The 60,272-nt window shown below is 57.3% G+C and overlaps 4 protein-coding genes and 1 non-coding gene across 7 annotated transcripts; 3 read left to right on the plus strand and 2 right to left on the minus strand.

Annotated features, from left to right (window-relative positions):
- The first annotated feature begins 958 nt into the window (after positions 1–958).
- On the plus strand, positions 959–1,031 carry TRNAG-UCC (transfer RNA glycine (anticodon UCC)). Its single transcript has one exon. It is a non-coding gene; the product is annotated as a tRNA-Gly (tRNA).
- Positions 1,032–1,234: 203 nt separating this feature from the next.
- Positions 1,235–9,573, minus strand: USH1G (USH1 protein network component sans). 2 transcript variants are annotated; one of them, XR_008714011.1, is made up of 2 exons: positions 9,410–9,485; positions 1,235–1,582 (listed from the first exon to the last, which is right to left on the minus strand). XR_008714011.1 is itself a non-coding variant. In XM_055579809.1 (2 exons), exons 1-2 carry the CDS (start codon positions 9,571–9,573, stop codon positions 6,005–6,007), a joined length of 1,389 nt encoding a protein of 462 aa, XP_055435784.1. The 2 variants fall into 2 exon arrangements, 1 of the variants encoding a protein (XP_055435784.1); XM_055579809.1 differs by lacking the exon at positions 1,235–1,582 and adding an exon at positions 6,005–7,229 and having other exon boundaries at positions 9,410–9,573.
- A 1,567-nt stretch (positions 9,574–11,140) lies between these two features.
- Positions 11,141–20,000, plus strand: OTOP2 (otopetrin 2). Its single transcript, XM_055579810.1, has 6 exons — positions 11,141–11,453; positions 12,068–12,204; positions 13,495–13,553; positions 14,005–14,138; positions 16,522–17,399; positions 19,779–20,000. The coding sequence occupies exons 1-6, from the start codon at positions 11,141–11,143 to the stop codon at positions 19,947–19,949; spliced, it is 1,692 nt and encodes a 563-aa protein (XP_055435785.1). The 3' UTR covers positions 19,950–20,000.
- Positions 20,001–27,213: 7,213 nt separating this feature from the next.
- Positions 27,214–33,571, plus strand: OTOP3 (otopetrin 3). Its single transcript, XM_055579811.1, has 6 exons — positions 27,214–27,700; positions 27,816–27,952; positions 28,925–28,983; positions 29,259–29,377; positions 31,424–32,238; positions 33,401–33,571. The coding sequence occupies exons 1-6, from the start codon at positions 27,214–27,216 to the stop codon at positions 33,569–33,571; spliced, it is 1,788 nt and encodes a 595-aa protein (XP_055435786.1).
- A 1,220-nt stretch (positions 33,572–34,791) lies between these two features.
- HID1 (HID1 domain containing) lies at positions 34,792–55,550 on the minus strand. 2 transcript variants are annotated; one of them, XM_055575080.1, is made up of 19 exons: positions 55,416–55,550; positions 49,499–49,648; positions 48,600–48,770; positions 47,893–48,006; positions 47,254–47,360; positions 46,681–46,797; positions 44,390–44,612; positions 44,153–44,209; positions 42,888–43,028; positions 42,646–42,736; positions 42,277–42,428; positions 42,101–42,179; positions 40,644–40,808; positions 37,933–38,160; positions 37,578–37,684; positions 36,944–37,024; positions 36,261–36,352; positions 35,964–36,122; positions 34,792–35,751 (listed from the first exon to the last, which is right to left on the minus strand). In XM_055575080.1, exons 1-19 carry the CDS (start codon positions 55,479–55,481, stop codon positions 35,688–35,690), a joined length of 2,364 nt encoding a protein of 787 aa, XP_055431055.1. In that variant the 5' UTR covers positions 55,482–55,550; the 3' UTR covers positions 34,792–35,687. The 2 variants fall into 2 exon arrangements, with proteins under 2 accessions (XP_055431055.1, XP_055431054.1); XM_055575079.1 differs by having other exon boundaries at positions 47,893–48,009.
- Between the last annotated feature and the right edge of the window lie 4,722 nt (positions 55,551–60,272).

The following is a 60,272-nucleotide window of genomic DNA, read 5'->3' on the forward strand; positions in this document are numbered from 1 at the left end:
GAAGGGGTGGCAGAAAGGATACAGGGGAGGGATCCTGAACTACCCTTAACTTTCTGAGACCTTGGGAACATCAGAAAACCTTTCTGATACTCAGTATCTTCACCTGTGAAGGATAAAACCCCTCACCTGCCTACCTCACAGGAGTGGGGAAAGCTTTTGGTAAAGTTCAGACGGTGGCAAAATGAGGGCAGGCTGGTGGGTCTGCGACTGCCCCTCCATAAAAGATGCTCAGCTCCTTGGGCACCTCAACAGCTCAGACTTCTCCAGGAGTCCTTCCCCACCCTTGGCTAGGGGACAGTTCCACAGCCGCTGGCTGGATTGTCAACGCCCCCTGCTGGTTTGATGAGGGTGGGCACTGTTTCTTTGTCACATAAGGGTCAGAAAAGCAGGACTGCTCACTAGAACTGCCTTGGACTCAGCCACTGAGCCACGGGGCCACAGGTGCAGGGGGCGCCCCGTGGGCCCGTTTCAGACCCCATGCTTAGCTGTGATCATTACTAACTGGCGCGCGCTAAATACTGGGCAGCATGTTAAGTGCTTTCCGTGCCTAGTCATTACCCCCTCCCAATGACCTGTGCGGGTAACACTTTCATAATATAAGATCTATTTTACAAATGAGGGAACAGACTCAGAGAGGCTGGGTAGCTTGCCTAAGGCAACATCTGGAGAGGGGAAAAGCCAGTGTTGCCGCCCAGATCCTGCTGCCTTCTGGAGTACGACCACCTCCCGAGCAACCCAGGCTGGTCTCAGAGAAGGTTACACAGACACACGCTGGGAGGACGGAGTATGGTGCCTCCCGGGACTGTCTAACCTGGGGACAGGAGGCAGCTGGCAAAACAAGAGGCATCAGGCGACCTAGTGTTACTTAACCCATTTGGCTGCTCTGTGATCTTTGGCTAGCCCCCTTGCCCTGTGGCCTCAGTTACTTCATCTGTGAAAAGAAAAGTTTGTTGGGTCTTCCCTGGTAGTCCAGGGGTGAAGACCCTGTGCTTCCAATGCAGGGGGCCCAGGTTTGATCCCTGGTCAGGGAACTAAGATCCTGCAAGCTACAGAGCAGGCAAAAAAAAAAAAAAAAAAAGTGCCACATACCCTGAGGCCCTTCCTGCCTCTGATTTATCCCACCACCGCCACCTACTGCAACTTTGCAATCTCATTTATGATGTAAAGTCACAGCAGTCTAACCAAAGCTTCTTATTATTTCTTTAAAAATTTATTTATTTATGTATTTATTTTTGGCTGCACTGGGTCTTTGTCCCTGCAAGGGCTTTTCTCTAGTTGTGATGAGCGGGGGCCACTCTTCGTTGCGGTGCTGGATTTCTCATTGCGGTGGCTTCTCTTGTTGCTGAGCACGAGCTTTTGCGTGTGTGGGCTCAGGAGTTGTGGTTCCCAGGCTTCAGAACACAGGCTCAGTAGTCGTGGCACACGGGCTTAGTTGCTCTGAGGCATGTGGGATCTTCCTGACCCAGGGATGGAACCCATGTCTCCAGCATTGGCAGGTGACTTCTTCACCACTGAGCCACCACGGAAACCCTAAGGTTTCGTAAACTGGGGTCCCTGGACCTCTGCCGGCTACAGGAGCTGCCTGGAATCAGGAGGAAAGTTGTGTGTGAGTGTAAACGTGTTCAATATGCATTTTTCCAGGGCAAGTGTCCATTCTGGCACCAGATTCGAATCCCCCAAAGCTAAGAATCATTGATTAGTTTAGCATTTTAGAATTTCCCTAACCTAGATCTAAATTTTAAGGGGAATGAGTAGCGAAGGGTGAATCCCTACTGTATAAAACCCCCCTTCACTGTGTTTAAAGTCCCCTTAGGCCTCCTGGAGCCACACCAACTGCTGCACCGCAGGCTTCCACCCGTGGGGACCCCAGCCCCCACTGCTTCCGGTTAGTCTAGTCTCCACGCCGAAGCTCGGGTCTGTTCCGTCTCGTCTTCTGGCTTTCTCACCCCTATGTCCGTCCCTGGACCGGCGGCGCCAGGAGGCGGGTCTTTGGTGAGGTAGGTGCAGTGACCAGGACCGCCAGTAGGGGTCGCGAGGTGGCGGAACGCCGAGGAGCACCCGAGGGCGGCATCTCGCGTCTCTGCATCTTAATTGGTCCCCTTGGCAACCAAGGTGGGGGTGGGGATGGGGGTGATGGGGGGTGAGGAAGGCCTGGCAGCAATCAGGAGGCCTGGGTCTCCTCGGTAGGCCTCAGGTTTCCCATCTGTAAAGTGGAGGGAGGTGGCCTAGAACCTCTAGACGCTTGCTAGGCAATCTTGTGGCTCTGATGTCCTATAAACCTTTCTGATGATCCTGGAGGGAGGAGGCTGTCTTGAACTGCCCTTGGCAGCAGCACTGGGCCCAGCAACCTTAGAGAAAGAAACAAAATGCCTCCAGGGCCCTTTCCCAGACTTGACTGAGAAAACAGAGCCCATTGTCCTGCAGCTTCAGGGCAAGCCTTACCCCTGGGAGAAAGGACATCCTAAATAGGACTGCCCCACGAGTTTCCTGGGGATGATGAGGGAAATGGAGACCCCACTGGAGGCTGGGGTGGGCTGGGTCTAAAGATCCTCCTCACTCAGCTGTTGGGGGGCTCTCTGAACCCCCTCTCTCCATCAGCTCTAAATCCTAGGTCCAGAGAGAGCAAGATGAACACTTGGGATGAGGGAGGCTCTGCAGAGATGTGTGGGGGCTGCCCTACCATCTATCCCAGGACCCCCTCCCCTCCAAGGAAGAGGACCAAGTCCTCATAGATACAAAAAGTCCTTCTTCCGCCTCCACCCTCTTGCTCTCTTCACCCACCCGTGTCCCACCCCCACATGAGTAAAACAAGACACAGTCAAAAACGCAGAATGTTTTCTACAAAAATTATAATGAGCCTGCCGGAGGGGCACTTCATACAGTGGTGGGAATTGGGGAACCTGCCCCACCCCAGCACTGGGAGGACCGGGGGGACGCTGAAGCCATCTGTGGACAGGGAACTGGAGAGGAAGGCAGCTCCCAGCACTCCGGGAAAGTTGCATCGGCACATAAGGGTGGCCGCAGGCCCAGAGACCAGGCAGAAAGACTGAGGTGGGCTCAGGGCAGCCAAGCCTTCAGTGTAGGAACAGGGGCCTTCTCCATTACACTCCCATCTTGGAGCATGTGTATGCCTGGGGGCCATCCTCAAACACAGACACACCGCAGCGAGGCCTGTGGTGTTCTGTGGGGGTTCTCTCTCCCCTGCCCCAGCCAAGGGGCCCCAGGAAGGAGCAGCTGGGGGCTGTGGCAATGCCCCCCCCCAGTAGGAGCCGCGTCCCAAGCTGAAGATCAGAGATGGGGGGACCATTGTCGACAGAGAGCAAGGACGCATCCTCATGGGGGTATATGTGCCCCCTGTGTGTGGGCTTTAGTGACTCTCCCACACTCAGGACCTGGTCTGAGGACCCTCCGAGGCTGGCCTTTCCACCGACCTCACCAGCATGACAGGTCAGGGACTCTAGCTAAGCTCTCCCTCACCTGCTACCCATGCAGAACCAGAGAGGCCCCCAGTGGCTTCCAGAGCTTGAGCGACATCCACCAACCAACCTCCTGACACAGAGCCCTGGGAGTCTGGGGACAATCAGAGCTTAGACTCTCCACATCCCCAGGCTCCCAGGGTCCACCTTGCAGGCCTTGCCCACACTTGGCTGGACACCTGGCTACAACCAGTCTCTGCCCTCCTGGGCCTGGGGGACTCTGAACCAGTTGGCAGATGCCTTTGCCCAGTGCAGAGCATCCCCGCCGGGCCATAATACTGCAGCCAGTTGCTCTAGCACCTTGGATCTATGGCCCTGACCCTCTGGGGTCTTAGGCAGGGGGTAACAGGTTGGGTAACCAGGCTGCACATCCAAGGATAGAGTGAGTGGAGAAGGTCAGGGTGGGGAGGGCCAAGTCAGGCTGGACCCCGCACCGGGCTATGCCAGAAGGGCACCAGTCACCCCACCCCAGCCCAGCCTGGCGCTCCAACCCCCCACCCCCAGCATGGCCGGTAGAAGGACAGGGGCTAGCCATGCTCAGTGACAGGCAGGGGACTAAGCTCAGGCATTTGGCTGAAGAGTCTAGCTGGAAACCGCCTCCCTGAGGTGTATGTGGGGAGGGGAGGCAGCCCAAACCCTTCCTTCACAAAAAGGTAGCAGGTGAGTCTGCAGACTGAGCAAGATGACAGGACCCTCGGAGGAGGGGTGAGGATGGACCATGGTCCCCGAGATAGGTGCCCCCACCCCCCCACACACACTTCCATGCGGCTCTAAAGGGCACTGGGGCTGGCCTTCCACAAATGCACATGTCTTTTAAAGCCACTCAAATAGATGTGGCTTAGGGACCCTGAAACCCCTCAGAATTGATGTTCTGGGTCACTGTCTTGGCCTTCCAGGTGCCTGCAGGCCATACCCTCCACTGCAGAGTGTGGACAGGAGTTCAAGAGAGATGACCCGCACGGTCCTTGCTCCGGGGAAGGGGCCGGGGAGCTGCAGGGCTGGCAACTGTGAGGACCTCGTGGTCCCCCTGTGGGTTGTGGCAACTTGCAACTCATTTTGGTCTGGGGAGAGGAGCCCCCTGTTACCTGTGGAGAAACAGACAGAAACAGACCTGAGCTAAGAATCTTTGGAGGCACTATTTTAAGCCAAGACCAACTATTTTGCCGACTTACCTTCCCTGGGCAGGCTGATGGTCAGGGATGCAAAGAGTGGCCTCAGGGTGCCCTCCCATCCCCTAAACTCTAAACCAGACGCCTTTCCCCACCCCGCCACCCCCGCACAGCTGTGCAGCGTAAAGGCCAGAGAGACCAAAAGGGGGCGGCAGTGTTTGCTGGGCTTGTGGGACATCACGACGGAGAGTCAGGGCCAGGCGGGCCAACGATGCTGCCAGTGAGACGATGCCGCCAGTGAGACGGAGGCCCTCGGCTCCCTTGTGGCTTTTTGAAGGTGACAACTCCGCCCTCAAGGCTGCTGTTGGCCCTGATGGGAGTATTTGCTCATGTTCCTGGTTTCAGTGTTCAGGGACCAGCAGGTAAAATATCTGCCTTGAGGGTTTGGGCATCTGGAGAGGTGACTGACTGCCACAGCCTCTACCCCATGGGAGTCACCCTGTCCCTAGGCTCTAGAGCCACAGGGATCAAGCCCGGCTCTCCACTCAGCAGCAAAAGGACCTCCAGCGAGCTACTCTAATCCTCCGAACCTCCACTTGCTCACCTGTCAGATGGGGATGACACAGCCCCTTCACGTGAGAGCTGGGGAGGATTAACTGAGAGAACTTGCACAAGGGCATCTCTAGTACCCAGGAGATGGCAGCGCTCAAAACAGCCTGGCTGTGATTGCCACTGTGTCATCCGTAGGAAGACACCCATTTTCCTCCATTTTGACATCTTCAAAATTGAGATGCATTTGACATCAGCAATGTAAACTGGCAGCTTCTTTGTCAGAATTGGGGGTAAATAAGTGGTTTCCCTGATGGCTCAGTTGGTAAAGAATCTGCCTGCAATGCAGGAGACCAGAGTTTGATCCTTAGGTCGGGAAGATCCTCTGGAGAAGGAAATGGCAACCCACTCCAGTATTCTTGCCTGGGAAATCCCAAGGACAGAGGAGCCTGGTGGGCTACAGTCCAAGGGGTCGCAAGAGTCGGACACAACTTAGCGACTCAACTTCAACTTCTTCAAGTGGAAAGTGTTAGTTGCTCAGTCGCGTGGGACTCTTTGGGATCCCAGGGACTATAGTCTGCCGGGTTCCTCTGTCCATGGAATTCTCCAGGCAAGAATACTGGAGTGGGTGGCCATGCCCTTCTCCAGGGGATCCTCCCCTCCAAGGGATTGAACCCAGGTCTCCTGCATTGCAGGCAGATTCTTTACCATCTGAGCCACCAGGGAAGCCCCGGTAAATAAGTGGGGCCTCTTGTAATTGATACCACCTGGTTATTACCTACCCCCCCTCCTCCCCAAACGGCAGATCCACCCACCCCAGGGGGTTACACACAAGCCCTCTCTTCCCATCCCTGCCGAGGCGCTGTGCACTCACAGCTCGGTGTCCTCCAGGGCCGGCGGGCGCTCCAGCGCCTGCCTCCGCCTCCGCACGGCGCCCAGGATCTTCTTGCGGGGCCCCAGGGGCACGCTGATGCTGCGGAGGTCGAGGTCCGAGCAGAGCATGAGCGCCTCCAGGTCTATCTTCTCCTGCCGCAGGAGGGAGGTGAAGTCCTCCATGTGTAGGGAGGCCAGGAACGTTTCCAGCGGGCTGGTCTCGGGCTCCAGGTCCTCATCCAGGCCCAAGTCCAGCTCGTCCCAGGGCAGCTCCTCCCCGCAGCTGCGGTCCTGCAGGCTGTTGGCACTGCCCAGGCTGTCGTCGTCGAGGCTGGGGGAGCTCTGCAGCCGCCCCCGCGGCGGGCCCGCGCCGTCTAGTGCCGCGTCCTCGCGGCCCAGGCCGTGCAGCCCGCTGCTCAGGTAGTTCCTGCGGAACACCATGGTGCCCAGGCCGGGGCGGGTAAACAGGGAGTCGTGGCCGGAGTCGGTGCTGACCTCCGAGTGCGCAGGCTCGGCCGCCAGCGTGGCACGGGAGACGCTGTCCTCGTCGGAGAGGAACATGTCCCGGAGCGGGGCGCGGCCCCACTCCTTGGGGTTGGCGTAGGTGCCCTGGCGCACGAACATCACGTCGCTGCCCAGCTGCAGGCCAGAGAGCGAGCGCACGCTTTTGCGTCCATCCTCGGAGATCTTGAAGGTGCCCTCACCGCCCTGCTTGCGCCGCTCCAGCTTCCGCTGGATCTTGGTCTTGCCCGCCTTGGCGGTGCCGTGCAGGGTGGCCTGCGAGTACGGCAGGTGGCCGGCGAGCGCCAGATGCTGCAGCCGGCCGCTCAGGGTGCTGGACGTGAGGCTGGAGAAGCTGAGCGAGTCGGAGCGCTCGGCCAGCTCGCGCCGGTAGCGCCGCTCCATGCGCTCGTGGTGCTTGCGCTGCAGCTTGGCGCACTCGCGGATGCGCCGCTCCGCCTCACGGAAGGCCTTGTCCTTCAGCTTGCCCACCAGCTTGGGGCTGAGGCCGCTCTGCTTGGCCGCGATGGAGTCCAGGTAGCGCACGCACTCCATGTGGCCCTTCATGGCGGCCATGTCCAGCGGCGTGTGGTAGTCGTTGTCCAGGCACCAGATGTTGGCCCCGAAGGACACCAGGAAGGAGAGGCAGTGCAGGTGGCCATTGGAGGCCGCCAAGTGCAGGGGCGTGTTGCCCCAGATGTCGCACTTGTCCGGGTCACCCCTGCGGGACGACACGCGGGGAGGGGTGAGGAGCCATCGCAAACTCAGGCCGACAGTCGGCAGACAGCAGCTGCAGGCGGGGGAGGCGGCCGGCCTGGTTGAGCTCCCCCCGAGGCACCCCAGAGGGACTCCACGGCCTGAGATGACTTCTCCGACTCCAGGACACCCGAGACCCGCAGCCCGGAGCCACTCCAGGCGCCTAGAGTGAGCCAGGGGTTCAAGGTGGCCCAGGCTCGCAGAGGGTGGGGCGACGGAGAAGGCGGGGCCAGGGCCGGGCCTTCCCCCAAGAGCACCGCGGGCTGGGAATCTCGGGGGATAAATATTTGATGCCCAGAGAGAAAGGAGTGAATTATTCATGGTGCCCAGCGGGGAGCTGGCCCAGAGAGGTGGTGGGCCAGGGCCGAGTGCGGGTCTCTCTGCAGGCGTGGGGAAAGCGGCTGCCAGTACAGGAGTGGTGTACTAGTGGGGTGTGCTGGGCTTGAGCCCCCGGAAGTGGGTGATTGGGTGCCTGTGTGTCCCCAGGACCGGCCACGTCTGCAGGGAGCAGGGCCAGGCCTGGCAAGCCCGCGTGTGAGAGCAGGTGTTGGGTCTTGGCCTGGGCCAGGAGGGGAGCGTGGGGGCAGCCAGGACCGGAGGGGAGGGGGCAGGCATCCTGCCACCTGGGCCCAGCTGCCGTCCAGTCCTGGGGCCACCGCATCTTCACGAGCCCCAGGAGGCAGGCTGGCTTGGGCCTGTCAGGGGGACCCACGCAGCCCCTCCATGCCAGACTGTTTCCCCTCCTCCATGCTCGCCCCTCCCTCAAGGGCCTAGCTCAGGCTCTCTGCCCCAAGCTAATGAGGAGGCCACCCCGCAGGGCTGGAGGAAGAATCGCTTCATTGTGTGACCCTCCTCCTCCTACCCGGCAGCCCCCTCCTCATTGCCACTGCTGGTCTTCAGGTCCTGCATGTGGGAATGAGTTGCTGGGCAACAGGCCCACACCCCATCAAGCACCAGCCCTTGCCCTCCGGAGGAGCTGGAGGGCTTTGTGCACTCAGGGGGCCCCCTTTGTCCCCTCTTCCCATGAATTTCTCCAAGGGGCAAGCAGGATCACTGTACCCTCTTGGCGTGGACAGGGGCCAGTCCTGGCCTCTTGGAACGTGGCTCAGCTCCTAGTCTTGGGGGCTGCTGTCATCTGCTGCTGGGGCCTGGGGAGCAGCCGTGGAGGGAGGGCAAAGGGGGGGCTCCCCGCTCACCCCATGCTCCAACCGCACGCCAGGGCCTGGCACCAAGCCAGCTGGGCCCCTTTGCCTGCACCATGATTTCCCAGGCCCTGAGATGTTCATGTTAACCCTCCAGGGGCATCTCTGGCCTCCCTTTGCCCCATCCAGGCCGCCCTGGTGTCCGGGTCAACCTGGCTTCTCTTTATTAAACCACTGGGGCTGGCAAGTGGTTCACAGGGTCGGGCAGCCCCAGGGAGCCCAAGTAAATAGCCCTGGGCACCGCATCCCTCAACTGCTACTTCCAAACCCCTTCCCTGGCCCTGACACTTGGATGCAATGCCCACTCGTGTCCCCCCACCCCCCTGCCCCCGCACAACTCCAAAGGGAGGGTGAGGGAGCCCGTGTGGGGGAGGGGGACAGAGGGAGCTAGTTAATGGGGTGGCTGAACCGAGTGGCATTTGGTCCTGCGGGCAGTGCCCATAAATCCCGAGAGTGAGCAGGGAGCGAGCCGTGTGAGAACAGTGTGTGGGGGCTGTGGGCGCTGGTGGGGAAGACTCCTTGGGCCCCCGGCTGGGGGGTGGGGGTGGGCAGTGGGGAGGGGCTCCTTTGGCAGCCCCACTTGTGAGGTTTCTGCTCCTTCTCCCCCACCCTCTCATGCCCTTTGCTCTGGCGTCCTGGCACTACCCACCCAGGTGGCCCCTCCCACTTTCTCCTCACTCTGAAGCCCCCTCCCCCACCCCAGGCCCCCTCCTCTCTCAGTCCCACATCCAGGTCACAAATGTCACAGGCCTCGGCTTGTCTGCACCTCCCACAACTGCCAGTCTCCCAGGTCCCACCTTAGGGCCTTGTCCTAGGGAAGAAGGTGACTCAGACGAGGTGGGGGGAATATGCCATAGAATTGGACGGGAGGTGATCTTAGGGGCTCCAGATGGGCCCTGAGGCTCTTGCCCTCCCCTAAGGGGCCTGGGCGGCAGGCACTCACCCTCGGCTCACAATGAGGCGCAGCGACTCCAGGTTGCCGTGGTAAGCAGCCCAGAGGGTGGGGGTCATGCCATCCTCGTCGGGGGCGTTCAGCTCCTTCCTGGTGGCCTCCTTGAGGAGTTCCAGGTAGCCGTCCCGAGCCGCTCGGTGGTACTGGTCGTTCATGGCGCCTGACTTGGACGGGGCGGGCGGGGGACACGGGGACGTGCCCCCCGCGGGGGAGGGAGGCGGGGTTAGAGCTGAGGCATGGGGCTAGGGGAGGGGGCCGGGCAGGGGCCAGGGCCGCCAGCCCCTGCCGCCGCAGACCAAGGACGGAGCGCTCCAGAGCCGCCGCTACTCCGACATCTGAGCCGCGCACCCGGCGTGGAGGGTGCGGGGAAGACCGCCCGCCGCCAGGAAGGCCGCCCCGCGCTGCCTCTGGGTCCTAAACTCCCTGCTGCCGAGTGCACGGAGATGACCCTGCCCCTGAGCCCACAGGACCGGCCCCTCTGCCAGAGGGTCACCCCAGCGTCCCGCCCCGGGAGGCCCAGTCTGGGGGCAGTTCGAGGTCTGTCCTCAAGAGAGCCCAGGCGCGGCGGCCCCCGATGTCGCTACCCGTCGAGGGAACGGGCCAAGGACTGGGGAGGGATGTCTGAGGGCTGTCCTGACCCTCCGCCCCCTGGACAGAGGGTCCAAGAAGGTTAGGAGGACCGACCGCCAGACGGTCAGCGATCCGCACTCAGCTGTCCAGGCCGCCCCCTGCCCGCTCTGTCCAGTAGAGGGCGCTGGAAGACTGGCCAGGGACTTGATACCGAAGTGCGCCCTCGCAGCATCCGCCGGAGCAGGGATGCGGGAAGCGCTAGAGGAAGACCGGACTTGGAGTCCTGCTGAGGGTGCCAGGGGAGGGGGGGGGAGTGGGGGGGAGAGGGGGGAGGGGAAGGGGCATTAGGGTCCCGATCTTGGGGAGGCAATAGAGGAGCACGAAGGTAAGGGCCGCCGGGGCAGGGGGCGCGTCGGGGTGCCCGCGAGCCCTTGGGGCGTCTGTTGAGCGTCGGCTTTCGGGGCTCTGGGTGTCGGGATCGCGGGACGCCAGGGAGCGGTGGGCGCCGGGGGCGGGGTGTCCTCTGGGTGCCGCACTGCGGGGCCGCGCCCGAGCCGGGCTGCGCCGAGGTGACAGGGCGGCGGGGGAGGGGGCGCCTCTTAACAGGTAAATATAAATCTCACCTTATCTGGCTCCCGCACGCTCTTCCCTAAATTCAGCCCGGAAAAAAGATGGATCATGTGAGTGAGACTGAGAGGTTTATGGAGCTGAGCTCCCGCGGCTGTAAATCACCCTGCCCTCCCCGGTATAAAACGCCCGTCCAGCCCGGCGTCAGAGAGAGGACGCGCTCGTCGCCCCCTGACCCCCAGCTCAGCGCGGGCTCCCGGCCCAGTCAGGTGGGTGCCCCTGGGGGCTAGCCAGCCGACGCACCTGGGGGGTGGGGGACCTTGGACGGGGTCCGACGGGGCCGCAGCCGCCTCTCCTTCCCTCCCCTTCGAGCGCGAGACCCGCAGGGTCGGCTTCTCTCTCCCGCTTCCGCGCGCGCATCCTTCACCACCCGCAGCCCCCACCCTCTGCGCAGGCGAGGAGCTCCCCCAACCCCGGTCCCCAAATATAGGGATAAGATGCAGCAGGGAGAGCCCTCGAGGCTGACCTGGGTCCTGTCTGCTCCCCACCACAGTGACCCCTCCAACCTCCTCCAGTGGCCCTGCCATGTCCACGGAGCTGCCCTCGGACCCCAAGGAGAGCCCGCCGGCACCGCGGCCGGTGCCTCGCGAGGTCTGGAAGAAGGGCGGCCGCCTGCTGTCGGTGCTGCTGGCGGTGAACGTGCTGCTGCTCGCCTGCACGCTCATCAGCGGCGGCGCCTTCAACAAGGTGGCGGTGTACGACACCGACGTGTTCGCGCTGCTCACCACCATGCTGCTGCTGGCCATGGTCTGGATCCTCTTCTACCTCCTGGGCACCGCGCGCTGCCCCGACGGCGTCCCCTACCGGGACGCGCACGCAGGCCCCATCTGGCTCCGAGGTGCGGGGGCGGGGTGGGGGGGGGGGCGGCGGGGCGGGCCAGGGTGGGAGCGGGAGACTGGGGAGCTCTCGCAGGAACCTCTGGGGGCCCTTGGAGGTAGACTGTTGAGAAGTGTGCCTCCCCGCGCCGCCCCCCTCTCCAGCACTGCCCAGGACTAGACGTGCCTGAGGATGAGGTGGGCTGCGGTTGGGGGAGAAGAGGAAGGGAGAGTCCTGGAAAAGGGATGCGGAGAGGGCTGGAAAGGAACTTCACTGCCCTGTCTAAAGATTGAAAGAAGGTGATCACGGAAGAGACTTTGATGGAGAGCGCAGAACAGATTATTGTTGCAGTTGAAAGAGCCTATCTAGGGCCCTTTCTCTTATCCATGCAGACACAGAGGTGGGGGCTCAATCGGACATCCATCCATCCACTCAGTCAATCACATACTCATCCTTCCACCCACTCATTCATCATCGACCTGTCCACCTAGCTATCCATCCATCCATCCATCCATCCTCTCACCTACCCCATTCATCCATGGATCCACCCCGTCATCCCATTACTTAGCCATCCGTCCTCAAATCTACAATCCCTCTCTCCTGCCTCTCTGATCCACCCCCACCCCTCATTCCCAGGCGGGCTGGTGCTGTTTGGGATCTGCACTCTCGTCATGGATGTCTTCAAGACCGGCTACTACTCCAGTTTCTTTGAGTGCCAGTCAGCCATCAAGATCCTGTACCCTCTCACCCAGGCTGTGTTTGTCATTGTCCAGGTGGGTGGGAGGAGTGTCCTTGAGTGTGGTGGCAAGGAGCCAAGGCCTGGGGTCAGGAGGTCTGAGGTCCACTCCTCTTTTACACTGAGCAATTAATTAAGGCGGGGATAGGACGGTAGTGAAGATCACGAGTCCATAAATCTGGAAGCGCCTGGTAATGAAGTAATATCCAAATGTGAGTGTCTGCTTCAGGGCCCTGCGATTTCATTTCAACCTAAGTGGTGCCGGTAGTTAACACCTAGGAGGCATCACCTGAGGCTGCTGCTCTGTCGCTAGAACTGCCCTGCCCTCCTTGGCGGCTCATAGAGGACATAGGTCTCAGCTCAGGGTCCTGCCGTGGGCATGGCCAGTTTGGCCTCAGCCATGTCCCCTGTATTCTGAATTTGTTCAGAAAATAGGGTATCCTGTACATGGGATTCTTCAAACAAATTCAAGTTTTTATTTGTTGCATAAATAAGCCCTGGAGAGATCTGACCGAGCTGAGGCAGGGCTGGTTTGAGCACAGACCTCAGCCCAGAATGACCACATGCATGGTTCCCTCTCTTGAAGCATCGTCCACGCTGCCCAGGCTTCCACACTTTAACACACTTATGACCTTGGCATTTATATAGTTTTAATTTTACATTTTATGACTTTAAAGAACACTCAGGCAAAATGGAAAATAAAGCTACCCCAACATCAATAACCCTGGAGAAGGAAATGGCAACTCACGCCAGTATTCTTGCTTGGGAAAGCCCATGGACAGAGGAGCCTGGCAGGCTACAGTCTATGGGGTCACAAAGAGTCGGACATGGCTTGGCAACTAAACAGCAACAACACTGATAAACACCAGAGCAAGGATTTGTGGGCATCAAGGTGACGGGGAGGACCTGCAGGGCGACAGGATGAGGATGGGGTGGAGGGATGCTGCCTAAAGTGGAGTGGAGAAGCCCCGAGATTCTTTTTACCTGGAACAAGACCTAACCTGAGGCTGACCCTGCACCCAGGAATAAATAACTGGGCTCAAAACTCCACTCTCTCCACCCTGCGAAGGAACAGAAAACAGAGACAGAGAATTTACTGGTGACATTTTGCAAACTTTTAAAGACCAGAGAAGTATTTGGTACTGATTGCCCCACAGAATAGAAAGAGAGAAACCTTGCATCTCACACTGTAAAGCTGAAATAAAAGTGATCATGCAGTCGGAGAGTTCCTGAAGCAGGGCGGACATAGTGCCAGGCGTGGGCCTGGCTGCTCCCAGGGTGAGCCCACCTGCCGAGTAGATGACACCACCACTCTCTCTCAACACAGACTTACTTTCTCTGGGTCTCCGCCAAAGACTGTGTTCACACCCACCTGGATCTGACTCGGTGAGTGCCTGCTCCACGCCCGTGGTCCAGTGCCCATGCCCATGTGCTCAGCTCACCTGGCATGAGATGGGCACTTCCCAGCCTGGGGCATGGGTCCTCTTTCTGCCCCCAGATGGGTCTTCAGTCGAGGCCCTCTCGCTTTGTAAGCCCGGCTTCCACCAGCCTGTGCTGTGGGGCTGGGGGGTACTCAGTAGGATGATGTGTGTCATGGACAAATGTCCTCTCCCTTAGAGGAGGAAGCAGAGTGGCCCTTGGACACCCCCAGCTCTCTCAGGAGGCATCTCAGCCAGGCTGTCTTCCCTCCAAACTCATCTTCTCTGCTCACATGGGGGCTTGCCTGCTTTCTTGCTTCTCAGCACCATCTCCCAGGATAGCCCCAGCTCTCCACCTTGCTGGGGACCCAACATGAGCCAAAGACTCTCAGTAACTTCTGCTCTCCATTCCCAAACAGGTGTGGTCTCATGTTCACACTCACCACCAACCTGGCCATCTGGATGGCAGCCGTGGTGGATGAATCCGTGCACCAGTCTCACTCCCACAGCAGTTCTCACAGCAACACCAGCCATACCCGCCTTGCTCTGGACCGTGAGTGCCCACTCCGGATTAACCCTGGCCCCTTGGTGGCCAGGCCTTGGGCTGGGTGCTCTGTGGACCTGTAGAGGGCATGGAGGCACAGGAGGAGGCTAGAGGCCCCCTCCTGCTCCAGGCTATGCCTCTGAAGAAGTCTAGATGTGGGTGACCCAGGAGGAAGAGTATGGGGAGATCTTTTTTTCTTTTTTTTAAAACCTTTTCTTTTGTATTGGGGTAAAACCAATTAGGGCTTCCCAGGGGGTCCAGTGGGTAAAGAATCCACCTGCCAATGCAGAAGATGCAGGAGACTTGGGATCGATCCCCAGGTTGGGAAGATCCCCTGGAGGAGGGCATGGCAACCCACTCCAGTACTCTTGCCAGGGGAGTCCCATGGACAGAGGAGCCTGGGCTACAGTCCCTAGGGTCGCAAAGAATCTGACACAGCTGAAGCCACTGAGCACACACGCACACAGCCGATTAACAGACTATGCTGTGGCAGTTTCAGGTGGACAGCAAAGGGACGCAGCCATGCATAGACGTGTATCCATTCTCCTCCAAACTCTCCTCCCATCCAGGCCAAAAGGGACATCTTTTCATCCTGGATGGTACAGCCTTGGTCCCACTGTCCAGGTCTCCATGCCACCAGAGGAGTGATTCGGGCTCCAGAGACAAAGGGCACAGCTGAGCAAGCTGGAGAGAGCAGATGGGAGGCAGGGCGGCTCAGTGGTGGAAGCGCAGAATCAGAACAGAGTGTCTGGCAAGGAGGAGAAGGCAGAAATAATAACCGTAATGATGATGGTGACCATTCATGGAGCGCTATACGTCAGGCGCTGTGCTAAGTGTCTTAAACACCATCTTGCTTAACCCTTGCAACCTCCCTATGAGATGGGTACTATTAGTATTCCCATTTTACAGATGCAGAGACTAAGGCATAGAGAGGTTAAGTAGCTTGCCCAAGGTCACAGAGCTTGACAACGGAGAACTAGCATTAAGACCCATCTTTGCTTTGATTCATCAGAAGGATCCCCTGGAGACAGAAATGGCCACCCACTCCAGTATTCTTGCCTGGAGAATCCCCTGGACAGGAGACTGAGGGGCTACGGTCAATAGGGTTGGATGCGACTGAATACACAGTATGCTATGGTGAAGAACAGGCCCACAGTCCCCCAGTCCTGGTTCTCTGGACTTCTTTAGGGCTCCCCACTGCCAGGATCAGACTAGATGACCAAACCTGCTCGGACCTGGAGTCACACGCACACCCTGCATGGCAGGGTCCCGGAGTGGAAAATGTGGATCCAGGAGATCCCAGGCCAGCAGGGCAGACAGGGGCTGCCCTCCACATACAGAGGGCTCCTGCGGATGGTTGAAACCAGCCCGGGGAGGTGGATGACCTAAAATGCTGGGACTGCAGGGGTACAGAGAGGCGCCCGGCGAGGTACCTGCCTCGGGGGTGAGAGTCACAGCATTTGCATCAACTCCACCATCACAAGCCACTTGCCCTCAGTGAGCCTCGGTTCCTTTCTCTGCAAAACCAGCTGAGATAGTTCTGGGGATCAAAAGAGATGTCTGCCAAGGCCCGAGGTATCCTACACAGCAGAGTACACTCTGGATGTGGAACAAGATTCCCATCAGTACGGTACAAACAGAAGTGACAGAAGGTCCTGGTCAAGACCTGGGCACAGCAGGTGCTTTCTGGCTGAGGCAGATGCTGGAGAGAGAGGCGAGGAAGCTTCGAGTTTAGGGGTTGCCAAGGGGGCCACCTTCTGTTAGGACCAGAGCCTTGCCTGTCTTGAGCAAGTCATGACTGGTGGGGAAGGTTTGGGAGTGTGTTTCTGCAGGAATGGGATGGGATGAAGCAGGCAGTTCTGCAGTTGAGATTTTTGTTTTAACTTTATTTACTTATATATTTATTTACTTTTATTTTGCCTGCGCTGGGTCTGTTCCAGCACACAGGCTTTCGCTAGCTGCAGCTCACCAGGGCTTCTTACGGCAGCACACAGGCTCTAGAGCACACGGGTTCTCTAGCTGTGGCCCTCTGGACTTAGCTGCCTCGCAGCATGTGAGATCTTAATTCTCCGACCAGGGATTGGACCTGCATTGGAAGGCAGCTTCTTCACCGCTAGAGCATCAGGAAAGTCCCCCAGATTTTTTGTTGTTGTTGATTGAGCCCTGGATATTGTTCAGGGACGTGCCCCACGGTCTCTGGCACACAGTGGGTGCTCAGTAAGTACTTGTGGCATGAATGAACGTGCCAGGCCCTGTGTAGGTATTTGGGGTACGGTGGTGGCAGCTCAAAAGCCTGCCCTTCCAAAGGTCACGGTCCGAGGGTGAGGCTCTTCCGATGGGGCGCCTCCGGGAAGGCAGGAGGGCAGTGCCGCCGCATGCCATCTCTCCACAGTGGAGCGTGCAAGCAGCGCGGTCGGGGGAGACTGCTCCTGCAACACGGCGCTCTGCCAGATCTTCCAGCAGGGCTACTTCTACCTGTACCCCTTCAACATCGAGTACAGCCTCTTCGCCTCCACCATGCTCTACGTCATGTGGAAGAATGTGGGCAGGCTGCTCGCCTCCTCCACCCCCGGCCACAGCCACGCCCCGTCCCCCGTCAGCCTCTTCCGGGAGACCTTCTTCGCTGGCCCGGTCCTGGGCCTGATGCTCTTCGTGGTGGGGCTGGCCGTGTTCATCATCTACGAGGTGCAAGTGAGCGGGGAGCAGGGCCGCACCCAGCAGGCCCTGGTCACCTACTACAGCTTCAACATCGTCTGTCTAGGGCTCATGACCTTGGTCAGCCTGAGTGGCTCGGTCATCTACCGCTTCGACCGCCGGGCCATGGACCAGCACAAAAACCCTACGCGCACTCTGGATGTGGCCCTGCTGATGGGCGCCGCCCTGGGCCAGTATGCCATCTCCTACTACTCCATCGTGGCTGTGGTGGCGGGCACCCCCAGGGACCTGCTGGCGGGGCTCAACCTAGCCCACGCTCTGCTCATGATTGCCCAGCACACCTTCCAGAACGTCTTCATCATTGAGAGCCTCCACCGGGGCCCCCCTGGCGCTGAGCCTCACGACACGCCCCCCAAGGAGCCCTGCCATGGCCTGACCTTTGCCAACCTGGATGCCCTCCACGCCTTGCCCGCCTGCCCACCCACCCCCAGGCTGGTTGGCCCCAGCCCAGCAGGACCTCAGGAGGCTGCGAGCGTCATAGTGGCCCCCAGAAGCCACTGGAGACGCCGGTGCTTGAAGGACATTTCCCTGTTTCTCCTGCTCTGCAACATCATCGTGAGTACCCAGGCGGGGACGGGGGTGGGCTCTGGGGAGGAGAAAGCCAAGGGAAAATGCTCTTTTTATGGTTTCTTCACCTGGCCTTCTCTGTCTTGCTCCCATCTCCTTGGAAGCATCCTATGCCTCTCGAGGAAAGAAGCAGGCTCAGGGAAGGTTGAGAGCTGCCCCGGGGCAGACAGCATCTCAGGGCATACAGAGAGAATGAGATGGCAGCATTCTGGCCTCGAGGCTGCGGATAGAGCTGGTAGGGTCCCAGGGAATGCTGACATGGGGCTGGGAGGAGGTGAGAGGGAGCTGGGGCGGGGTGGGGGGGGGGCCTCGCTCCCAGATGGGAGGTGTGACTGCTCCTGGGAACTTGTGACCAGCCTACTTCTTAGAATAATCAGAGCAGCAACAGGAAGTGGCAGGGACCAGTGTACGTGTGAGTGGTCTGTCAGCAGAGTGCAGTGGCGGGCTGGCCGGGAGAGGAGCACCCACAGCAGCCACCCCCTCCCCAGCGAGTCCGCAAAGCCCCTTTCTTATTTTTTTATTTTATTTATTTAAATTTTTTTTTTTTTTTTTTGGCTGCACTGGCTCAGCATGTGGGATCTTCATTCCCCAGCCAGGGATCAAATCCACACCCGCTTCCTTGGAGGGCAGAGTCTTAACCACTGGACCTCCAGGGAGGTGCCAACCTCTTTCTAAGAGAAAGAGAAAGTGTTAGTCACTTAGTCATGTCCAACTCCTGTGATCTGCCAGGCTGTCCATGGGATTCTCCAGGCAAGAATACTGGAGTGGGTTGCCATGCCTTCCTCCAGAGGATCTTCCCAACCCAGGGATCGAACGCCGGTCTCCTGCACTGCAGACAGATTCTTTACCATCTGAGCCAAAAGAAAACTCCTCTGTATATAGTCAGGCTTCACCCAATATAAATATGCATTCTGTAGGAGAACACGCTTCCTGAAGGTGCATCCTCATAGAAAAATACTCCTAATGTATAGCTCCAACCCAATAGAGAAAGGCCCCAGCATAGAAAGAACCCCTGGAAGGGAAATCTCTAACAGAGAAACATGTTCCCCTGTGAATACATCCCAAACAGAGGGCACACCTCAGTGAAGTGTTGCTCAATATAAAGATAGTCCTTTTAGCTGTAACCTCTAACAGAAAAATACCTCTAATATAGAAAACAGCCTTAAATAGATGGGAATACGGGTATACCCCAATATAGAACACATCTCCAGAGGGATTGCATTCCAGTGGGGGTCTACATGAAAACTGAGGTGCATTCTTGGCAAAGTCCCCACTTTGAATATTGCCCCTCCTACTGGTAACCTAGGGCTTTTCAGGTGGTGCAGTGGTGAAGAATCTGCCTACCAATGCAGGAGATGCAGGAGGTTCGATCCCTGGTTTGGGAAGACCCCCTGGACCAGGAAATGGCAACCCAGTCCAGTATCTTGCCTGGGAAGTCCCATGGACAGAGGAGCCTGGCGGGCTACAGTCCATGGGGGGTCGCAAAGAGTTGGACATGACTGAGCATGCACATAAGCACAAATAACTTATTTTGTTTTTAAAAAAGAGTAGTCATCAATCTCTGACGTAACAGTAGAAGCAGTAAGGACCGAAACCCCCTCCAGCCCTGGCCACTCCCTCACTTTCTCCCGAGGCCGAGCCTACAGGTTAAGAGTCACTTGGGAGGCTGCTTTTGCTCCAGGTATCTGAGTCTGGATCAGCGCTTAGAGTGTCATCTCCAACTCCATTTTATAAGACAGAGGCAGGCTCGGATTTGGGCTGTGATGTGCCTACGGATGTGATTGGAGAGGGTCCAGCCTAGCTCAGAAGCTTTTTCTCTTTGCCTCACGCCCCATGCCTGAACCGTCTGGGTTCACAGCAAGAGATGAAGCAGGATTCCAGCTTCAACCTCCTCCCACACCTGGGAAGGGAGTGGGGAGTGGAGGGTGAAACTGGAGAGCGGAGCTCATAGAGAGCTGGGGTGGGGAAGCCTTCTGGCAGGATCCTGGCCCCCCTGCCTGGGGCCTGTCTGCTTCTACCACCCTCACCCACTGGCATCTCTCCAGGAGAGAGCTTCTGGTTTAACCATTTATTCCAAATTCTCATGTCACCTACTGAAACCTCTCCTCCTCTCTCCCCATCCCACAAGTGGACCATCCTGAGGGTGGAGCCTCAGCCTGGGGGTGGGCAAGCTCAGTTGGGCACATTTACTGAGTTCCCTCATGAGTGCCAGGCTCTGCCCAAGGGGCTGCAGCCCCCCGCTCAGCAACACCCAGCCCTCGATAGCCACAAAACCAGAGGGCTGGGACCCCCATCCTGCCCCCCGCCCACAGAGTGACCCGCAGCCCCCTGCCCAGGCCAGGTCCTGACCCTCCTCTCTCCCCACAGCTGTGGATCATGCCTGCCTTTGGGGCCCGCCCTCACTTCAGCAACACCGTGGAGGTGGACTTCTACGGCTACTCCCTCTGGGCAGCCATCGTCAACATCTGCCTGCCTTTCGGCATCTTCTACCGCATGCACGCTGTCTCCAGCCTGCTGGAGGTCTACGTGATGTCCTGAAGCCCCGCTCGGGACCTCGAGGGGAGGAGCTCGGCTCGTGCACCCACCCAGAGACCCCCAGGAATGAACCCCAGGCTGGCAGTCACTGTGCCTCGTACTCTCCATTCCCGTCCCCACACTGGCCCCAGAGTGGCATTTTCACAAGAGTTATTTTTCCAGGATGAGTTTTTAGATCACTATCAGGACATGCACACTCACCCCAGCATGAGCCTGGGGGTGGGGCCGCTGGGGGAGGAGGAACCCTTGCTGCACCCCTTTCTAGGACCAGACAAGGTCTGGAAGCAGCCTTGGCTTTGGTTCCACCCCTACCCCAGCCCCGTGTCCTGGCCAATGCTGCCGCTTGGAGCTGGAAACAATAAACCTGATGCTGCCCTAGGCCACCTGGCTCCCCACTTCTTGTCTCAGCGCTCACCTCTAAGATGATTGCAGGAGGGGGGTCTTGGGGTCAAAGCCGCAAGGACCCCTGGAGATGTTGAGGTCTCAGGCTTCTCTGTGGGCAAGCCAAGTCTGAGTTACAGACTAGTACCTGGGTGGCTGGGAGCAGCTGGGTGGAGTCCCCAGGCTTCCACCTCTCTCTTCTCTTTATCCTCAAGTGACATAGACATTTTTTTAATGTGTTCCATGACACGTGAAAGGTTGGGAAGGACTGACTAATCCAACTACCATTTTACAAAGAAGAAACCTGAGGCCCAGAAGTATAGTGACTTGCCCACAGTCCCACAGCAAAAGGAAGCCAGCACTTTTCTACTAAGAATAATAATTTTCAAACTTTTCTTTCAAGCATCAGAGCATTTGTTTCTCCCTCAAATAAAACATTTCAGGAACTCACGTTTATAACACACGCTGATATCACCCAGTTTATAACCTGGCTGTCCTAGCTTAACAGGGGTTGGGTGGCACAGCCCACCCCATCAGGGCCTCCCCTCACCCACCACCTGCCCCTCCTGCGGTCCCTGAGGCTCCTCTCCAAAGCCCTCTGGCTTCTACTCTACGAAAGATATAGAGATGGGGGTGACTGTGAAGTGGGGACACCCGGGTGGGGCAGAGGACATGCAATCTCATTGTTCTCCCAGCCCTTCAACCCTCTCTGGAAGCCCCCCTATAAAATGATTTGATCCCAAAAAGGAGGGAGGGGGAGATAGAGAAGGAGAGACTGAAAAAGTCAGATGGTGCAAAGAGAGATGGCAAAGGAGGCGCCAGCAGTTAGCGGAGTCAGGAGAAGGGGGAGAGGTTGGGATGGGGCCTGGGGTGGGAGGAGACGGCATTTAGAGGGGAGAGTGGGAGCAACAGGGTCGGACGCACAGGGGACTTTGTAGAAAAACCTGCCAGGACTCCGCCAGAAGAACTCGATGGGCAGGACGCCAGGCTCCAGGGAGAGCTGAGGAGGGCCAGAGGGGGCGCCCCCTGCCCTGTCGGAACCAGGTCTTTTCCACCCCAAGTTCACGTTCGACTTAGGGGGCGAGAGGGTGTGGCAAGGCTGGTGCTAGGTGGGGTACAGGGAGGTGAGGGGCGGGGAGCGACCCCAGATCTATGGAGGACGGCTCATTCCCTGCTGGGCCACCAGAGGAAAGTGTGGCCTGAACCCCGCAAGGCCTCTACTTTGGCCTAAAGACATTGCACCCCACCCCACCCCTGCGCCGCGCGTCTGCACCGCCTCCGGCCCCGCCCTCCGGTCCAGCCGCCTCGCTATTGGCTGAACCGTCCGGGGAGCCACCGGCGGGGTAATTAATGAAGGATTAACGAGAGCCCCAAAGTCAACAGAAAAATCAATGAGCCGCGGAGCCCGAGAGGCCGCAGCTGCGCAGTCCCGCGGGGGCAGGGCGTCGGGGGCCTTGGTCCCCGCGCGGGGGCCTCATCTGGACAGACGGGAGCCAGCCGGCGGCAATGCCTGCCCAGGCCTCAGGTAAGGCTCCCCCGCGGCGCCGTTAGGGCCCGGAGCGCCCTCGGACCCCTGGAGGAGCATTCCAGGCGAGCCCACCCTCGACACACACCTACTGCGCTCCCAAAGTGAGGTTCAGAGACCGGCGGCTGCAAGGACTGGGGCGGGAAGGAAGCCAATCCCTGGGGACCTGAACTCCAGCCGCTCTCTGATCGCGACCCCAACCTCGGCTCCGCGCCCCATCTCCTTTTCGCTGGCTGGGGGCGCACAGAGCTCGCCTTGCCATAGCCGCGTCCGAGCGCGCACAGCCGAAGCCGGGAGGAAGAGAAACGCCCGGACGGCTGAGGTTGCCCGCACGCCCAGTCCAAGGCAGACGTGTGGCGGCTGTCCGAGGCCTCGCAGTCCCTCCAGTGGCTCGGAAAGAAATGCCGAAGCTCCCCCCGCCGGTGCTCAGCAGCCTCTTTCGGAACCGGCCGGGCGCCGCGCGCCGACGGCTCCGCAGCTTTCATCACTGCCTCTAATCAAGACCCACAAACCAGTTTGGTGTCTGGGCCCTCCCTCGGACTGGCGTCGGGCCGAAGGGCGTGTCAGAGGGTGGTGGATTTCTCTTTGTCAGTCCGGGCGCCCCCACCCACTTCCCGCGACCCCAGCTTGCCCACCCCGGCACCCTCTCCCGGGGGAAGGACCCACTCCGCCACTTTGAGGGCTCCCTCTAGCTGCTGATGCAGGGTTGGCCCCTGGGGATGGGGGCGGGGTAGATAGTCAAGGCGAGGACCCTAGAGGATAGGACTTCCTCCTCCAGCGTCCTGTCTAGGTCTACAGTCCAATCAAAACTGCCACCTCCAAATTCACCAATAACCCTGACCCTTGGGGCTCCTCTCAGACCGGACAGAACAGGGAGGAAGTGCGTAAATAGCCTAACACTCAGATCATTCTGTGTGCCAGGCATGGCTCTATAGGTATTTGCATGTGTTAAATCGTTTACTTTTGAGAGAACTCCATCAGGTAGGTTTCATGCATTAATTCCTTCGTTTACTCATTCAAGAAATCTTTATTGAACATCTACTATGTAGCAGGTACTATTTCATAATTGTGTGTGTGTGCAGATGAGGAAACCGAAGCGCAGAGATTCTAGGGAGCTTGTCCAAGAATCACCCTGGTAGTAAGTTCCGGATTCTGGCGGTCCTCCAGCCTTGGTGCAGATTCTGGGAAGGCGAGATGGGGCAGTCAGGTTTGGGAGGAAAGGAGCAAGGAGGTGTCCCTGTGAGCTTCAGGCTTGCTCAACCTGGGCGGGGGAGTCTTGGGGGAAAAGATAAAGATCTTCTGGAAAGTCAAGGGTTTGATGCCTAAGGGTCTCTGTCCACGGCTCTGGTGCTGAAAGTTCCCAAGAAAATGCCAGAGGCAGTCAGCAAACATTGGTTCAATGTCCTACCTGTGACAAATTTAGGGGTAGGGTGGGGTCTGAGATAAGCAGGACCTGGCCTCTGCCCACCAGGCACACCCAGAGCAGTACACACCCACTCTTGATAGACGCTTGGGCAAAGGGAGAAGTCTTCCCAGGAGAGGTGTTTAAGCTGGATGGTGACAGTGGGCAAGACTGGGGGAGGACAGCACAAGAGATGGAAGGAACAGCAGGCTGGAGGAGTGATGGTGGGGGAGACGGCAAGAGAAACGGGGAGTCCTCTGGCTGGGCCTGTGGTGGGCATATGCCTGGAGTGTGATAAGAGGGCTGGACAAGGAGGAGGGTGAATTGGAGCAGGAATGACAAGAAGGACTGGGAAAAGGATACAAAATCACTGGTGGGATCTTTAAAAGAGTACCAAGTTTTGTTATTCTATTTGCCCCAGAAGAGGACCTTAGGAGGTATAAATATTGGGCACGTTGCACAGGGGAGAATAGGGGCCTGAAGCGGCTGCATTTCATTTTATTATTTTTATTTTGACTGTGCGGGCTCCTCGTTATGGTGTATGGGGGCTTCTCTAGTTTAGCTCATGGGCTTATTTGCCGCTCAGCCTGTAGAATCTTGAGCTTCCCTGGTGGCTCAGGTGGTAAAGAATCTGCCTGCAATGCAGGAGACCTGAGTTCAATCTCTCGGTTGGGAAGATCCCCTGGAGAAGGGAATGGCTACCCACTCCAGTTGTTGATGGACAAGGAAGCCTGGTGTGCTGCAGTCCATGGGGTTGCAAAGAGTCAGACATGACTGAGTGACTAAACTGAGTTGACCCACTCCACAGTTCTTGCCTGGATAATTCTATGGACAGTGGAGTCATTCCATGGACAGTGGAATCTAGCAGGCTATAGTCCAGGGATTGCAAAGAGTCAGACATAACTGAGCTACTAGCTCTGTGGGATCTTAGCTCCCCAACCACAAACCAACCTTGCATCCCCTGCATTAGAAGGTAAGTTCTTAACCACTGGACCACCAGGGAAGTACTGAGGCTGCATATGAAAGCCAAATATGCTGAGGGTCTTCTGTTGATTCCATAGAGGGAGAGTCTAAAGCTCAGAGTCCAAAGAGAGAGACAGAGCAGAGTACAGCTAATTAAAACAGAGTATGGCCAAAGATGCTCCAGCCTCAAGCATGGGTGCGGGGCAGGTATCTAGAGGGACACCCTTAGGTGAGGGACAGCCTTAGGTGAGGGGGTTCTGGGGAGGATTCCTTGAAGTGGTGGGACTCCACTGAGTCCTGAAGAACACCCTGCAGTTTAGCCAAAGGGTGAGGGGGTGGGTATGATGGGTAAAGGGGGGGGGGTGTGGGAAAGACAGGGAGGTGAACAAAAGCAGAAGATTCTAGGAACTAGGCAGCAGGATGGCATGGCCCATGGGCAAGGGGGAGGGTCTGAGAACAGTGCTGGAGAGGGCGGTCAAGGCCAGACCAGGAAGCAACAGCAGCTGCCCTCCCCTAACCACTTTGCACAGTCCAAGCCCATGCTAAACATACACTGCCTCGTTTCTTTTCTTTTTAATTTAAAATATTAGTTTATTTGGCTGCACTGAGATTCCTAGTTGCAGCATGTGGGATCTATTCATAATTCCCTGACCAGGGATCTAACCCGAGCTCCCTGCATTGTGAGCACGGAATCTTAGCCCCAGGACTGTCAGAGACATCCCCCTTGCTTCATTTTGAAAGGCCATGCAGGCCATGCTAGGCAGTATGGCCTCTACACTGAGGGCAGTTGGTTGCCTTTGCAGGGATCACAGTAGGGGAGAGACACAGTGGGTAGGGAGACTAGTTTAGGAGGGAGCCATGAACCAGGGTAGTGGTTGAGGTCAAGAAAATCTCAGAGCTGTCTGTGAGCTGGAATACACAGGGGTGAGGGGACAGGTGAGGTGGACACGTGGTTCCTTCTGGGAGATGTAGGGATGGTGATGCTGCTCTGAGACGGTGAATTAGAAATCAGGCCTCTGGCAGCCTGGAGAATGGGGATGGTGAGTGCTTAGGACCCTGAGCCCAAAGCACCAGGGGTGCAGGGTAGCAGCAGGCAGAGCGCCTGGCATGGGAGGGGCGGGGAAGGAACCTTCTCACCGGGACAGCATCTGTGACCAGTGGGGCATCCCTGCTCTCCCTGCAGCTCTACGTGAACCCAAAGGGCCCATGGCGGGAGGGTGCTAGACTTCAGGAAGAGACCCTGAGCTGCAGGTATGGGGGTGACCCAAGATCTGGGTCCAAGCAAGGGGGAAAAAGGGGTTTGTTATTGCTGTTTAGTCCCTCAGTCATGTCACTCTTTCACAGCCCCGTGGACTGTAGCCCTCCAGGCTCCTCTGTCCATGGGATTTCCCAGGCAAGAATACAGGAGTGGATTGCCATTTCCTTCTCTGTGAATCTTCCCGACCCAGGGATTGAACTCGTATCTCCTACATTGGCAGGCGGATTCTTTACCACTGAGCTACCTGGGAAGCCCAACAAAGGAAGCAGGCCCAAGTGAAAGCTTGTGGAAGCTGAAAAAGTAGCAGGAGACATTCAGGGAAAGAGAAGAGTCAGGGATGGAATTCCCCGCGTTGAGCTGTGCACTCCTGAGACACTGAGGCGTCCAGGGAGGGTACAGATGGAATTCAGTTCTATCAAAGTCAAGGGCATGAGAATTCCCTGGTCATCCAGTAGATAGGACTCTGTGCTTTCACTGCCAAGAGCACAGGTTCAATCCCTGATTGCGGAACTAAAATCCCACAAGCCTCACAGCAAGGCCAAAAAAAAAGAGTCAAGGGCCATAGCATTTGTGCTGACCCCAGGATGTCCCGTGGTCATGGTAGACACTGCAAATTAGTCTCGGAACTTTTTTCCTTAAGCCTTTAATGTGCTTTAAAATTAATTTTAGGAAATAATAAAAACTTTAGGACTTCCCTGGCAGTCCAGTGGTTAGGACTCTGTGCTTTCACTGCAGGAGGCACAGGTTTGATCCCTGGCTGGGGAACTAGGATCCCATATGCAGCACAGTGCGATCACAAAATAATAAAAATAACTTTACAAAAGTAATGTTTAAAAAAAAAAGGCAAAAAACTAGGACATTAGCCACTCCTCCCAGTGCCCGTGTTCTCCTCCTTTCCCCAGAAGCAACTATCATGAACTCGATGGGTGTCTTCTAGAGCTTTTCAAAGTAATTTTATATACAACCATTTTTTTTGTTGCTGTTCAGTTGTAAGTCGTGTCCAACTCTTTGTGAGCCCACGGACCCTCCAGGCTCCTCTATCCATGAGGCTCTCCAGGCAAGAATACCGGAGTGGGTTGCCATTTCCTTCTCCATATAGCACCCATGCTGCTGCTGCTGCTAAGTCGCTTCAGTCATGTCCAACTCTGCGACCCCATAGACAGCAGCCCACCAGGCTCCCCCATCCCTGGGATTCTCCAGGCAAGAACACTGGAATGGGTATATAGCACCCATAATAGAGCAGTATTTCAGATCACAGCATTCTTTCCTAAGGATGGGAAAGCCCAAGCACACACTCAGCCGCGGGATCCTTCTCAACACAACACCCTAGGCAACCACGATCTAACTGATCAGAGTCAGAATAAGAGGGGACACCAACTTTGCTCTCCCTGACTTCAGGAGTGAAACTCTTTCCAGAAGACAGGGCACGCACAGCCTTTCGGGGTGGAAAGTCACAGCCTTGGAAATGGCCGGTGGCCAAGCACTGTGCAGATGCCCTTGGCTCCCTTGCTGGATGCCACTATTCCACCTTAAGATCAAATACTGAGGCAGGAAGACAGGGGTGGGGTGGGGGAGAAGTGGTCCTCAAGCCCCTTTAAATAACCCCTAATTTTATGTGGAACACAGAGGGCTGGTCTCTTTGAACCTTCTCTGGTCCTGTAAGGTAGATGGGGTAGCTGCTATGATTTCCAATGTCCCGATCAGAGAGGTTGCTTGGCTTACCCTAGGTCACACAGCAATGAGAGGCAAGAGTGGAACGGAGCCCAGGACAGCTCGGCAGCCAACCAGAACCCTGTCTCCCTCCCCAGCCCCTACTGAGGCTCCACCCATGGCCACTCCAGAGGCTCAGGCGACTGGAGAGGCTCCGGCTAAGGAGAACCAAGTGGCCTTGGGGTTCGAGCAGACCAGGGCCCCTGCCTCGCCAGTCGAGAGGTCCTGGCTGGCGCGGCACTTCTCGCTGCTGCTGCGGCGGGACCGGCAGGCCCAGAAAGCTGGGCAGCTCTTCTCGGGGCTCCTGGCGCTCAACGTGGTGCTCCTGGGCGGAGCCTTCATCTGCAGCATGGTCTTCAACAACGTGGCCGTCACGCTGGGGGACGTGTGGATCCTGCTGGCCACGCTGAAGGTCCTGTCCGCCCTCTGGCTCCTCTACTACACCGCAGGGACCACCCGGCAGCCGCACGCCGTGCTCCACCGGGACCCGCACGCGGGGCCCGTGTGGGTGCGGGGTGAGTGTCTGGGCGCCCGGAGCGGGGGTGGGGGAGTGGAGGTGGGTGCAGAGGCCGGGGGCGGAAGGGTGCCCGCTCCTGGAGGTGCCAATGGCCCCACCCCCGGCCCGGCCAGGTTCCCTGGTGCTCTTCGGCAGCTGCACCGTCTGCCTCAACGTCTTCCGCGTGGGCTACGACGTGAGCCACATCCGCTGCAAGTCGCAGCTGGAGCTGGTCTTCCCCGCCATCGAGGTCGTCTTCATCAGCGTCCAGGTGACTGGCCTCGCCCACCCCCACTCCGCACCCTATGCCTAGAAACAACCGCATCAGCAAACGTCTACACGGCCCAGAGGAGGTGCACACGCACACCACGCCCACTCCCAGCCCCGACATGCCCCCTGCGCCCACAACCACGCCACCCACGAGTGTCAGCATCAGCGCTGCGCACGGAGTCACTGAAACGCAGACACCTATAGATACATCTGCCAGAACATACCTAAATCTACACCCCTACCCGGATATACAGAGCTTTTTTTTTTTTTTTTTTTAATACAATTTATTTTTTATTTGGTCGTGTGGCATGTGGGATCTTAGTTCCCTGACCACAGAGGGAACCGGTGCCCACCGCAGTGAAAGTAGAGAGTCTTAACCACCGGACCACAAGGGAAGTCCGCAGAGCTACTCTTCTTTTTTTTTTTTTTTTTTTTTTAATAATTTTATTTATTTTTGGCTGTGGAGGGTCTTCCTTACTGCATGGGCTTTTCTCTAGCTACAGGGAGCAGGGGCTACTCTCCGGCTATGGTGGGTGGGCTTCTCTTGTTGTGGGGCACGGACTCTAGGGCACGTGGGCTTCAGTAGTTGCGGCTCCTGGGCTCTAGAGCGCAGGCTCAGGAGCTGGGGTGCACCGGCTTAGCTGCTCCAAGGCATGTGGGATCTGCCCAGATCGGGGATTAAAACAAGAGTCTCCTGCCCTGGCAGGCAGATTCTTTACCACTGAGCCACCAGAGAGGCCCAGGCGTTCCCACTTTAGTCCCATTTTAGAGACGAGGAGACTGAGGCTCAGAGATGTTTTGCCACTGGTCCAAGACCACACAGCAAGGAAACAGTGGAGCCAGGAATCCAAGCCAGGTGTCCTCACTCTTCCATTGTAAATACACACGAGCCACTGGTGCACACACACCATGGACCCACCACCCACCTCCACCCCACCCCAACTCTCCGGGCTCAAAGCCTGTTCTCTTTCAGACGTGGGTGCTCTGGAAACACTGCAAGGACTGCGTTCAGATCCAGACCAACTTCACTAGGTGAGATGTGGGCCCCTTCTCTCCTTGCAACAACTCCTGGGGCACCCCCGTCCCCCACCCACACCAGCCCCCCACAGCTTCCCTGGGCAGGGTGGCCCTGGGACTATGGATTGGTTGGGTCCCGGGGAGCCCCTAGGGCCACCCCTCCTGAAGTTCTAACGGCAGGTGGGATCTGGCTTTGGGTGAGAGCGGTCCCCCCAAAGGCAGTGATGGTGAACGCGCGGTACCCAGGGCGCTGGCCGGGCTGTGTGGGCAGAGTGTAGCACCTCCTCCAGGTGTGGCCTGATGCTGACACTGGGCACGAATCTGCTGCTGTGGCTTCTGGCCGTCTCCAACGATTCCATGCACCATGAGATCGAGGCCGAGCTCAGCGCCCTCATGAAAAAGCTCTCAGGTAAGAGGAGACCGTGACCACCCCCCATCTCTGAATGTGCACACATTCACATGCATGAATCACACTTCCTCAAACGAGTGAGGCTCAGTGACTATGTACAGTTGGGAGCAAACTCTAGAGCCCAGATCAAGACTCAACAAAAACTGACTTTTGCCAGGGGTACTGACTTTTGCCTGCATTCTGGGCCTGCCCCACCAGGTTCTAATGCTCTGCAAGCCCTCTCCGGGCACCATCTAGCTATCAGTGAGCTGACCACTAACCCACTGATAAGTCCAGGTGTGCCCTCCACCCCTGGTATCTTCATTTTACTTGCAAGAAACGGAGAAGCCTTTACGACTGAAAGGAATGTCTTCCTAACACACTTGTAGGCACCTGGACATGTCAGCTATCAGGAGGAACAGAATGTTTCTGGGCAGAAAGAACGCCCTGCATTCTCCCATGTACGCAGTACCCCACCTATACAGGGTGCGCTTAGAGGCCATGTCCTATAAACCTACATGGGAAGGAGCATTGCTGTCTGTGGGATTCAGCCACACCTGTGTGTGTGTATACAACCCCCCCTCAGGTGCCATCGCCATGTTGACTTGTGTACAGCCACGCCTTCTCAGCACACTCATGCACTCACACACCCATTGCATAAATCTTGGCACGCCTGGATACTGTGGCATTCTTTATGCTCCAGATCCATTCTTCAGAAGAGCTATGCAAAGAGAATTTTTGGCAAGTGACATCATGGATTCTTTTATGATTAAACAATTCAGACATCTAGATGAGTACAACAGGACATACCCATAACCTAGATGTAATCATTTTTAACACTTTGCCATATTTATTCCAATATTTTTGGTGACTTACTTATCTTATAGAAATCCTGTCATTTCATCTCAAAACATTTCAGTATGCAAGCCTTTAAAATAATATATTTCCCTACATTAGCAAAATGCTATTATAATTGCTAACTTCCTTAACATCATCCCCATTTATATGGATAAATCTATATTTGACTTTGTCCAAGCAGCCTAAGAAATGTCATTTGCAGATGGTTTGTTCAAACATGCAATACAGTTGATGGCTCAGTTACGTCTCTTTTTCCCTAATGACATTGAGATTGGTCTGGTTGCTCCCTCATGGTGGCATTTGACTTGTTCCCCTCTACCCTGCTTTTCCTAGAAATGGAAAGTGTGGACTGAAGTGTTGATTAGATTCAGGAGGAGCATTCTGGACAACAGCATTCCACCGGGGATGCTGTGTCTTTGCAGGGCACCTCATCATAGGAAAGATGTCTGATCACTGCACGGTGGATGCTGTTGACCGACCAGGTGTAGCAGCCAGAGCCTCTCAGTGTAAAGTTACAGGGTTCCCCTCGTGCTCAGCAAGTCATCCGTAGAGCTTTGGCCCTGAAGATATCACATGTCAAATGCTTTATCTAAGCTTGGCCCCTGAGGTCTAGAATCCTTTTGTCAAGAAATGATCATTCTGGGGACTCCCCTGGAGGTCCACTGGTTAAGACACCACGCTTCCCCTGCAGGGGTTCGATCCCTGGCTGGGGAGCTAAGGCTCCACAAAAAAAAAAAAAAAAAATAGAAATGACCACCCTGTTATTTCTGCTGTGTGTGTGTGTGTGTGTGTGTGTGTGTGTTTTGTCACGCTGGGTCTCTGTTGCTTTGTGAGGGCTTTCTCTAGTTGCTGCGAGTGGGGGTTACTCTTCATTGTGGCGTGCAGTGGCTTCTCTTGTGGCACACACAGGCTCAGTAGTTGTGGAGCATGAGCTTAGTCGTTCCGAGGCACGTGGAATCTCCCCGTACCAGGGACAGAACCTGTGTCCCCTGCATTGGCGAGCAGATTCTTACATGCAGCGCCACCACCCATTCTGTGATTTCCGATTTCTCTCTCTGGGCCTCAGTTTCCACGTCTGCAAAATGGGTGGCTGGGTCTCTTCCACCTCGGCCACACTCCAGGAAGTGAACGGGATTGATTCGTGCCTCTGGTTTCCCCTAAGCAAGGCCCACCTGAGCCTCTGTCCCTTCCCGCCCTGCCCCCTCCCAGGCAACGGCACCAACACCTGTCTGTGCCTCAATGTCACCATGTGCGAGGTCTTCTGGAAGGGCTACCTGATGCTCTACCCCTTCAGCACCGAGTACTGCCTCATCTGCTGCACCGTGCTCTTCGTCATGTGGAGGAACGTGGGCCGCCGCCTGGCACCCGCCGCAGGCCCCCCCCCCGGCGCCCCGTCCTTCCACTTGCACGGGGCCATCTTCGGGCCGCTGCTGGGCCTGCTGGTGCTGGTGGCAGGCGTGTGCGTCTTTGTGCTCTTCCAGATCCAAGCAAGTGGCCCAGCCATCGCGCGCCAGTACTTCACCGTCTACTACGCCTTCTACGTGGCCGCGCTGCCTGCTATGAGCCTGGCGTGCCTGGCGGGCACGGCCATCCACGGGCTAGAGGAGCGAGAGCTGGACACGCTCAAGAACCCCACCCGCAGCCTGGACGTGGTGCTACTGATGGGCGCGGCTCTGGGCCAGATGGGCATCTCCTACTTCTCCATCGTGGCCATTGTGGCCACCCGTCCCCACGAGCTGCTCAACTGCCTCATCCTGGCCTACTCGCTGCTACTCATCCTCCAGCATATGGCCCAGAACCTGTTCATCATCGAGGGCCTGCACCGCCGCCCGCTCTGGGAGGTGACTCCTGAGAGCCTGGCCGGGAAGTGGGAGGCTGAGCTGCCCCGCAGGGGCTCCCTGCTGGAGCTGGGCCAGGACCTGCGGCAGGCCTCGCTGGCCTACATCCACTCTTACAGCCACCTCAACTGGAAGCGGCGAGCCCTCAAGGAGATCTCACTCTTCCTCATCCTCTGCAATATCACAGTGAGTGCGGGGGCCGGGAGACGTGCGGGGTGGAGCTGGTGAGACAGCCCCAGCGAGCCTCATTCAAGAAGGAATGGATCAAGGTGCATTCATGGCATGTTGACAGTCCCCAGGGCGACTGGCTTGTCCTTTGATTGCCAAGGACACAGGCCTCTTTCCAATGAGCTTGATGCTGCTTGAGAGTGCCCCCCAGCTCCCTGCAAGGTACCTGGCATGGACAAAGGTGCCAAGCCTGTAGCTAAGTGCTCTTTATAAATGCGTGTAGGATTTCTCCCCAGGGGAGCTCACTGCTTAGTTGGGGACATGCAGGGGGACCAGTTAGAGAGTTATCAAATATTTAATCATCCACTGAATTCAGTCAAAGGAAGAGATCAGAAAGTGCCTGTTTTTCTACAGAACCTCTAGGGGAAGGCCTTAACAGTAACACTCAATGCCTGGTGGCTGCCAAGTCTCATCCACCTTTCCCTGCATCTCGCTGAATCATCACACTAACACACGAAGCAGGCACTATTGCTGTCCCCATTTAACAGATGAGCAGACTGAGGCTTAGGCTGTTTGACCTGCCCATATTCCCAGAGTCTGCAAGGGGCAGTCCCGGGACAACTCCAGGTTGTTTGAGCCCATGCTGGTACTGGCTGTGCTGCCAACACCTCCGACGGCCAAACCTCTGCTCCAGGCAGAGCATAAATAATACATTGGCCCGAAAGGGAGGTAGGAGCTCAAAGAAGGAAATGTGGACCCAAGTGGCCAAGGAAGGCTTCGTGAAAGTTTGGTCTGGGCCTTGAGAAATGAGCAGAATTTGGACAGAAGGCAAGGTCAGAGTGGAGTGGGCAGAGTCCTGACAGCGGAAGAATGGACCCAGAGCAGAAAAGAGGGATGCAGATCGAGGCCAGGGGGATCCCTGCTTGATGGAGCAGGTTGTCCCGTGGGAGTGGCAGCCGGGGGTCTCAGCTGGAACTCAGGCTGGCTGGCCCCAGGCAAGCTGAGGAGGGGGCTCAAGGCCTTGAGGGGGAGGGAGATATAAGGGCAGAGGGGCTGGCTGTGATATCCTGAGGAGGAGGAGACGTGGAGGAGCCGCAGGTTCAGGGGACCTGCTTCTCCTGAGCCGAGGGCCGTGGGGGATGGGAGAGCCCCTCACTCAGCACCCTCCTCTCCTTCCCAGCTATGGATGATGCCTGCTTTCGGCATCCACCCAGAGTTTGAGAACGGGCTGGAAAAGGACTTCTATGGCTACCGGACGTGGTTCACCATCGTCAACTTTGGCCTGCCTCTGGGGGTCTTCTACCGCATGCATTCTGTGGGGGGTTTGGTGGAGGTCTACCTGGGGGCCTGAGGGTGCCCGAGGAACCCACGCCCTGCAGACCCCCAAAGTGCCAGGGCCAGGGAGAATGGCACCCAGATGCCCCATTCCAGGGGCACCTAGACCAGCCTGGCACCCCCAAAGCCCGCTCTGCCCTGGAAGCTCATTGAGGGGTAGTGTCACTGTCCCCAGGCCCAGACCAAGAGCGGGGCCTGGACACTGAGCTGCTGAAGCCCACACCCAGGACGGAGCACAGCCTGCCCGCTGCTCACCGCGTCAGCGCAGCCCAGGAGGAAGTCCTCACAGCTACCCTCTGGGACAGCCCTGTGCTGGGAGTTTGCGGAGGTGCAGCCCCTCCCCAGCCAGGCTTAGGGGCTCGGCCTCCTGCCTGGCCCAAGCTCAGCCCAGGACATCTGGAAGCTCGTGGCTCGGCAGGCCGCCCTGCCCTTGTCTCCCCACACGCCCTGTCTCCTAATGAGCTTCTTAATTAGCTGCCAGGCAGGGTTCAACAGCCCTCTCTCCCGCTGCCATATAAACCCTGTTTGTTTGATCGATTCCATTCGGGCTTCGTGGCATTTGTTCCTGGGGACAGAGCTGCTGCCCCACATACAGTGGGAAGGGATAGTCCTCCTGGGCGGGGCTATGGGGCTGGAACAGTCCTACTTCTGGGCCAGGAGGGGTCTAAACCCTTTGTCTGGTCCTCCCCTTGTCTGATCCACAGCAGGAGAGGGGAAGAGAGAGGCTGGGGCTTCCACATCCTCCCACCCCTCGCCAGACCCTGTCTTCCCCAGAACACAGCCCTGGGGGACTTTCCCCAGCTGCTGGGTCCTCTGAGTCTTTGGGCGGGGAGGGCGGGCACTCCTAGCCCATCCATCTCCCTGAGCCCAGTGCAAACAGTGAGCTGTGCCCAGGGTGAGGCCTGGGGTGGGGCCTGGGGAGGGCAGCTCCGCCCCTGCCGGCCGGCTTGTACCCCGCAAAGCTGGGTGCTGGTGAGCACAGGGCTAGAGTCCCAGGGATCCCCAGAGTGGCCAGCAAAGCCCCTAGGGGCCATACAGGAGGTTGGGAGGCAGACCCTTCGCCTCTCCTGTGCGAGCTCTTTCTCTGAGGGCACCACAGCAAGGGAAGCCCAACCCTCCACTTCCTCACCCAAGAAAATGAAGGATGCTGGTCGTGTGCCAAGGGCCCTCTGGGCCTGACTCTGGCAGGCGAAGCCCTAGCGTCCCTGAAAACAAGAGCCATGGACTGAAGCCCCTGTCTCCCCTCCAAGCACAAGGGTGCAGGGCCTGGAGAGGGGGGTTTTATTATGTAAAGAGGCCGATTGTACAGAGCAAAGATTGTACAGACACAGGCAGGGTGAGGGAGACCAAGAGGCCAGAACCAGGAGGAGGAACGAGTGGCCTCCCAGTCCCTCCTCCCCGAAACATCCAGGCAGTGGGAAAGGGGAGGGAGGGCTGAACGGCGGCTTCTCCACCCCCATCCCCTCACCCCCATTTCTGTGTAAGAGCCAGGCAGGCTACATCCCTTGACCTGGAAAAATACAACAGGAGACACTCAACCCCCCACTCCAGACCCTAACACGCGTGGGGTCCTCCAGTCTAGCTCCTGGCGTCCGTCTATCCCCAGTCCCCTCCGTGAGCATCCTGGCCTCCCTTCTTCCCGGGCTCCTGGCAGCAGGCGGGGCCTGGACCAGGTGGTTTCGGGGTAGGAGGCCTGGAAAGGCTCCCCCCACCCTTGCAGGAGCCTCCAGGAACGATGGCCCAAGACTTCCTTGTGGGCAGCCCATTAGGACACAGCAGCCTGGTGCCCTCCAGGACTGGGCAGCCCAGGAGCCAGGCGGGCACTGAGGGTCAGCTTAGAAACGGGTCCTGAAGGGCAGCCAGAGAGAGGTGGGAGCTCTGGGCGTGGGGCGGGGGCTGCAGCCCTGGAGAGAGAAGGTTCCGGCGAGTCCAGCCTGCAGGCGAGGGGCAGGGCGGGTCCCCACCAACCCAGCCACAGGGGGCCTCTGGGGCCTGCCGCCCAGGACTCGGCCACTCAAGCGCCCAGCCCTGATTGGGGTCATTTAAAGCTCAGAACAGGGGATCGGGGGTCAGCACTGGGGACCCCGGGTCCCCGCCCTCCCCTGGCCCCTGCCCCTTGCAGGCTTCCATCTTCACACTCGCTGGATCTCAAACAGCTTCACGTCTGTGTCGTACCAGACAGGTGGGTCCACATTCCTGCGGAGCGGGTCGACGGTCACCTGGGGGCCGGGCGGCCTCAAGGAAAAGACTGGGGAGGAACTGGCTGTCCTCCTCCCACCACCCCAGGCAGTGTGTGCCCGCCCCCACCAGACAAGACCACCCTGGTGGACAGTCTTGACATCAACCCCACTAGCTGAGGCTGACCCTCAGGGGGGACAGCAGACCCCCAGAAACCCCGAGGAGCCCACCTCAGGTAGATGACGCCCCACATGTAGGTGCGGAACCACATGGCCGTGCCCGAGTTGGCCTGGTACTTGCGGATGAGGATGGGGTGGGGCACGGGCAGCAGCCCCACCAGGGTGCCATGCTGCAGGAACCGCAGGATCTCCGACTCGTCCGTCAGGCCCCTGCCAGCGAGATGGGAATCTCCACTGTGCCCACTCTGAAGGTCAAGGGGAGCAAGGGGCTCACCCATGCTCCCAGCCCCAGCCCCGGCCTGGGCTGGCCCCCAGAGCCCACCCGCCCAGCCATGCCCCCAGCCTCACTTGTCAATGCAGATCTTCTCCACCTGGGGAACCAGCACCTGCAGCAGCCTCATGATGGTTTGCAGCGGCAGCTTCGACTTCCAGGAGAGGATCTGGGGGAGGAACCAGGGTTCCCAGCTGGCAAAGCAGTCCCCCAGAGGCTCTGGCACAGACTCGACCCCTGGCCTGGAACCAGGAGCCCCCCAAGGCAGAAAGCACCCTGGCTCATCACAGCAAGGGCCTGGCAACCGGGCAGGGCCTGTGAATAGTGACTGCTATTCGTGCGGGGGCTGCGGCCTCTCATGGAGTGTGTACCGCGCGTACCATGCCTTTGATCCTCATGATAGAGTGATGAGGCTGGGACATTTAGTATCCCCGTGCAAACACAATTAGTGGTGAGGTCAGGAAACAAGCTAGGGAGTAAGCAAGTGATGCAAAGAAGGAAACTGGAAAGGGTGATTTATTGAGAAAGGGCTGTGGACAGCCGTACCTTAACCCTGCTGGGGAACCAACTCTGGACAGTGTAGACAGAGGAAGCAACCAAGCCAGAGAGGCCAAGGTCACGAGACAGGACTGACCCTAAACCTGACCCCAGGCCAGTTCCTGGAATTGGACGCATTCCCATCCAAGCCAAGGCTTCCTGAGCCAGGAGCCCCCGACTGCACCCCTCCCCACACACCTTATTGCATCTGCCCCACCCTCACCCACTCCGACGTCGGGCTCCACTGCCCACTGGCCGATGCACTGGAGAGTCGCCGCTGCTCCCGCCAAGCCTGGCTGGGCTCCTGGTCCCCGAGAAGGAACGAAAGTGAGGGATGGTGGGAGAGGGTATGGATGGCAGGGGGAGGGCAGCCCATCAGGTCCTCGAAGCGTCCCTCCCACAGCCTGGGACCCAGAGGGCAAGGAGGTCTCTGCCCTGGCCCATGCTGGGAGGAGGGGACCCTCTCCCAAAGGAGGGGATGGCCCAGCCCAGCACCCTTTGCCCTGGGCCCCAGGCCCTGCCCGACCCAGCCCAGCCTGGTGACAGGTTTAGGGCCAGGGGCTGACTGGGCAGACAGGGTAAAGGCCGGCCCAGCCTTGATAAGGCTGATGGATGAGGAGGCTGAAGGCCAAGGGCTTGAGCCCATGACCAATAAACGAGGGAGGGGTCTGTGAAAGACAGCCCCCCACCCCCGCGGCAGAGAGTCAGAGTGCCAACCCAGATGCCCTGAGCACCAGGTGCCCAGCCCCCTGCAGCAGGGGACCCCAGGGTGCCCTGGCCTGGCCTGCATTTCAGAGACCAAGGAGGAAAGGAAAACGCCCAGCCTCACCCCCCGCCCGGAGTTCCCCGGGGCCCACCTCCGTGGCTGGGCTGTCCTCTGCCGAGCTCTGCTGGGGCGCAGACTCCAGAGACCGCAGAGTGCCATCCTCCGACACCTGGGATTTCTCCGTCAGCTTGTCAATGCCTGGGGATTGGGGACAGGGGGCAGTGAGGACTCCTGCCCCAGCGCCCCTCCTCGAACACCTCTGCACAGCCCCGCCCCACGAGTCCCCAGCTTCCCTCCACTTTACAGATGCTGTGTCTGACTCCCCAGCCTGTCCAGCAGGGAGGCCCGGTCCCCTCACCCAGCTAGCCCTCCCGGGCTCCCCCAACACCTCCACCCCGACCCTTGCTGTCACTTTCCACATCCCCTGCCAGCCGTCAGCACTGGACCTGGGGTGGCCACCAGGCTGGTCTTGAGGGTGCCCGGCTCAGCGGGCACGGCGGGGCGGGACCCCTCCATGGAAGCGCCTTCCTGCGAGCCCGCGCGGGACAAGGGTTCCGGCGGCCGGCGGCGCCGCTGCAGCGCCTTGTGGATGGCCGGCGGGTCAGTGGGCAGGTTGGCCAGCTGGTGGAAGACGCTGCGCTTCCGGATGATGGCGTAGACCAGGTTGGAGTTGCCTGTGGGAGGGGAGGGGGGTGTCTCAGCGAGGCCCCCTTGCCATACCCTCCACCAGAGCGGCTTCCTGGGGTGGAGAGAGCTTGGAGGAGGAGAGGGGTGTCTACCCCAGGGGGAGGCGACAGCAAAGAGCACAGAAGATGGGGAGTGTGGACAGGGTTGGTGCTGGGGGTGGGGGATGGGCTGAGGTGACTCCAGGATGCCACCTGTCAGCAAAAGAGCTTCTGGGCTGAGTTCACCCCTGCCCCTCCCTGGTACCCGGGGGACCCTCTCACCACCCAGCATGAAGGGGCAACACCTGGCAAAGCTGGGTGGGCCCAGCATGTCAGGGTTCCACTAAGCCAGCTGTTCAATATTTTGACGGTCTCCCAAGCCAGGTCACCGGGAGGAAGGACCATATGGCGCATGCCCACGCTGAACGCCCTTGGCTCTGAGGGAGACAGGAGTACTTTCCGGGCCTTCAGTGCCCTGCGGTCCCGCCCCGCCCCGCCCCGGGCCTCGCAGCTTCCCACCCGCCAGGGTCCCCCGACGCGAACTGCCCCGCCCCACTCCTACGGCCACATCTCGCCCCAGCGTCTGTGTGTAGACTGTGCCCCTCTGTGTTTTTCTACTGTTCCCACCCCATTCATCCCTGATGAGTTAGTGTCAGTCATTCAGTCGTGTTCGACTCTCTTGTGACCCCATGGACTCTGTCCCTGGGATTCTCCAGGCAAGAATACTGGAGTGGGTTGCCATTCCCTTCTCCAGGGGATCTTCCTGACCCAGGGAGCAAACCCAGGTTTCCTGCGCTGGCAGGTGGATTCTTTACCACCTGAGTCACCTGGCAAGCCCTTCATCCCCGATCAATTAGTGCAAACATTACTTATTCTGGAAATGATAACAACTGTTAATATTTAAGTCACAGGCAAGTGACTTTCTTGGATTATTTCACTTAGTCTTCCCAACACCCTCTGAGATCGGGACTCTTAGTACTATTATTACGATCATCTTACAGATGAAGAAACTGAGGCTCAGGGAGCTGATGTGCACACAGTCACAGAGCTCAGTGTTCGTTGTTGTCGATCAGTCGTGTCCGACTCTTTGCGACCCCGTAGACTGCAGCACGCCTGGCTTCCCTGTCCTTCACCATCTCCCAGAGCTTGCTCAAACTCATGTCCATTGAGTCGGAGATGCCATCCAACCATCTCATCCTCTGTTGCCCCCTTCTCTTCCTGCTCTCAATCTTTCCCAGAATCAGGGACACGAGTTAGCAACTAAACAACAATCCTAAGCTATACTATAGGTCCTTGCTGCTTAACTATTTTATATTCAGTAGTGTGCATATATTAACCCCCAATACATATAATTTTATTATAGAAAATGGAGAAGGAAATGGCAACCCACTCCAGTATTCTTGCCTGGTGAATCCCATGGACAGAGGAGCCTGGCAGGCTACAGTCCATGGGGTCACAGGAGTCGGATGTGACTTGACGACTAAACCACCACATTATAGCAAAAAAGGCTGCATTTTAGTTACATGTGTACATGTCTGCCTCCTCTAAACACAGAGCTTTTCGAGGATGAGAATGCATCCTATTGATCTCCATCAGTCTGCTGCTGCTGCTGCTAAGTAGCTTCAGTCGTGTCCGACTCTGTGCGACCCCATAGACAGCAGCCCACTAGGCTTCTCTATCCCTGGGATTCTCCAGGCAAGAGCACTGGAGTGGGTTGCCATTTCCTTCTCCAATGCATGAAAGTGAAAAGTGAAAGTGAGGTTTCTCAGTCGTGCCCGACTCTTAGCGACCCCATGGACTGCATCCTACCAGGCTCCTCCGTCCATGGGATTCACCAGCCAAGAGTACTGGAGTGGGGTGCCATTGCCTTCTCCGCTCCATCAGTCTAGCACTTAACAAAATGTCTGATTACCAGATATCATCAAAAATGTATCCATTGTTGTTGTTCAGTTGCTAAGTTGTGTCCAACTCTTTGTGACCCCATGGACTGCAGCATGCCAGGCTTCCCTGTCCTTCATCATCTGGAGTTTGCTCAAACTCGTGTTCATTGAGTCATGATGCCATCCAGCCATCTCATCCTCTGTCACCCCCTTCTCCTCCTCCCCTAAGAGCTAAGTGGCAAAGCCCTAACTGACACCAGGCAGCCCAGCATCTCTGACACCCAGCAGGCCCGTGACACCCTGAACTTCCCTCCCATCAGACTTAAGATGACCTGTTTGTCTGGGTGACCATCTGTTTAGAGTCCCCCTCCATGCCTCCCTCCCCAGCTGCGAGCTCCACGGGGCAGGAGGCACTCTGCTTGGTTTCCCACTGAATCCCCTCACCGGGCCCAGGCCTTGGTATACAGCAGGCACTCAATAAATGCATGCAGGACAAACAAACTGGGGGCCGGAGGGCTGTGTCCTCCTCAGATGGGAAGGAGTCCTCGCCCACTGCCCACCCCGGATCCCCCGTCACCAAGGCCGGGCCGGGGGCTTGGGCCGGCGCCTCACCATCAAACTGGTACTGAATGATGTTGTTGAAGACTTCCAGGAGGAAGAAGACCAGGTGGTGGTTCTGCGCGGCGGAGAAGAGGAACCAGGTGGTGGAGAAGGCCTCCAGCAGGTGCAACAGCTTGTTGGCAGCCACCATGGACAGGCTCTTGAGGTAGGGCGACACTACAGGGGAGCGGTCGGCTTACTTCCAGGGCCCCACCAACCAGGCCTGCACACCCAGGGCCTGGGAGGGACACAGTGCTCCCGCTCCCACACCCTCCCTGCCCCCTGTCTGGGAAGTCCCCCCCAAAATCAGGAAGACTGAGCCCCAGAGGCCAAGGCCGCACTGGCCATGCCTCCTCAGAGCCCCAGGGGTCCACCTGGGCTCCGCCCCTGTGGACAGCCATGTTTACAAAGCCACTCACACACTCCATCTCCCCCATTCCTCCTCGAACCTGAGAGGGAGGTAGATAAGGAGACCATTCCCATTTTGCAGATGAGAAAACTGAGGTTCAGAGAGGTTCATAAACTTGCCAAGAATTGCCCAGTTATAAAGTGATGGGCAGGGATACAAACTCAGGATCTTTACATCTTTCTAGAATACCAAGCTGGGAATTCCCTGGTGGCCCAATGGTTTGGACTCTGAGCTCCCACTGCAGGGAGCCTAGGTCCCATCCCTGGTTGGGAAACTAAGATCTTGCAAGCCATGTAGTACAGCCAAAACAAAAAAAAATTTTTTTTAAATTTGTAGAATATCAAGCTGATATTCCACATATAACTATATACGGATTTTCTGCACAGCCTGTGAAGGGGGAGTCAGAGATGCAAGGCTGCACACGGCTTGACTTCACAGACCGATCTGTCATAGACCGATCTTGCCTCGTATCTTTCTCCCTCATTGGGATGGGGCAGGGTCAGTGGCTATCTTGTTCACAAATGCATTCTCAGGTAAGATCTGTGGGATGGAGCCAGTGATGGAAGGCCCAGTTTTGAGCCCTGGTTGAGGAAATAGGATGCCACAGAGCAGTCAAAAAATTAAGAAAAAAGGGGTAAAAATGAAAGAGAGAGAGAAGGAGGGAAGAAAGAAAATTGACCAGTAGGTACTTTGTCTGTTGTTTCTGTGTCTTGTGCTCAGTTGTGTCCAACTCCTTGAGACCCCAGGGACTGTAGCCCGCCAGGCTCCTTTGTCCATGGGATTCTCCAGGCAAGAGTACTGGAGTGGCTTGCCATTCCCTTCTGCAGGGGATCTTCCCAACCCTGGGATCAAACCCGAGTCTCCTGCGTTTCCTGCATTGGCAGGTGGGCTCTTTACCTCTGGGTCACCTGGGAAGCCCTGTAGGCACTTAGATGCCCTTATGTTAGTATTTCTATTGGACCCAGCAGGTTTGAACCAGGGAGCCCGTGGCAGGTCAGCCTGTGGCCGGGCGCCCCCTGGTGGTGATCGTGGGAAAGGCGCGCCCTGGTCCGCGCCCTACCGTTGACCACAATGGTGAGCAGACAGTCGAAGAGGGGCTGCAGCCGCTGGTGCCCGCTGGTGATGATCTTGTGGAAAACCTATGCGGGGAGCAGGGGGTCAGCCACGGGGCCCCCGCCGCCTCCAGTCTCGTCCGAGGGCACGTCACCCCAGACTTCCAGGTCCCCCCCGACTTACCACTATAAGCAGGTCGGCGTGGGTGCCGGTGAAGACCGGGATGTCCATGGGCACGCGCACGGAGTAGGGCTTGTTCAGCCGCACCCCGAAGTTCCGCTCCCCGCTCAGAAGCAGCAGGATGAAGACACCGATGTGCATCAGGCCCACCCGAGCTGCGGCGCGAGGCGTGGGAGGGTCACCTCGCTGGGTGGGGCGGCGAGGAAGGGAGTCCAGGGCAGGGACCCATCTTGGGGTGGAGGTGGGGGGAGAAGCCCTTCCCGGGAGGTCAGGGCACAGGGCCCGAGCTGCTAGGGGGCAGGACAGGCTGACCGCAGCTGCCCCTCGGCCAGGAGCGCCCCCCCAGGGATCCCGAGCCCACCCCAGCCTTACACTGATCCGCTCGAGCATCGTTGAGGAAGTAGAGGATGGGAACCAGGATGTCTAGGACATCACTGCTCTTCAGCACAAAGAAGAGGAATTTCTGGCGGGGGAGCGGAGACGGGTGGGCAGGTCAGGAGAGGGGCAGCTCTGCCCCGCCCCTCCCAGAAGTCTCCCTAGATGCCCTCCGCATCCCAGGGGTGGACTGCTGCCGGCCAGCCCGTGCCCCTGCACTGCCAGAGGGGCCGGCCCACCTTATTGAAGTCACAGAGCTTCCAGAAGAGGACCAGCAACTCCTGATGGAACTGGATCTTCTTGGTCGAGTTGGGCAGGTAGGTCTGGAGCAGGGGGTTGGAGAGCAGCCGGGCTATGCCCTTGAGGATGAACTGGAAGTCCTGGGTGGGGTATGGGCAGGGACCTGTCCAGTCTGGCTCCCTGCAGTCCCGGCTTCCTGGCCAGGCCCCCCACAAATGCCTCCTCTCCCCCCACTCCCACCCCACCCAGAGCCTGATTCCTGCCGTCAGAGCCAGAGGGGCCCAGGTTCCAGCATCATCAACAGCTGCCCTGGGGGTAGCCCCTCAGAAGCTGGGTCCAGGGCAGGTCTAGAGAGCTTACTCCTCCACCAGACGACAGGCTCCCCATCTATACACTGGACTCCTGCCCACCTTGACTCCTGTGGACAGCTGCAATCCTCCTGCCCCTTCCCAGCACCCTGTCACACGTGAGGAACAGTCTATTCTAGAAAAGCTGTCCATCACTGAGCACCTGTTCCCTGGACAGTGCGCTCAGCCCATCCTCACTACAAGGCAAGGAGGCGGTTCCTGCCCCCACGTCACAGCTGCAGAGCTTCGAGTCCCGGGGCACAACAACCTCCCCCAAGGTCACAAGACACACAAACCCGGGTCTGACTGGCCTTTCTATCCACTGTAATTCCCCTACCAAACCCACCATCAGAGCCACCTCCTCCCGCAAGTCTTTCCGGCTACCCTCCCCGAGTTGAGGCCATCAGCCCTTTTCTGAGGCTCAAGACCCTTGCGGTCCAACCCCAAGTCCACCGGGACCGTGGTTCCTTCAGGTAGGGGTCAGGACTCTCCCTACTCCCAATCTTATCTGCATCCTCTCACCCCCTGCAAGGTCATAACCTTTGTGGGGAGTGGGCGTCAAGAACCCACAGGAGGACTTCCCTGGTGGTACAGTGGATGGGAATCCACCTACCAAATCAGGGAACATGGGTTCGACCCCTGGTCTGGGAAGATCCCAGAAGCCACAGAGCAAATAAGCCGGTGGACCGCCGCCACTGGGTCTGTGTGCGGCAGCTGCTGAACCCGGCGAGCCCAGAGCCCACTCTCCATAGCAAGAAAAGCCACGGCAGTGAGAAGCCGGTGCATCGCAACAAACAGTGGCCGCTGCTCATGCAAGCAGAGAAAGCCTGAGCACAGCGAGGGAGGCCCGGCGCAGCCAAAAAGTTACTTACAAAAAAAAAAAAAAACCGCCAGAGCAAGAGCATCGTTCAACTCACCTCCTCTCGATGGATGCGGGACAGGTAGTTCACAAACAGGTTCTCGGGCCCTGGAGGCTGCGGAGGGTGGAGCCGGGGCTCAGCAGGTGCCCTCACCCCCCACCCCCGCCCTACCCCAGGCCTAGATGGCAGTGCCCCCTCTGACCCGAGACACCCCCACGAAGTGCCCACCGGGCATCCCTTGCCCGGGCTGCTGGAGGGGGTGCCACCCGGCAGCCCGCCCTCTCCCATGCTCACGTCGGCATCGTCCATGGCGGTGCCCGTGGTGGTGCCGTCCACGGTGGGGCTGGCGCTGGTGGCACTGTCGTGGTCCAAGGTGACGATGAGCACCTGGGCCGCTTCCTCCACCAGGGGTTCCCGGTAGTCGGAGAAGAGCAGGTGGTTATAGGGGATCCCGTAGCCCACAGGGTCATAGGCACACACGGTGTTCAGGAGCGAGGTGAACAGGGGCAGGGCATGTCTGCGCAGGAGAGGAGGGGGCTTCAGGGACTCCACCCACCGTCCACTCGCGGCTGTGGCCAGGTGGGCACATCCGCCAAGAAGAACCCTCATCCCCGACTGTCTCAGTGCCAGGCTGTGGTCTGGGGACCAGGGAGCAGCCCCAGGAGCTCATTCCCCTCCTTGGCTGTATCTGGGACCCCGGCCGGGATGGTTGGGGGCCAGAAGGAGTTCATTACCAAGACAGGGATGGCCAGTCCTGAGGGGCTCTTTGTAGAGTATCATGTCCACACCCCTTAGATTTTTCACCCCCAGGGGTTGAAGCCTATTGTGGGTTTTTTCCCCCAAAAAAGTTTTTTAATATATATTTTTGTGACTGCTCCACACGCTACAGCTGGGATCTTAGTTCCCCAACCAGGGATAAGCCTTCAACCCCCTGCACTGGAAGTGCAGAGTCTTAACCACTGGACTTCCCGGGAAGTCCCTAAAAACTACTTTATTTTTTTAGAGCAGTTTTAGGTTCATAGTAAAACTGAGGGGAAGGCAGAGATTTTCCATAGATTGCCTACCCCGACACACACACGGTCTCCACCACCATCTGCATCCCCCACCAGGGTGGCACATTTGTTACAACTGATGAGCCGACATCAACACATCACTGTCAACCAAAGTCCACAGTTTACATCAGGGTTCATTTCTCTTTTTTTGGGGGGGGGGGGCTGTGGAATCTTATTTCCACCAGGGCTCAAACATGCACCCTCTGCAGTAGAAGTGTAAAGTCCTAACCTCTGGACCACTGGAGAATTCTCGACGCTGTATAATCTATGGGCTTGGATAAATGTATAAAGGATATGCCTCTGAGGTTTCTGCAGGGCAGGTACCCTCCCTCGGGGCCTCGGAGAAGCGCTGGAGGCCCACAGGGAAGGCAGGAAGCAAAGCACCTGCCCCATTCCCCAGCTCCCAGGCCACAGAAGGCCTCCATTCAGAGGCTTGTGAGGTGTCAGAGGTCAAGCTCCTCATCTTACAGATGAGGAAACTGAGCCCCAGGGAGGTTCATCAAGTGGCAAAGGTGGCCGTTTGCCTGATAAGACTGGGGAGGAAGAAATCCCTGGCCAGCTTCCCGCTGTGCCTGGTGGGGGAGCCACCTGGACTCTCTCTACTTCTGGGGGTTGTGCCGGGGTGAGGCTGGGCGGAGGGGCTGCAAAACCTGAAGACGGAGCGTGTCATGTGGGAGTCAGAGTCTGGAAGAGGGTGAACCTCGACACTTAGGGGCACTAACCCCATGTTGCCAGTACAGCCCCGGGCACAAGAGGAGCTGCACAGCTGGGGCATTCGGACCTGCTGTAAGAATGCAGTCCTGCCATGTGGCACCTCCATGAACTCATACGCTCCCAGAGCCCTTAAGTGCCCCAACGTGGGCCAAGCTTCCCCATTCTCCAGAGTATTCAGCACACCCCCGCCCACCCGCCATGTAAACAGCGCTGCCCAGGAAGGTCCCTGGGTAGGACTCGGCCACTGCCATGGGCCTCGGTTCAAGCCCTGGTCGAGGAGCTAAGATCCTGCAAGGCCACACAGCATGGCCAAAATTAAATAAACTAACACAAGCTACATGTAGCTACGGACAGCTTAACATGTGGCTGGTCCAAAGGGAGATGTGCCATAAATGTAAACTACACACCAGATGAAAAGTGAATGCAAAACATTTCAATAACTTTGTTTAGTGATTACACCTCAAATACTGATGTTTCAGACATACTGGGTTAAAAGAAATACATAATTAAAATTAACTTCACCTGTTTCTTTTTAACGTTTTAGATGCTGCTACTAGAAATGTCTAAACTGCATATGTGGTTTGCATTATCCTTCTTCTAGACGGAGAACCTTCTAGATGGAGGACCCAGGCACCCTTCACCCAGGGCCCCCAACAGGGACCGCGCTGGTGTTAAGGTGCGGCTGTTGTTATAGGTCATCACCACCAGGGGGCAGCGTGCCTCCTCAAATAAGACACATTCGCCAGCAAATGGCCTCAGTGCCGGGCTGCCTACAAGCGGGAGGTGGGGAAATCGAAAGGCAGGCCAGGGGCCCCTCACCTGTTTTCTGTGGAACAAAAAAACTGCACCCATGGATTGATGCTGCTGCTGTCCGGAGCTGGGGGCAGGTACATGGCCTCGGAGAAGCAAGTCAGCAGCAGTTTCAGCAGCTCCATCCTTGGGCAAAGAGGACAGGAGAGAGCCTACCCTGAGGTTCCCAGTTCCCCTGAAGGAGCGCATGCCACCCCGCCCAGCTCTCGTTCAGGTCCATGAAAAGAAGTGACTCTGTCTAATCCTTGTGACGCTGAAGCTGGGTCACGAGCGAGCAGGGTGTCCTCTGTTACTGCTTAGTCCCTAAGTCTTGCCTGACTCTTTGCGATCCCATGGACTGTACCCTCCAGGTTCCTCTGTCCATGGGATTCTCCAGGCAAGAATACTGGAGTGGGTTGCCATTCGCTTCTCCAGGGGATCTTCCAGACTCAGGGATCAAACCCAGGTGTCCTGCATTGCAGGAGGATTCTTTACCCCTTAGCCACCAGAGAAGCCAAGGGTCTCCTTGGAAGACCCCCACACATGGCTCCCTCTCTGAGCTGTGCAGGGGCCAGGCCTGGGGTCCAGCCTGAACCAGCTTACCGATTCATGTCATGGATGTAGTTGGGCTGGGGAGAGTGAGCAAAGCCCACGCCAGCCTCCCAGATGTATTCACAGCTGTCCAGGGAGTGAATGTCCTCCGCTGAGTCCTGGGGACAGTGTTAGGGAGAGATCAGACCCCTACTTTCCTTGGTGGAGGGGGGGGCAAAGACCCTCATCTCTCCTAAAGACAGACCCTCAAAGCACACCAGGTGCTAGGAAAGCTCATTTTCCTTCAGTCTGGTGCTTGCTCAGTCCAATGTGAGACAGGAAGAGAGACAGGGAGTGAGCAGAGCAGAATTGGGGGCCCCTGATGGTGTGTGGGCATGCAGGATGGACAACCTTCAAGGTCAGTCCACTGCCCTCCGGAAGTGAGGGGCCAGGCCTCCAGTGCGCCAGCCCCACCCCCCACCGCGGCCCAGGCCAAGACAATGGGTGCTTGTGCCCTGCCTCCCGGATACAGAGGGCAGGGCCCACACCAGCTGGCTCCCCTCCAGCCGTGCCAGCCGCCACCCCCTCCTGGGACCATGCGTGCCAGGCAGCCTGGCCCTCCCAGGGCAGTCCCTGCCCCAGGGAACTTCAACCGGCTGTGACCTGGGACCAGGGCCCTCCTGGGCCAGGGGAGGGGGCTGGGGCTCTCACCACAGTGCTCCTCCGGTGGCTCTGCACCGTGAAGTCTGGGCAGAAGAGCAGGTCAGCGATGGCCAGGAGCAGGGACTCAGCCAGGGGCCGGGCGTTCTCGTCGTCATCCTCTCCCTGCTTGGGACACGGCCCCCAGAGGCCCCTCAGTCGTGGCTGCCGAGGAGAGGCGGTCCCAGGACTTGGGGAGTGGTGGAGGACAGGGTTGGCCCAGGCAGGCACCCATGGTGGAGGGAGAGAGGAAGTGGGGGGGGGAGGAACAGGAAGTGGACCCTTAATCACCCCCAAACCTCCCAAGGCAGAAGGGGGACAGTGGGGAGCAGGGCCTGGGAGCAGTCAGGAGGCCTCCCCCCTGACTGGGAGGGGCCAGGTGAGCCCCCTAAACTCAAGAGCCTCAGCCCTGCTGAGAATCACTGGGTCCACCCACCCAACACTGTGTACCCCTAGTTGCCTGGACAGAACCCCAGGGAGGGAGTGAGGTAAGTGGGGGGAGGGCCCAGCTGCCCTGCCCCCATCTCTGTCCAGCTGCAGGGGCAGGGACCCCCACAGGGGAGAAACCCAGGACTCAAGGAGGAGTTGACCCCCTCCCCCGGCCCCTCCCAAACCCCAGAAGAGGTTTGGAGGAAGGTGGCCGGCCCTACAGCTTTCTTCCCCTGTCCTCACAGCCCCACCTCCCCCCGCCCCCCAAAGTCCTGTCCAGGCCCACAGACCCCTCCTCGACCGGCCCCAGGCACTGTGGACCAGAAGAAGCCCCTCCAGTCAGGGTCCTCGAAGATGTAGGGCAGCACGCGAGTGAGCAGGCGGCTGCAGTTCAGCACGATCTGCCTCTCCTTCTCTGAGTGGCAGCCGCTCTCGGCTCCCTGCACCAGCTTCTCGACTGCCTGCAGAGGTGGGCAGAGAGGCGGGGGGCGAGGGGATGAGGCCCTGGCACCTGGGGTCAGGCTGGGCACCCCGGGCTTCAGAGGGGGAGGGGGAGTGTAGCCAACCTGCAGGGCCACCTCTCCAGACAGGGTCAGCCAACCCCGGGGGGACAGGACATGGGCCAGGGGGCAGCCTGGAGCATCTGGGAGTGAGACCAGCCCACCACTCACTGGCTGAGACCTTGCTAAGTGACCAGACTCAGTTTTCTCATCTGTAAAATGGCAACATTGAGGACCAACCGCACTTGCTCTCATGCTCGGTCGCTCAGTCGTGTCTGACTCTTTGCAACCCCATGGACTGTAGCCCGCCAGGCTCCTCTGTTCATGGGACTTCCCAGGCAAGAATATTAGAGTGGATTGCCATTTCCTTCTCCAGCGGATCTTCCTGACCCAGAAGATCAAATTGCATTGTCTCCTGCATTGGCAGGTGGATTCTTTATCACTGAGCCACCAGGGAAGCCCACCAACCACACAAGGTGAGCTAGACGAGCTGACTTGCGGCAAGTGCCCACCCCCCAGAGCCCAGCCCCAGGGGAGAAGTGGGTGAAGCCTTGGGGCCACCGCGACTGGGTGGGGATGTCCTGGGTGCCAGCCCTGTTGGACCACAGGGCTGGGCCAGCTCCAGCCTCCCTGGGATTGTGGGAAATGGCTCGGGGGGCGGTGACAGCGAGGGGCTGGGCACCCCTCACCTTGTAGCACAGGGTGGCTAGGTTGGAGGGTGACTCCTCTCGCACCGCCCGGATCTCCGCTGCTGGCACCAGCGCAAAGACATCCTGCACCGAGGTGGCTGTGTCCGCCCAGAACTGGTCCCAGAAGGCATCATCGGTGGCTTCCACGGGCTGTGGGGGGACCAAGTGTCCAGAGTCGCATGATCTCTTGCCAGCAGGCCCACAGTGTGCCCAACTCTGTGACCAAGGGAGCCCCAGAAAGGGACGCCCCCTCCTCCACTCCTGCTGGTGCCCAGGAGTCTTCCCCCCATGGAGACATCCTTCAGTGGCCATGAGCCCTGGTTGACACAGGCAGGCTGGGGACACTTGACACAGATGGTCAGGGATCGGCTGGCACTGAGTTCAGTAGGCACAGCCCAACCCAGTCCCTAAGAGACTTGTGACCCCCCAGTAACTCACCATCCCCCTTTGGTAGATCCTCCCCACTTGGGGGCCTCCCCAGGCTACACCCCTAAGTCACGTGCCCAGGAACCAGAGCCAGGCTGTGCCCCCTCCCCTGGGAAGAAGCCAAGGGGCATGCGCTGACTGCCAGTCACTCAGGCTGCCCCTAAACCCCAGCCTCCACCCTCACCCGGGACACCCAACTAGTGCCGAATCTAAAGGAGCCACCCACGGCTCTCTGACCACATCCGCTCTTCTCGGTACCCACCACGGCCACTCTTGCCAGGGCCCCCCTTCCAAATCTACCCCCTCAATCCCTCCTCCACACTGCCCCCAACCAGCTTTCAAAGCACAGCGCCGAAGGCATTGCTCCCTCAACCAAGACACTTAGGGCTCCCCGCTGCCTGCCGAGTCCAGACCTCGGCCGGACAGTCAGCCAAGATCACACCTAAACACCTACAAGCACACACCTGGGCACACAGACACGCACACGGACACACAACAAACACACGCGTGTACATGGATGTGTGCACAGGAATACTTGTATTCACGATCCCAGCAACACAGCCTGGCCATATTTTCTGGTTGCCCTTGCACAGACCAGCCCCTCTTCCCCGCATGCCCACCCCACCCAACACTGTCCAAAGCCCGACCGGACGTACTGAGGCAACGTGCCTTCAGCACACTTATGCCTTTTAAGTCATATAGTCAGCCATATGAACACCCAATTTAAATCATGAACCCTAGAAGTCTTTCCTAAGGCAATGACCTGAGACATGCAGGTGTGAGAATGTTTACTGAAGAGCTGATGTGAAAAGTGAAACGTTGGAATCAACCTAAATAGCCAACAATTGGGGAATGCTTAAAAAGTTGCTGCTGCTGCTACTAAGTCACTTCGCTCATGTCTGACTCTTTACAGCCCTATGGACTATAGCCCGCCAGGCTACTCTGTCCACTGAATTCTCCAAGCAAGAATACTGGAGTGTGTTATCATGTCCTCCTCAGGAAATGACCTGGAAGTCTAGTCGTTAGGACTCTGTACTTCCACTACAGGGGGGATGGGGTCAGTCTTTGGTCAGGGAACTAAGATCCTGCATACCACTCAGCCAAAAAAATAATTAAGACATAGTCATACAATACAATATTATGCAGCCATCAGAATCATGTCTTCAAAGAATATGAATGAATGGAAAATGCTCGTGGTACAATGTTATGTGAAAAAGAGAAGACATAAAGTAAATATAGGATGATCATGATTTTTTGTAAAATTATAGAGGAATAAAAGCCTGGAAGAAAATGAAAAAGTGGCAGTAGCAATTATCTTGCGGGGTGGCTTTTTTGTTTGTTTCTTATACATTTTTTCTGTACATGGACGTATTGCTATTTTTTTCTTTTGAATGTTCATCTGTTTGAGGGTCAACCAAGGTCCTCTTAGCCTTTTGAATAGTACTTCCTACAAGAGACCTACCCAGGTTGCTCCAATCAAATCAGACTTTTGCCTTCTCTCAAAGAGCCGAGAAAGGGTTACTACTACTACTGCTACTAAGTGACTTCAGTCGTGTCCGACTCTGTGCGACCCCATAGACGGCCTCCCACCAGGCTCCCCCGTCCCTGGGATTCTCCAGGCAAGAACACTGGAGTGGGTTGCCATTTCCTTCTCCAATGCATGAAAGTGAAAAGTGAAAGTGAAGTCACTCAGTCGTGTCCGACTCTTCGTGACCCCATGGACTGCAGCCTACCAGGCTCCTCTGTCCATGGGATTTTCCAGGCAAGAGTACTGGAGTGGGTTGCCATTGCCTTCTCCACGATAAAGGGCTACTCTACCACAAATCGGCAGGTAATACGCATCACTCTTATTATCAGGAAACAATGTGAATCTTACTTAAAAAAAAAAAAAATTCTGTTGGGACTTCCTTGGAGATCCAGTGGTTAAAACTCCACACTTCCAATGCAGAGGGGGCAGGTTTGATCCCTGGTCAGGGAACTAAAATCCCACGTGCTGTGCAGTGAAGCCAAATAAAAAAATACTTTAAAAATTCTGTTCTCTAAAGCCACTTCTTTCAAGAAGTCTCCCAGAGTTTCTACCAGTGGGCTCGATCCCACCTTGAAAACCTGCTCCCCACCTGCCACAGTCACTCATCACGGGCCTGATTCCACTCTTGCCTGGAGGCTCCATTCCTCCTCCAGCCCTTCTCCCGGGACCGTGCACTTGAGGCATATGGCAGATGCTCAGCCAGTATTTGTCCAGCTAAAAGCTGTAATCAGTCCCAGAGATTCCCTTCAGCCCCTTCACCGGGCAGAGCTGAGCACAAGGCTGGGTACAAGCCTCCCCAGGGTCCAGTTTACCCCAGCCCACTCCCCAACAAGGCCTCCCAGTGAAGAACAGGGCAGGCTGTGGCCACAGCCTTCAGGGCTGGCCTGGCACCAGGACAGCCTGGGTCCCAGAACTGGTAGAGCAAGTTAGCTGGGGGAGAGGAGCAAAGACCAAAGCTGTGCCCTGGGGCTGCGGCTGGCTTGTCCTCATGCCCTCCAACCCTCTCTGGGGTCCAGGGAAGCACACCCCCAGTGTGGGTGGTCGGGTGGAAGTGGGGAAGGAGCCTCCCGGAAAACATGCATGGCCCCTGCCCACCTCCCATCTGAGAGTACCTCTGGGAAGCCATTTTTCCCCCCCTCCCATGTAGCCACTACCCTTTAAGCTTAAATGGGCAGAAACTCATCGAGTGCACTTGACCTCTGACCTAGTTGATCAGGCAAGTGTCACCTGGGGACTGAATTAAGAATGAGGAGAGAGTCTTAGTGGGGAACTTGAGAGGACCCAGGGCAGCCCAGCTCTGAAGCAGAGGGAAGTCCCAGCTCTGGGACCTGGCCTTGAACTTCAGGACTAATGATTTCACCTCCCCCATCCCCAACTTGGACCTCTTCTCCAGGTCCCAGCTGTGGCTCCGATCCTTCAGTTTGGTGGCCGTTACCAGAGCAGGGGAGGCTAGCTTGATGCCATAGGTACTGGCCAGGTTCGCTGAAACTTTTGAGTGGGGAGGGAACATAGCTTAGACCCTGCCTCAGTTATTCCAGCCCCACCTAACACAGAGAAGCTTCTAAAATCCAAGCTAGTTTCTTTAAAAAGAGTATTTTTGGTGGAGGTGAGCAGGCCCGTGCTGCCAAGGGCACAGGGACTGAGCTACCCTGGAGGGAAACCAGATATTCTTAGCATAGCTTTGCCGGGACCTGCTCAGGCCAGATGCCCACCAGCCTGGAGGACCAGCTGCAGCTGCTGGACCTCTCTGTGGGGGAGAAGGGAAGGACCAGCAGTGGTCTAGCCTGCCAAGGGTGACCTGTACTGAATCACCACGGCATTCGCACACTCATACGTGTGCACACGTGTGAACATGGACCCACCAAGTATCCTCTGGCCTATGACAGAGAATCTCCAAAAGGACAGGATCTAGGAGAGGGTCCCAGATCCAGGAATATGCCCCTCGAGGGCTCCACCCACACCGGGAAAGGCTTGAAACACAGCCAAAGCTGCCGGCTTCAGGACTGGGGTCGGGCCCAGCCGGAGGCAGGAAGAAAACAGGATACAGCGCAGGAAGGCCGGGAAAGCCAACCAGCTTGGGCCCAGGCCACGGGGAAAAGGTGCTAGGTTGGCTTGTCTGCAAAACCCTGTGATCACAGAGGCCCTGGGACAAGAGGACACCCTGGGGACAACTGGCCTGAATCTCCTTGGGGACACCGAGTGGCAAGGTCTGGGGACCATCTGGGGTTTGGCCCTGACTCCCGAGCTGTCTGAGCCAGGTCACTGCACAAGGTCCGTGGCTTCAGGCTCTGAGGGTCTCTCCCTCCAGGCAGCCCAGGTCCCCTCCCAGCTGCAGGGCCCCAAGGCTCTCCCAAAAGAGACTCAGGCTGGTGTCTGGCTCCAGCTCTGTCCCACGTCAGCTCACTGTCCCCAGCTGCTCGGTCCACCCTGTCATAGGGCCACAGCCAGGGAAGGATGGAGGCCCAGTGTAATTTGGGGAGGGGGCCCGAGCCTGTAGGAATCCTGTGGGACCCAGCTGAGCCGGTCCTACTGGCCTGGCAGAGACCCTGGCTGCCGAGCCCATAGCGACAAGGTGGTTTCCTCCAACAAGGCGTTTCCCTCCCCAGGCAGGTAAACACGGAGGCCTCCCTCCCCTCCTCTCCCTGTGGCCCCCCACCGAGAGGCGGGACCACCTGCCACCTTCAGATCTAGAAGCCCCACAGGCCAAGAATGCCAAATGCCAGAAACAGCCAGGAGCCTTAGGGGCAGGGGTGATTAGCAAGGCCTGGTTTCTATCAAATGCCTCTCAGCTGGGGCTGGACCCTTCAGAGGCCCTGGGTGTGTGCCAGGCTCCTGACCTGTCTCCTGTGGGAACCAGAGAGTGTGGGACCAGAGTTCTGGCCCCTGGAGCTGCGACCAGCTGGCTGTGGGGGAAATGGCTCCCTTGAACCTACTCTACTTGCCGGGAGCATGAGAGAGCCCTAGGGGTGCAGGTAGAAGGAAATCCCCGGCTGGCAGCAGGTCCTGACTCCCTCGAAAGTGGACCTGGGGAGGCAGAGATGGGCATCTCTTTGGCCAGAGTGGCCTGGCTCAAGGAGTGAGAAGAGAGGGGTGGGCAGGGAGATAGCCTTGCTGGGGCCAGCCCTTGTGCTGGGGGCAAGGAGTTGGCCTCGGTGCCACTTGTAGGCTCAGGGGTCTGTGCAAGCCTGGACAGGTACCCCCAGGCCCCACAGTACCTAGTCCAGGGGCAGCCTGGACGGTTCTTAACCCTGCCCCAGAGAACACGGGTTACGGCAAACACAGCCACCTGCACCGCAGGGCCTGGAAAGGGGAGCCCCTGGAGCAGTGGTCCCCAGCTGGGAATCTGGACTCCATGGGCCTGGGAACAGCTCCCCTGGCCAGGCTGCAGCGCTGCCTGCTACTCTGCGTGTTCCCATCAACACCTAGGCCTTCTCTGGCCGTGGGCATCGACCCGGCCCAGCGAGGCCGCCACCGTGCACCAGCTGTTTCCCGATCCGGGAAGGCAACCGCCGGCTTTGTTTGCACTGAGTCAACCGGGTCTGTGCCTCCCGGATCGTCGACACCGAGGGGCAGGGAGGAGAAAAGGAGGTGTTTGGGTGGGTGGGGGTGGGGAGAGGCTGGAGATTGCGGGGCTGGAGGGGCGATGAGGGGTCCGACAGCGGGGCGGACAGCGGCGACGCCGGCCTGGGGAGTAGGCACACGTCAGCCTAAGGTGGCAGCAGCAGCTGCGGGAAATAGGAATGTTCTCGGGAGAGAAGGCTGGGGGTGGGGGACTAAGGGATGGAGCCCTGGGGTACAGGCCCAGGAGTCTCGCTCTTTCCTGGCTGCGGCGTCACCCTCCTGGCCAGCTGGTCCCCCCAGCCCCCGGAAAGCCAAGTTCTTGCAGCCGTTCCCCCAACCCCGAAAGCCCTGCCCTGCCCCCACCCCGGCAGGTGGGTGGGAAAGCCGGGGCCCCGGGCGCACCTGCGTCTTGGTGGTGAGCTGGATCACCGCCTTTCGGAAGTTCAGCTTGGAGTCGGCCGACCCCATTTCGTTGGAGCCCGTTCCGGCCTGGCCCCCGCCCCGACTCCCGCCCGGGCTCCGGCTCGGTATCCAGCTCCAGCCCCGCTGCCCCCGCGGCTCTCGCAGGAGCCTAGCCGCGCGCCCCGCCCGCCCGCCGTCGTCGGCCCCGCCCCCCTGGGCCCCGCCCCGCCGGGCCCCGCCCCCCGCACCTGCTGCTCCCGCGCCGCGTTCCCTGCGCCGACCCGGGGTCTGGCCCGCGGATCCACCCCCAGCCCCTTCTCAGCTGGATCGGGTTCCTTCTGCGTGGAAGCGTTATCCCCCTCGGTCTCTCCCATTTACACTCAGCGCCACCCCCACCCCCCGGGCCCGCAACCCTCCCAGCCTCCGTCCCCTGCCCCCCATCCTCACCCTCGGTCCCCACTCCATCACTAGGCCAACAATTTCAAAGCCGGTCCTCTCCAGCATCTTTCTTGTCCATCTCCCGGCCTTCTGGGGCATTCTGGGCATCCGCTCCTTTGGCTCCCCTTTTTCTGACCTGTCTCATTGGGCTCCGCGGCCTGGTGACAGCGAGGGGTCCCTTCTGAGTCCCACCATTCCTTTCTGGCCACTTGCCTTCCCTGAGAATCCTTAGAGTCATCCATTTCAACAGATACGTTTAGGGACTAGGATTTATCAACACGGTGTCAGGGCCGGGGGGCCGAGGAGGCTTAAGGCACAGGGTCTGCTATTTAAGAGCAGTTAGCTAGAAAGACAAAAAAGGAACAGATTAGCCATGGTTCAGCCCAGTGAGACCAGGATAGAGGCAAATTAATAATAATAATAAATAGTGACAACCTCTTACACAACAGAAAACCTACCTCTGAAGTAGGTATTATACCCACTTTACCCTAGGGAAAACTGAGGCTCAAAGCAGTTAAGCTGCCCAAAGTCACACAACTGGTAAGGAACAAAGCCAAAAAAGTAAATCCAGCTCTGGCCCCAAAAGAGGCCGCATTTTTTCAACAATATCGCCTTGCAGGCTATGTCTGGAAGCTTCTAGAAATCCTAGCTGCTTCAAAAGGAGGTGACATTTAGCTTAAATTGGAATTCCAAGGGTAAAAAATGTGGGGTGCACTGTCTAGGCATAAAGGCAGGGTAGGACAGGGGTGGGGTAGCAAGGAGGGGGACAAGGGTGTCCCCACAGCACTGAATGAGCAGACTGGAAGGGAGAGCTCTGTGCTTGCTCCTGAGGTGGGTTTTCCCTCCTCTGGATGAAATCTTGGACAGGCTCCATGGCTTTTATAATCACTTCAAGATAACAAATGAATAGTACCTTTATTTGGCATTAAAAAAAAAAAATCAGTCCACTCTACAAATCACCCATTCCCAGTCCAGGCCAGTGTGACATTTAAAAATCTGAATCTTATTCATTGCTGCTGTTGCTGCTGCGTCACTTCAGTCGTGTCCGACTCTGTGCGACCCCATAGATGGCAGCCCACCAGGCTCCCCCGTCCCTGGGATTCTCCAGGCAAGAACACTGGAGGGGGTTGCCATTTCCTTCTCCAATGCATGAAAGTGAAAAGTGAAAGTGAAGTCGCTCAGTCATGTCCGACCCTCAGCGACCCCATGGACTGCAGCCTACCAGGCTCCTCCATCCATGGGATTTTCCAGGCAAGAGTACTGGAGTGGGGTGCCATTGCCTTATTCACTAAGGAGATGTAAACTGAAACCACAATACAGTTACTGCTACATACCTATTCAGTTCAGTTCAGTCGCTCAGTCGTGTCCGACTCTTTGTGACCCCATGAATTGCAGCACGCCAGGCCACCCTGTCCATCACCAATTCCTGGAGTTCACTCAAACTCATGTCTATCAAGTCGGTGATACCATCCAGCCATCTCATCCTCTGTCATCCCCTTCTCCTCCTGCCTCCAATCCCTCCCAGCATCAGGGTCTTTTCCAATGAGTCAACTCTTCACATCCGGTGGCCAAAGTATTGGAGTCTCAGCCCCAGCATCAGTCCTTCCAATGAACACCCAGGACTGATCTCCTCTAGAATGGACTGGTTGGATCTCCTTGCAGTCTAAGGGACTCTCAAGAGTCTTCTCCAACACCACAGTTCAAAAGCATCAATTCTTCTGCGCTCAACTTTCTTCACAGTCCAACACTCACATCCATACATGACCACTGGAAAAACCATAGCCATGACTAGACAGACCTTTGTTGGCAAAGTAATGTCTCTGCTTTTCAATATGCTGTCTAGGTTGGTCATAACTTTCCTTCCAAGGAGTAAGCGTCTTTTAATTTCATGGTTGCAATCACCATCTGCAGTGATTTTGGAGCCCCCCAAAATAAAGTCTGACACTGTTTCCACTGTTTCCCCATCTATTTCCCATGAAGTGATGGGATGCCATGATCTTCGTTTTCTGAATGTTGAGCTTTCAGCCAACTTTTTCATATTAGGATAGGTCTAAAACAAAAGCATAATGATGCCAAATACTAGTGAAGATGGGGAACGTTTGTATTTTCTTATAAAGTTAATTCTAGGGATTTCCCTGGTGGTCCAGTGGTTAAGACTCAGTGTTTCAAATGCAGGGGCACAGCTTTGATCCCTGGTGTGGCCAAAAAATAAAAAAATAAAGTTAAATATACAATTACTGTATAACTCAATAATCCCATTTTTAGAATTTACTCAGGAGAAATGAAGACATAGATCCACACAAAAGACTGAGTAATTCATGTAACAGTTTCATTCATAATCACCAAAACCTGGAAACAAACCAAATGTCCATCATCTGTGGTTCATCGTTACAATGGACTAGTACTCAGCAATTGTTTAGTCACTCCGTTGTGTCCGACTCTTTGCGACCCCATGGACTATAGCCTACTAGGATCCTCTGTCCATGAGATTTCCCAGGCGAAAATACTGGAGTGGGTTGTCATTTCCTTCTCCAGGGGATCTTCCTGACCCAGGGATCAAATTGGCAGGTGGATTCTTTACCACTGAGACACCTGGGGAGCCCATACTCAGTAATAAAAAGGAACAAATTACTGGTACAAGCAGCAACAATGTGGATGGATCTCAAAAGCGCTGGGTCAGATACAGAAGACAACGTACTGTGTTACATCATTTATATGACATTCTGGCAAAGACAAGACACAGAAACAGAAAACAAGCCAGTGATTGCCATGGGCTGGGAGCAGGATGAGGGGACTGACTGTGAAAGCATTTTTTGTTTCGATTGTGGGGGTGGTTCTATGATTGTGTATGTTTGTCAAAATTCACATGACTCTGCACCTAAAAGGGATGACTTTCACTGTAAGTTGTAGCTCAATTTAATTAAAAATAAATAAAACAAGAGTACTAATTGACCATTCAAAGGGAGGAATCGTTTTTTGCTTTTATTTCTTGACCACGCACCATATGGGATCTTAGTTCCCCGACCACGGACTGAACTTGCACCCCCTGTGTTGGAAGCGTGGAGTCTTAACCACTGGACCCTCAGGGAAGTCCCCCAAGAGAGTATTTGTGAGCCCTCTGGTCTTGCCCATTGTTCAGAGCCATTTCTGTGGTTTGCAACCAAGAACTCCAGGTGACACTGAGGTATTACTGGTCACCCATGGACACTTGGACAGATTGGCCAAAATGAGTTTAATCAAGAGGTGATTTATAAGGAGAAGGGAAACCAACAAGGGTCAGTGAGGCACTCTGGGGCTAGAAGCAGTAGAGAGCCTCAGCTATCCTCAAACCTAAGGTGGTGAGGTGTGGAATGGTTGCTAGAACACAGAGAAAGAGAGCCCAGCCATAGGAGAGGGCCAAGAGGAGCGGTGGGCTCCCACGATCTGGGAGGGATGGAGCTGTGAGATAGATACCCACCTTCACTTGTCTCCTGCCCCCAACTTCCTGCTTCCCTCAGTGGACCAACAGAAAGCAAGGGGGATGAAGGGAGTCCACAAGACTTGATGGATTCCACAAGACTCTTGATGCAGCCCACAAGAGCTTCGGCCATTCAGGCATGGAGTGGATGGAGCAGATCGAAAGAGATCTTAAAGGGCAAAGGGAACGTGTCCAATACGCAGGTAGTGGGAGAGAGTGGAAGCAAGGTCCAGAAGTGGACAGAGCCTTGCTCATCCAGAGAACAGAAAGAAAACTGGGGTAAAGTGGAGAAAGTGATAAGAGATAAAGCTTGAGAGGTGGGGCAGGGCCAGGCCCTAGGGGGCTGCTCACATCCCATTAAGGAGATTTTATCTTATTCTATGGGCTTCCCAGCTGGTGCTAGTGGTAAAGATGCCACCTCCTAATGCAGGGCATGGAAGAAACGCAGGTTCAATCCCTGGGTCGGGAAGATCCCCTGGATGAGAGCATGGCAACCCACTCCAGTATTCTTGTCTGCAGAATCCCATGGACAGAGGAGCCTGGTGGGCTACAGTCCTTAGGGTTGCAAAGAGTCAGACACGACTTAACGACTAAACAGCAACACCTCTGCTGCTGGCACCTTTGCCAGGACCCCCATCACCTCCCATCTACCACAGCCTCCACTCCCGCCCCCTCTAATCTATTCTCTGCACAAGAGCCCAAAGAAATGTACAATACCGCTTAAGATGCTCCCCCACTGAAAACACCTCGGGGCCCATGGTTAGGGTCAGTTTTCTCTGGGCCCCACTGTGACCTCCAAGGACCTGCACCATCCTGAGTCTGCCCTCCCTCCCGGGAGCCCCGAGGTTCCTCTCACACTGGTCTGCCTTTATTTCCTCAAAGCCTCCAAGCTCTTTCTTCCTGAGATCTGTGTACAAGTTGTTCCTTTTGACTGAGACATCCTTCTGCCCACTCTTCATGTC

This window comes from Bubalus kerabau, chromosome 4 (genome assembly GCF_029407905.1).
Source record: "Bubalus kerabau isolate K-KA32 ecotype Philippines breed swamp buffalo chromosome 4, PCC_UOA_SB_1v2, whole genome shotgun sequence".
Classification (NCBI taxonomy): Eukaryota; Metazoa; Chordata; class Mammalia; order Artiodactyla; family Bovidae; genus Bubalus; species Bubalus kerabau.

What these genes read in the sequence shown, in the direction of transcription:
- OTOP2 (XM_055579810.1), top strand. Translation starts at nt 11,141, where the DNA reads ATGTCCACGGAGCTGCCCTCGGACCCCAAGGAGAGCCCGCCGGCACCG. An exon ending in TACCCGCCTTGCTCTGGACC is followed by an intron (nt 14,139 to 16,521) that starts GTGAGTGCCCAC and finishes ATCTCTCCACAG; the next exon opens with TGGAGCGTGCAAGCAGCGCG. An exon ending in TCCTGCTCTGCAACATCATC is followed by an intron (nt 17,400 to 19,778) that starts GTGAGTACCCAG and finishes CTCTCCCCACAG; the next exon opens with CTGTGGATCATGCCTGCCTT.
- OTOP3 (XM_055579811.1), top strand. Translation starts at nt 27,214, where the DNA reads ATGAGAGGCAAGAGTGGAACGGAGCCCAGGACAGCTCGGCAGCCAACC. An exon ending in TCGTCTTCATCAGCGTCCAG is followed by an intron (nt 27,953 to 28,924) that starts GTGACTGGCCTC and finishes GTTCTCTTTCAG; the next exon opens with ACGTGGGTGCTCTGGAAACA. An exon ending in TCATCCTCTGCAATATCACA is followed by an intron (nt 32,239 to 33,400) that starts GTGAGTGCGGGG and finishes TCTCCTTCCCAG; the next exon opens with CTATGGATGATGCCTGCTTT.
- USH1G (XM_055579809.1), bottom strand. Translation starts at nt 9,573, where the DNA reads ATGAACGACCAGTACCACCGAGCGGCTCGGGACGGCTACCTGGAACTC. An exon ending in CGCCTCATTGTGAGCCGAGG is followed by an intron (nt 7,230 to 9,409) that starts GTGAGTGCCTGC and finishes GTCGTCCCGCAG; the next exon opens with GGGTGACCCGGACAAGTGCG.
- HID1 (XM_055575079.1), bottom strand. Translation starts at nt 55,481, where the DNA reads ATGGGGTCGGCCGACTCCAAGCTGAACTTCCGAAAGGCGGTGATCCAG. An exon ending in GGAGCCCGACGTCGGAGTGG is followed by an intron (nt 36,353 to 36,943) that starts GTGAGGGTGGGG and finishes TTCCTCCCCCAG; the next exon opens with ATCCTCTCCTGGAAGTCGAA. An exon ending in TGGGGCGTCATCTACCTGAG is followed by an intron (nt 35,752 to 35,963) that starts GTGGGCTCCTCG and finishes CCCGCTCCGCAG; the next exon opens with GAATGTGGACCCACCTGTCT.